Source organism: Triticum aestivum, chromosome 5D (assembly GCF_018294505.1).
Source record: "Triticum aestivum cultivar Chinese Spring chromosome 5D, IWGSC CS RefSeq v2.1, whole genome shotgun sequence".
NCBI classification, from domain to species: domain Eukaryota; kingdom Viridiplantae; phylum Streptophyta; class Magnoliopsida; order Poales; family Poaceae; genus Triticum; species Triticum aestivum.
Genome location: NC_057808.1, coordinates 395,413,797 through 395,485,885, shown reverse-complemented (window position 1 = coordinate 395,485,885; position 72,089 = coordinate 395,413,797).

Sequence of the window (72,089 nt, the reverse complement as noted above, 5' to 3'; positions counted from 1 at the left end):
TTGAATTCTTCTCCTAAAAATCTGAGAAAATTCAGGCAGCCTCTGCGTGCATTGAGAGGTCACCTCACCAAGTCCCACCCCCAGAAAAAATTTTCTTCATGCCAAATCATTTCGTCGAGCACTTGAAGGGCACTGTTGCTGTCATGTTCAGAAATTCAGAGATACAGTTTCAGTAAACTGCTGTCGTTTTCTTCAGAGCCCGATGTCGATCTCGCCAGTACCGCGGTGGTGCCTTGCTCCCTGTCCCCACCTTCTTATCCCTGCGCCGCACGATCGCCTGGAAGCTTGCGGGCGTCGGCGACGAGCAGGAGGAGGTGCGCCACCCCGTGGCCGACGGCAGCAGCGGCTTTGCGGCTGCCAGAGAGAGGCGCAGCATGGACGGCGCCGTCCAGCGCCGCCCAAGCCACCGAAGGTCGCCGCGTGGCCACCCACTCACCCGTGCGCGCTGCCATCGTTCGTCGTGAACTGCTAGGCGCGGAGCGCGCTCTCTTCCGCCGCCGTGCCCGTACGGCCGCCCCGTCGAGGATCGGCGCATTACGCCAAGCCCGACCAAGGTTTAGTGGGGGAACGGCACCAGTGAACCACCCTGATGGTGCCTAGCCTCCTAAATCCCCTTCCCAACCCCTGCCTCGCCGTAATCGCTCGCCGGAGCTACCCCGTTCACGGCCACCCCTCGGATCGCCTATAAATAGAGGCCCCGAGCTCGAACTCGAACCCACACCACCTCTACACACCACCAATACCACGCCAAGCCACTGGAAGAGCCCCGAGAGAGCCTTCTTCCCGAACTCCAGCCGCCTCGACCCGCCACGGGACCCAGCTCGATTCGGTCCCGTGCGTGCACCCCTACCCCTCAGCTCTTGCCAGTAGCTTTCTAATGCATCCACTCTCCTGACCCGCGCTTCAATTTGGAGTTTGCAGCGCCCACCGGAGTACTCCACCATCGCTCGAACCACCGTCCGCCGGAGAAAGTGTCGCCGTCGACGTGGTGCTCTCCGACGACCAAGTCCACCACCCACCGACGCGGAAGAACACCCTGAACCTCTTGGTACCCTCCGATCTCCCTGCCTCGCCGTGGTTCAACGCCGGCGACCACCGCAGCCTTCGGGCGCCGGCGAGCTCCGTTGGAGTTTTTAAACCTGACGTGTGGACCCCCCCGTTAGCCTCTCTTCTATTTCCCTCGAACCGTTTTCTGATGGCGCCTTCGGGCAGAATGCGTTTTCTCTTTGGGCTGGCGCATTTCTCTCCGAACCGTTTTCTGTTTTCTCAAACAAGTCCTTGGTTCTTTTCTGTTTCATCACAGATCAGTCCCTAGATTAAAACCCTTATAACTTTTTAATAAAAGATGATTTTTGAATGATTCTTTTTCTATCAGTCTTCTATTTTTGTCTAGTTTTTTATACTATTTATTTGGAAAAAATTTGGAACAATTTTTATACACGCGATGATTTTTACATTAGTATCCGGTTCCGTTATACCCTAGGTTCCGAAGGAGGTGACGGAGCCGCGAACTTCACCGAGCTAGACTCCGACTTCTCCGAACCAGGCAAGCATGTTTGAACCTTTGATATGATAGGTGTTTTGCATGTTTGCTTGAATGGTTGTGCATGGCATATGAGCATCGGTGAGTATCTCGTTGCATGTAAGGCAACTATCCGTGTGTTCCGAAGTTACAGTGATCTTCGATGAGAGATGACCTGATCATGTGGTGACATGAAAGGTGGTAAGATGGTACTGTTGTAGCATGCCAGTCTTACGTCATCCGATAAACTCCGACGTTAACGTGGTCTGGGCCACGTTACCGTTCTTTCCCTTTCGTGCTACCACATGTTTTCTGCAAAGAATACGGTTTAGTAAGTTGATAACCTCTTTCCGTGTACACACCAAATGGAGGCGCCGGGATGAGGGTTCCATGGCCCTGGATTAAAGCCAGTCATCCGGTCAGGGGGCATGGGTGTTTCCGTTTGGGACTGAGAGGGGGGCACCCCTTTGACCGCGCGTATATAAATTTGATCCCATGCTACGCGAGGTTGTAGCCTCCCCGTCTCAAAGTTTTTCTTGAACGTTGCTGAGGGTGATTCCTGGCATCGGAATGTTGAATGGGTGTGTACTGGTTAGATGTGTTTCCTCCAAAACACCGTAAACGGAACTAGTCCCTGTGACTACTGAAATCCGTTGGCTGTGGTTAAAGTACAAACTATGCAGAGTCAAAATCCTTCCGAGTCACCGTGTCCATGATCAACGACCATGGCCAGCATATCCATATCTATGTCAGTCCTCGTGGTAAATCCCCGGTGAACAAGCTTGAGTAGTAAACCCGTTGAATTGTTATTCCTGTGGATGGACTAACCTTTTGTTTATCTCGTGCTTGAATATTCCCTTGAAATGAATTAAATTCATGAGCTACTGAATTATTAAGTTGTAAAGTATAAGCCCTTTATGTGATGTCGCTCAGACGTCCGACTGTGGCACTCTTGTCATTTACTTTCAATATAAGCCCTTTATGTGATGTCGCTCAGACGTCCGACTGTGGCACTCTTGTGTCATTTACTTTCAATATAAGCCCTTTATGTGATGTCGCTCAGACGTCCGACTGTGGCACTCTTGTCATTTACTTTCAATATAAGCCCTTTATGTGATGTCGCTCAGACGTCCGACTGTGGCACTCTTGTCATTTACTTTCAATATAAGCCCTTTATGTGATGTCGCTCAGACGTCCGACTGTGGCACGCCCGTTATTTACTTTTGATATAAGCCCTTTATGTGATGTCGCTTCAGACGTCCGACTATGGCACGCACTGTTATTTATTTTCCCATTATAAGCCCTTTATGTGGTGTCGCCTTGACGCCCGACTGCGGCATTGTTATTTCTTTTGTTCCCTTTCGAGGAGTCACTCAGACACTCGTTTGGCCTTCAGTATTACATTGGGATTTCGGGAGGACTACCGCCCGGCTTCCCATTTATTTTTTTCCCACGCATTACTATCTCATGGTCTAAGTGCGCTTTGTTAATCTGTTCATATGCATCATGTTTACATTTGTTATATCTTATGTCCGAACTGTCTTGCGAGTACTTTCATAGTACTCACCTGGCCTGTTGATTTGGCCAGATGTTGATGAAGGCGATCTCATGGATGAAGAGTTTGATAGTGAGTCTGACGCCTAGAGGAGTCCCAGTCAGTCCCGTGCAATCCTGGATATTGGTCACTTGTATTATATACGCTTCCGCCACCCACAATAAGTATCCTCGAGCCTCACTCTGACGCTCGAAGAGCTGTTAGATTCAGGAGTCATGTCACCCTCTTCGCTGTGATATATCCACCACCGCTTTTATTGCGAGTCAGTAGTTATGCCACCCTATCCGCCGTTATGTGTAATATCGGCGTGCTTGTAATAAATTGTTGAGCAGTCTCTGCTCAACCTTGTATTATATTTAGTACTCCTGGTTTTTCTTCTGTGATCAAGATATTGTCTACCAGTGAGAAGGATTCTTCTCTACTGGTCCGTAAAAGGGATCGGTTCCTCAATAAATATTTTACTGGAAAACCGGTCGTGACATAAAGTTTCAACTCATTTAGAGTTGTGCAGAATAGGTAGCCTGACGTAGCTTTTTCAGGTCTAGATTTCCAGCTGCCAGAGTTTCCCCCCTTTGTGTGTACCTTTCATATTATGAGAGAAAAGTCATTAGAATTACTCCAAAAGCATTATTATGCGGTAAAACAACATAAATAACAGTAGGTAAACATGATGCAAAATGGACGTATCAACTCCCCCAAGCGTAGACCTCACTTGTCCTCAAGCAAAAACCGAAATCGAAAAACATGTCCACATGCTTAGAGAGAGAGGTGTCGATAAAAACAAAATACGGACATAGCAGCATAATGTAACTTATTATAACAACAACAAACTTTAACATAGAGCTTTTATCATAGAACTTTTATCATAGACTTCTCATGAACAAGTTTCCATTCATCACAACATCGAAGTATAAAGCATAAACTTTATTGGAAACCAACAAACTGTGTTCTCAGTCAACTTTGCAACCACAATTCAACATCTTTTCAGGAAGGGTCACGTATCGAAGCCTTTAGGCAAGTTCACATACTCAACCATCATTTAGTCTTGTATGATTGCTAACACTCACCGCGTACACATGAGCAATACGTTTCAACTAGACACATAGAAAGATAGGGGCTTATAGTTTCGCCTCCCAACATATTCACCTCAAGGGTGATGTCAACAATAATAACTCATGCTACCCATATTCAACTGGATATTTGCCTAGATCTTTCCTCACCACATAATGCTTGCCAAAGGAGAAAATAAAAAGGAATAGAGAGAAGAACTTTGACTCTTGCATGAAAGTAAAGACATAAAAGTAAAAGGTAGGCCCTTCGCAGAGGGAAGCAGATGTTGCCATGCGCTTTTCGTTTGTATGCTCAGCCCCTTACTGTAAGAGAACGTCACATTATATTGCCCCTTATGATGGCAACCTTTATTATGCAGTATGTCGCTTTTATTCTTCGCCATCGCAAGTTCGTACAACGCTCAATTTTCCCTTACACAAAATGATCTCACATTTTTAGAAGCAATTTTATTGCCTTATTGCACCGATGACAACTTACTTGAAGGATCTTACTCAATCCATAGGTAGGTATGGTGGACTCTCGTACGAGATTTGAGTTTAAGAGTTTTGGATGCACAAGTAGTATCTCTACTTAGTGCGGAATTTTTGGGTAGCAAAGATAGGTGCAAGCACCACATGTTGAAGGATCTCTGACAATATAACTTCTATGTGAATATGAACAAACATAATTCATTATGTTGTCTTCTTTGTCCAATGTCAACAATTTTGGCATATAATATTTTGATGGGTGCTTAGAATCACAAACGATTTCCAGGATAGTGTATTTTCATGTCAATCTTCTCTTCCCTTATTAATTCTTTCATGAGTTGTATCATTGACCAATGCTATGTTTTTCAATCTACAATAAAATTTACTACTTATACTTTTCTTTGTGTAATGTCATCACTTACCATAAGATTAGCATATGATCCTTTTCATTTATTTCCTTTCTTTTATTGAAACAAGAAAGTAAAGAAAGCAAAACTCAAACTAAACTTTATTATATATCTCGCACACGATTACAAAGATAAATCACTAAGCAAACTCTCAAAAAGAAAGTATCGAACTCAACTTTTCTTTTGGTGATGAAGAAGGAGGTGGTGGTGATGAAGTAGAAGCGACTCGATCCTTAAGGACCAGGAGATTCTCCAATCTTTGGATGACGCTCCGGAAGGAGTTGATGTTCTCTTGATGCAGAATATTTTCAAGAGTGAGGTACTTATTTTGCACATGAATCGTTTCAATGATCCTAAAGGCTGCAATCTCAGTGGCAGTAAGATGAGCATAGTAAGGTTTAAGGATATCTTCCTCTTCCTCATCGGCAGGCAGGGTTTGCTCGATCACCGGCACTTGATCTTCGGTGACCTCCTTGCTCTTGTCCTCCTCGGCTCCTCCAACGGGATCTTCCCTCTTCAGCTCGATCTTCATCAACCAAGCATCCTCTTCCATATTGTTAGAGGAAGAAGAAGACATGATGCCTGGCTCAACAGATCTGACAGAAAACAACGAGAAAAGAAAAGAGGAGATTTCTCCGCGATACGGAGGTCAACGGGTTCGGGGGGTATATAAAGATTTTTTATCTTGGGAAACATGCAAAATGGGGTCCAGAAGGTACCCGAGGTGGGCACAACCCACCTGGGAGCGCCTGGCGCCCTGGTGTCTTGTGCACACCAGGGTCACCTTCCTGGTAGTTTCTTATTTTCCTAATTTTTTAAATATTCCATCACTGACAAAAATATTTTTGCAGATTTTTCGGAGTCCGTTTACTTACCGTATCACGTACCTCCCTTTTTTCACGATTCTGGAGTGTTCCGAAAGGTTTCTTTTATGTGTTCTTCTGGTGTCATAGTTTGGATAATATTGCTTTCAACATTAATGGGTGTACCTGAGATATAATGTTTTATTCGTTGCCCATTAATAACCTTTAGCTTACTGCCTTCGGCATTATTTATTTTGATAGCTCCAGATCGATAAACCTCCTCGATAACATAGGGTCCTTCCCATTTGGAGAGGAGTTTTCCTGCAAAGAATCTGAAATGAGAGTTGTACAAGAGAACATATTCTCCAACCTTGAACTCACACTTTTGGATTCTTTTATCATGCCATCTTTTAACTTTTTCTTTAAATAACTTGGCAATTTCATAAGCTTGGGTTCTCCATTCATCTAATGAGCAAATATCAAATAACCTCTTTTCACCAGCAAGTTTGAAATCGTAATTGAGTTCTTTGATTGCCCAATATGCTTTATGTTCTAACTCAAGAGGCAAATGACAAGCTTTTCCATAAACCATTTTATAAGGAGACATACCCATAGGATTTTTATATGTTTTTCTATAAGCCCAAAGTGCATCATCTAGTTTCATAGACCAATTCTTCCGGGATCTATTGACAATCTTTTGTAAGATTAGTTTTAATTCTCTATTGCTAAGTTCAACGTGACTACTAGACTGAGGATGATAAGGTGATGCAATTCTATGGTTAACATCATACTTAGCAAGCATTTTACGGAAGTGTGAACCACCATCAGTCATTAAATATCTAGGGACTCAAAATCTTGGGCAAATAACTTCCTTAAGCATTCTAATAGAGGTGTTGTGATCAGCACTACTGGTCGAAATAGCTTCTACCCACTTAGTAACATAATCAACAGCAACCAAAATATGAGTATACCCATTAGAGGAAGGAAAAGGTCCCATGAAATCAAATCCCCAAACATCAAATGGTTCAACAGCAAGTGAATAATTCATAGGCATTTCTTGACGCTTACCAATATTACCTATTCTTTGACATTCATCAGAAGATAAGACGAACTTACGGGCATCCTGGAAGAGTAGGCCAATAAAAACCAGATTGCAATACCTTATGAGCGGTTCTATCTCCCGCGTGATGTCCTCCAAAAGCTTTGGAGTGACATTTCTGTAGGATTTGTTCCTATTCATGTTCATGCACACAACGTCTAATAATACCATCTACTCCTTCTTTATAAAGATGTGGGCCATCCCAAAAGTAATGTCTTAAATCATAGAAGAATGTTTTCTTTTGTTGGTATGTGAAGCTAGGTGGTATGTATTTAGCAACAATATAATTAGCATAATCAGCATACCAAGGTGTACTATTAGAAACATTTATTGCAGCTAACTGTTCATCAGGAAAGCTATCATTAATAGGTTGTGGGTCATCAAGACTATTTTCAAGCCTAGACAAGTTATCAGCTATGGGGTTCTCTGCTCCTTTTCTATCAGTGATATGCACATCAAATTCTTGTAGCAGAAGAACCCACCTAATGAGTCTAGGTTTAGCATCTTTCTTTTCCATAAGATATTTTAGAGCGGCATGATCGGTGTGAACGGTAACTTTAGAGTCAACAATGTAGGATCTAAATTTATCACAAGCAAACACCACTGCTAAGAATTCTTTTTCAGGAGTAGCATAATTTCGTTGAGCACTATCTAGAGTTTTACTTGCATAATGGATAACATTTAATTTATTATCAACTCTTTGTCCTAGAACAGCACCAACAGCATAATCACTAGCATCACACATAATCTCAAAAGGCAAGTTCTAATCAGGTGGTTGAACAACAGGTGTAGTAATTAAGGCTTTCTTGAGTGTTTCGAAGGCTTCCAAACAATCATCATCAAAAACAAAAGGAATATCCTTTTGTAAAAAAATTGTAAGAGGCCTAGAAATTTTAGAAAAGTCTTTGATAAACCTCCTATAGAAACCAGCATGACCAAGGAAACTACGAATACCTTTGATATCATTAGGACGTGGCATTTTCTCAATTGCATCAACCTTGCCCTTGTCCACCTCAATGCCTTTTTTAGAAATTTTATGTCCCGAAACAATACCCTCGTTAACCATAAAGTGGCACTTCTCCCAATTCAAGACAAGATTTGTTTGTTCACATCTCTGCAAAACTCGATCAAGATTGCTTAAACAATCATCAAAAGACGTCCCATAAACAGAAAAGTCATCCATGAAAACCTCAACAATCTTTTCACAAAAATCAGAGAATATAGCAGTCATACATCTTTGAAAGGTAGTAGGTGCATTACATAAACCAAAAGCATACGTCTATAAGCATAAGTTCCAAATGGACAAGTAAAAGTGGTCTTCTCTTGATCAGGTTGTGAAACAGGTATTTGTGAAAAACCAAAATATCCATTAAGGAAGCAAAAATGTGTGTGCTTAGATAATCTTTCTAGCATTTGATCAATAGAAGGCAGAGGGTAATGATCTTTTCTAGTTGCTTTTTTTAATTTTCTATAATCAATTACCATTCTATAGCCTATGACAATTCTTTGTGGAATAAGTTCATTCTTATCATTAGGAACAACAGTTATACCTCCATACTTAGTGACACAATGAACAGGACTTACCCATCTACTATCAGCTATAGGATAGATTATACCTGCTTCCAGAAGTTTCAATATTTCCGTTCTTACCACTTTTTTCATCTTCGGATTTAACCGGGGTTGGTGATCAACAACGGGTTTAGCATCAGGTTCCATATTAATCTTGTGCTAACATAGAGTGGGACTAATGCCCTTAAGATCATCAAGAGTATATCCAATAGCAGCTCGTTGCTTCCTTAGAACTTTCAATAATCTTTCTTCTTTATATTCTAAAAGGTTAGCACTAATAATAACACGATATATCTTTTTCTCATCAAGATAAGCATATTTCAAAGTGTCTGGCAATTGTTTTAATTCAAACACAGGGTCACCTTTAGGTGGAGGAGGACCTCCTAGAGCTTCAATAGGTAGATTGTGTTTAAGCAGAGGTTGTTGTTTGAACAAGATTCTATCTATTTCGTTTCTTTCATGCATATGCAAATCATTTTCATGGTCTAGCAAATATTGTTCTAAAGGATTAGTATGAGGTACAACAATAGAAGCAAGACCAATAATTTCATCCTTACTAGGAAAATCTTTCTTATGAGGTTTTCTACTAAACTTGGAAAAATTAAATTCATGAGATTCATCACCAAAGCTAACATCGACAGTTTGTTTCTCATAACCTATCCTAGCATTGACGGTGTTCAAGAAAGGTCTACCAAAGATAATGGGACAAAAGTCATCTTGTGGGGAGCCAAGAACAAGAAAATCAGTAGGGTATTTTATTTTCCCACACAAGACTTCAACATCTCTAAGAATCCCAATTGGTGATATAGTATCTCTATTGGCAAGTTTAATAGTGACATCTATGTCTTCTATTTCAGCAGGTGCTATTTCATTCCTAATTCTTCATATAAGGAAAAAGGAATAGCACTCACGCTAGCACCTATATCACATAAACCATGGTAACAGTGATCTCCTATCTTAATTGCGACAACAGGCATGCTAACAACTGGTCTATGTTTATCTTTTTCATCGGGTTTGACAATTCTAGCAGCTTCATCATAGAAGTAAATAACATGCCCATCAATATTATCGACCAAGAGATCTTTAACCATACCAACACCAGGTTCAACTCTAATTTGTTCAGCTGGTTTGGTTGTTCTAATATAACTTTTGCTGACCACAGTTGAAACTTTAGCATGTTCCTTCATCCTAACAGGGAAAGGTGGTTTTTCAATGTAAGCAGTGGGAACAACTGGATCAACATTGTAAATGATAGTTTCTTATTTAGCTTTTACCGGTTCTTTAATTTCTTCTTTAATCAGTGGGTTATACTTAAACCACTTCTCATTAGGGCGATCAACATGAGCAGCAAAAGATTCACAAAAGGAAGCTACTATCTCAGAGTCAAGTCCATATTTAGAGCTAAACTTTTCAAAAGCATCGGTATTCATACAAGATTTAACACAATCACACTTAGGTTCAATACCTCACTCTTTACCTTCGTTAAGTTCCCAATCTTCATAGTTGCGTTCAATTCTTTCTAAAAGATCCCACCGGAATTCAATAGCCTTCATAAAAGAACCAGTACAAGAAGTATCAAGCATGGATTGATCATTACAAGAAAGCCGAGAATAAAAATTCTGAATAATAATTTCTCTTGAGAGCTCATGATTGGGGCATGAATATTACATTGACTTAAGCCTCTCCCAAGCTAGATCGATACTTTCTCCTTCACGAGGCCAAAAATTATAGATATAATTTCGATCACGATGAACTAGATGCATAGGATAATTTTTTTGATGGAATTCCAATTTCAACTGATTCCAGTTCCAAGATCCAATATCATCGCATAGCCTATACCATGTCAATGCTTTTCCCTTCAAAGATAAAGGGAAAACCTTCTTGTTAGATTCATCTCTGGGCAAACCTGCAACCTTAAACAATCCACAAATTTCATCCACATATAGCAAGTGCATATCAGGATGTTCGGTTCCATCTCCTGCATAAGGATTAGCTAGTAGTTGTTCTACCATACCCGAAGGAATTTGATATTCAATATTTTCATTAGGTGCAGTAGGTTGAGGGGCAAGTAATTGTGGTTCCTGTCGAGGTGAAGATACCCTAAACATACCCCTCAAAGGATTGTTTTCCATAGTAGCAAGTGACACTAAATTACAGCACAAAGTAATAATGTTTCCTTACCAAAAGCGCTTCACTCCCCGACAATGGCGCCACAAAATAGCCTTGATGACCCACAAGTATATGGGGTCAATTGTAGCCTTTTGATAAGTAAGAGTGTCGAACCCAATGAGGAGTAGAAGGAAATGACACACTACAGGAATCAGGCACTTTGCCGTCAGCCATGGCTGACGGCAAAGGCATGCCTGGGTGACAGCAAAGGCCTTTGCCATCACCCAGCAGACGGCAACACGTCTGGCTGAATAGGCTACGGCAAAGGCCTCTTTGTCGTCTGCTGGCGGACGGCAAAGATGCAAAGGACTTTTCCATCTGCTGGCAGACGACAAAGAGCCTGGACGGCACACGTGGCACCTTAGCTCTGTTAAGGGGTTAACGGCGTGCTTTGCCGTCCACTGGAAGACGACAAACATCTTTGCATCTTTGCCGTCTGCCAGCGGACAGCAAAGCTGTCGGTGTACAAAAGTAGGGGCTCTCTTTTGTACCCCTTTACTTGTGCACGGGCAGTCAGAGCCGTGCCCACGGCCACTATTAGCAGAGCAGAGGAGGGACGCCAAAGCCACAAGACAATCAAGACAACGCCAAGACCAGAGACACAAAGTACAAGAGGGCGAGGTGGACTCCGCCGGCAAGCCCCTTCCCGGGCGGCTTCCGCAGCCCTGGCAAGGGCCTTGCCGGGGCAACTTGCCCAACGCCAGCAGAGTGCGCCACCCTCGAGCCCAAGGGTTCCAACATCATCAACCACGTTGGGACCAAGGCTCGGGAGGATCCTCCATGGTGGCATCCAGATCTTCGTAAAGATCACAAAACATGCATGATTAGATGAGGACCAGAAGACGACGGTCCTCGGCAAGATCCTTGCCAAGGAAACCCACGAGACCTCCGGCAAGATCCTTCCCGGGGACGACCACGACGCCACGGCAAGGCCCTTGCCAAGAACATCAGCGGGGCCATGGCTAGGACCGCACCCACCAAGACTCCACCGCCGTTCCCATGCAACTGCCAGCCCAGCCAGTGAGGCGAGCACCTGCGTGGCGACGTACGGCCTCCAGACCAGCTCAGCAAGCACCTGCTTGGTGGCATGCAAATCTTTATGAAGACGCAGCCACCGCACCAGCTCAGCAGCCTACCAGCCTACATGGCGCCGCCTGCCGCGCTGGCCAGGACGCGTGTCGAAGCAGGGCAAGGCCGCAATGGATGGGATGGGCTTTGCTACCGTCCCCCGATAAAGCGAGGGGACACCTAAAGGGTGCATTTAATGTGCCTTGTCCCATAATGACAAGAGATAAGCATAGCTACTGTACCCTTTCCACCTCATGTGTGCTATCATCAAGCTAGTTTTCATCACGTTCATATGATTCGCATTCGTTACTTTGATAATTTGATATGTCGGTGGACCGGTGTTTGGGTGCTGCCCTTTCTTGGACAAGTATCCCACTTATTATTAACCCCTATTGCAAGCATCCGCAACTACAAAAGAAGTATTAAGGTAAGCCTAACCATAGCATGAAACATATGGATCCAAATCAGCCCATTACGAAGCAACTTATAAACTAGGGTTTAAGCTTCTGTCACTCTAGCAACCCATCATCTACTTATTACTTCCCAATGCCTTCCTCTAGGCCCAAATAATGGTGAATTGTCATGTAGTCGACGTTCACATAACACCACTAGAGGAGAGACAACATACATCTCATCAAAATATCGAACGAATACCAAATTCACATGACTACTAATAGCAAGACTTCACCCATGTCCTCAGGAACAAATGTAACTACTCACAAAGCATATTCATGTTCATGATCAGAGGGGTATTAATACGCATTAAGGATCTGAAAAAATGATCTTCCACCAAATAAACCTACTAGCATCAACTACGTGGAGTAATCAACACTACTAGCAACCCACAGGTACCAATGTGAGATTTTGATACAAAGATTGGATACAAGAGATGAACTAGGGTTTGAGAGGAGATGGTGCTGGTGAAGATGTTGATGGAGATTGACCCCCTCCCAATGAGAGGATTGTTGGTGATGATTATGCTGATGATTTCCCCCTCCCGGAGGGAAGTTTCCCCGGCAAAACAGCTCCGCTGGAGCCCTAGATTGGTTCCGCCAAGGTTCTGCCTCATGGCGGCGGAGTTTCGTCCCGTAAGCTTGCTTATGATTTTTTTTCCAGGGTAAAAGACTCCATATAGCAGAAGATGGGCACCGGAGGGCTGCCAGGTGGCCCACGAGGCAGGGGGCGCGCCCAGGGGGTAAGGCGCGCCCCCACCCTCGTGGGTGGTAGGTGGCCCCCCTCAGGTATTTCTTCCGCTGAATATTTGTTATTAATTCCCAAAATGACTTTTGTGGAGTTTCAGGACTTTTGGAGCTGTGCAGAATAGGTCTCCAATATTTTCTCCTTCTCCAGCCCAGAATCCCAACTGTCGGCATTCTCCCTCTTTATGTAAACCTTGTATAATAAGAGAGAATAGCCATAAGTATTGTGACATAGCGTTAAATAACAGCCCATGATGCAATAAATTTCGATATAAAAGCATGATGCAAAATGGACGTATCAACTCCCCCAAGCTTAGACCTCGCTTGTCCTCAAGCGGAAGCCGATATCGAAAAATATGCCCACATGTTTAGAGATAGAGGTGTCGATAAAAATAAAATACGGACATGAGGGCATCATGATCATTCTTATAACAGCAACATATATATTTTTTCATATGATTTCTTATGCTCAAGTAACAATCTATTCACAATGTCAAGTATGACTCAGAAACTTCAGTGAGAACTAACAAACTATAATCTCAGTCATTGAAGCAATTGCAATTTATCATAACATAGGAAAGAGTCAATATAAGAGCTTTTCAGCAAGTCCACATACTCAACTATCATTTAGTCTTCCACAATTGCTAACACTCACACAATACTTATGGTTCTGGAGTCTTAATCGGACACAGAGAAAGATAGGGGCTTATTATGTTGCCTCCCAACCTTTTACCTCAAGGGTAATGTCAACAATAATAGTTCATGCTAACTTTCGTCCAATTGGATAGATATATCAGGATCTTTCCAACACGAGGTGCTTGCCAAAGGATAAAATATAAAAAGGAAAGGTGAAGGTCACCTTTACCCTTGCATAATGTAAAGGATAGGCCCATCACAGAGGGAAGCAGAGGTTGTCATGTGCTTTTCTGGTTGGATGCACGAAATCTTAATGCAAAAGAACGTCACTTTATATTGCGACTTGTGATATGAACCTTTATTATGGAGTCCGTCGCTTTTATTACTTCCATGTCACAAGATCATATAAAACTTATTTTCTCCACACTAATAAGTCATACATATTTAGAGAGCAATTTTTATTGCATGCAACATGACAACTTACTTGAAGGATCTTACTCAATCCATAGGTAGGTATGGTGGACTCTCATGGCAAAGCTGGGTTTAAGGATATTTGGAAGCACAAGTAGTATCTCTACTTGGTGCAAGGAATTTGGCTAGCATGAGGGGGAAAGGCAAGCTCAACATGTTTGAATGATCCATGACAATATACTTTAACTGAGACGTCAGAAAACATAACCCATTACGTTGTCTTCCTTGTCCAACATCAACTATTTAGCATGTCATACTTTAATGAATGCTCACAATCATAAAAGATGTCTAAGATAGTATATTTATATGTCAAAACCACTCTTTCTTTATTACTTCCTATTGATTGCAACGATGAGCAAAACTATGTTTGCCAACTCTCAACAACTTTTAATCATCATACTCTCTATATGGGAAGTCATTACTATCCATAAGATCAATATAATCTCTTTTATTTCTTTTATTCTTTTATGCACTTAAGATCATAGCAAGATAGCAAAGCCCTTGACTCAACACTAATCTTTATTATATATAGCTCACGGACTCGATTACATAGAGGGATCACAAAGCAAAACTCAAAACTAATTCATACCAAAACTTTATTCTACTAGATCAAGATATTACTAAAAGGATCGAACTATGTAACACGGTAAAGATAGGAGTGTGATGGTGATACGATACCGGGGCAACTCCCCCAAGCTTGGCAGTTGCCAAGGGGAGTGCCATTACCCATGTGATTAGTTCCTCGGGGGTGGTGATGAAGGAGTTGTTGACGATGTAGGCTTGTTGTCCATCTTCCAAGGCATAGGCTCACCAGCATAGAAAGATGATCGAGTCTCCGGTATCCTCAAATCTGCAGCTAAACTCATCCTCTTGAATCTGTATTCATACTCACAGTTTTGGTTTTGCAGGTCATAGATCTGGGCTTGGAGGTGCTCGATTTTCTCTTGAAGCTTGAAGATGATCTCCCTAATGTTCTTGGCGTCCAGCTTGTGGTTGTTGGTGAACTCTGCGATCATCATCTGGTTGGCGTTGAGTCTGCGTTCCACCATCCCTTGGCCTTGAAAACTTGTTGTTCCATTGCTTCGAGCTTTGTCTCCACGCTTCCGGTACTCCTTGGTCCCTCCACATCGCGGATGTGCAGCACCCCCTCACACATCTCAATGGTTTGAGGGTGATGCAGCACCTCCGCGAGGTAGGGGTTGATGACCCTCTCGAAAAACTTGTCCTTGGGAGCGCTTGAAGACGTCATGGTGCTCTAGATCTGTCAAAAAACAGCTCGAAACAAAGACAGAGATTTTTGCATGATACGGTGGTCAAAACCTTCGGGAGGTTATATAATGAATTTTTACCGACTAAAAGAATTATCGTGCAAGAAAACAGAGTCCGGAGAACACACGAGGTGCCCACGAGGCAGGGGCGCGCCCTCCACCCTCGTGGACGCCTCGTGTCCTTCCCGGACTACTTCTTATTTTCCTATTTTCTTAAATATTCCAAGACGGAGAAAAATTGCTATTAGAACTGTTTTGGAGTCGTTTTACTTACCGTACCACATACCTATTCCTTTTCGGAGTTTGAAATGTTCTGGAAAGTGTCTCTTATGTATTCCTCCGGGGTTACGGTTTCAATAATATTAGTTTCAACATTTATTGGGTTACCTGATATATAATGTTTGATTCATTGACCGTTCACCACCTTCGGGTTTGTGCCTTCGAAGTTGTTAATTTTTATGGCACCGGAATGATAGACCTCCTTGATAATGTAAGGGCCTTCCCATTTAGAGAGAAGTTCTCCTGCAAAAAATCTTAAACAAGAGTTGAAAAGCAAAACATAATCACCTACGTTAAACTCACGCTTTTGTATCCTCTTGTCATGCCATCTTTTAACTTTTTTTAAACACTTTGGCATTCTTGTAGGCCTGGCTTCTGCATTCATCAAGTGAGCTAATGTCAAATAGCCTCTTCTCACCGGCAAGTTTGAAATCATAATTGAGCTCTTTAATGGCCCAATATGCCTTATGTTCAAGTTCGAGAGGTAAGTGACATGCTTTTCCATAAACCATTTTATACGGAGACATACCCATAGGATTCTTATATGCAGTTCTATAATCCCATAATGCATCATCAAGTTTCTTGGACCAATTCTTTCTAGATCTATTAACAGTCTTTTGCAAAATTAATTTGAGATCTCTGTTACTCAATTCTACTTGACCACTATACTGTGGGTCATATGGAGATGCAATTCTATGATTAACATCATACTTATTAAGCATTTTACGAAAGGCACAATGAATAAAATGTGAACCACCATCAGTCATTAAGTATCTAGGGACTCCAAACCTCGGAAAAATAACTTCTTTAAGCATCTTAATATAGGTGTTATGATCAGGCTACTAGTTGGAATAGCTTCTGCCCACTTAGTAACGTAATCAATAGCAACTAAAATATGTGTATACCCATTGGAGGCAGGAAACGGTCCCATATAATCAAAGCCCCAAACATCAAATGGTTCAATAACAAGAGAATAATTCATAGGAATTTCTTGACGTCTACTAATATTACCAATTCTTTGACATTCATCACAAGACAAGACAAACTTACGGGCATCAATGAAGAGAGTAGGCCAATAAAAACCGGATTGCAATACCTTATGTGCAGTCCTATCTCCAGCGTGGTGTCCTCCATATGCCTTGGAGTGACAATTGCATAGGATCTGTTCCTGTTCATGCTCAGGTACACAATGTCTAATAACACCATCTACTCCTTCTTTATAAAGATGTGGGTCATCCCAGAAGTAATGTCTTAAATCATAGAAGAACTTTTTCTTTTGCTGGTATGTGAAACTAGGGGTATGAATTTAGCAACAATGTAATTAGCATAATCAGCATACCATGGAGCAGTACGAGAAGCATTTATGACAGCTAATTGTTCATCAGGAAAGTTATCATTAATAGGTAGTGGGTCATCAAGAACATTCTCTAACCTAGACAAGTTGTCTACAACGGGGTCCTCAGCTCCCTTTCTATCGATAATGTGCAAATCAAATTCTTGTAGCAAGAGAACCCATCTAATAAGTCTAGGTTTAGCGTCTTTCTTTTCCAGAAGATATTTAATAGCAGCATGATCGGTGTGAACAGTTACTTTAGAATCAACAATATAAGGTCTGAACTTATCACAAGAAAAATACAACTCCTAAGAATTCTTTTTCAGTAGTAGCATAATTTCTCTGAGCACTGTCTAGAGTTTTACTATCATATTGAATAACATTTAGTTTCTTATCAACTCTTTGTCCTAGAATAGCACCTACAGCATAATCGCTAGCATCACACATAATTTCAAAGGGTAAATTCAAATCAGGTGGCTGAACAATAGATGCAGAAATCAAAGCTTTTGTAAGTATTTCAAATGCTTCTACACAATCATCATCAAGACAATGCCTTCATTAACCATAAAGTGGCACTTTTCCCAATTCAAGATGAGATTAGTATCTTCACATCTCTGCAAAACTCGATCAAGGTTGCTCAAGCAATCATCAAAAGAGTATCCATAAACGGAGAAATCATCCATGAATATCTCACAAATCTTTTCACAAAAGTCAGAGAATATAGCCATCATGCATCTTTGAAAGGTAGTAGGTGCATTACATAAACCAAAAGGCATACGTCTATAAGCAAAAGTACCGAAAGGGCAAGTAAAACTGGTCTTTTCTTGATCCTCTGCTGACATAGGTATTTGAGAGAAACCAGAGTAACCGTCTAGAAAGCAAAAATGTGTATGTTTGGATAGTCTTTCTAGCATTTGATCTATAAAAGGTAAAGGGTAATGATATTTTTTAGTAGCTTTGTTTAATTTGCGGAAATCAATTACCATCCTATAACCTATAATAATTCTTTGCGGGATCAATTAATCTTTATCATTAGGAACAATAGTAATACCTCCCTTCTTAGGGACAGAATGGATAGGACTTACCCACTGACTATCAGCAACGGGATAAATTATACCTGCCTCAAGGAGCTTTAGTATTTCCTTTCTTACCACTTCTTTCATCTTAGGATTTAATCGTCGTTGGTGATGAATAACTGGTTTGGCGTCTTCTTCCAATTTTATTTTGTGTTGGCACAGAGTGGGACTAATGCCCTTAAGATCATCCAGAGTATATCCAATAGCAGCACGGTGCTTCTTCAGAGTTTTCAATAATCTTTCCTCTTCCTTCTCTGAAAGGTTAGCACTAATAATAACATGATATATCTTATTTTCATCAAGATAAGCATATTTAAGAGTATCAGGTAATGGTTTAAGCTCAAACACGGGATCACCCTTGGGTGGTGGAGCATCCCCTAGGATTTCAACAGGCAAGTTGTGTTTCAAAATAGGTCCCTGTTTAAAGAATACTTCATCTATTTCCCTTGTTTCATTCATAAACATATCATTTTCATGGTCCAGCAAATATTGTTCTAAAGGATCAGTGGGAGGTACAGCAATAGAAGAAAGACCAATGATTTCATCCTTACTAGGCAATTCTTTATCATGGGGTTGTCTACGAAACTTAGCAAAATTAAACTCATGAGACATATCCCCTAACCCAATAGTAACAACATCCTTTTCGCAATCAATCTTAGCATTAACAGTGTTCAAGAAGGGTCTACCAAATGTAATGGGACAAAAGTCATCTTGTGGGGAACCAAGAACAAGAAAATCAGCAGGATATTTAACTTTCCCACACAAGACTTCAACATCTCTAACAATCCCAATTGGTGAAATAGTATCTCTATTGGCAAGCTTAATTGTAACATCAATTTCTTCTACCTCAGCAGGTGCAATGTCATGCATAATTTCCTCATATAAGGAAAAAGGTATTGCACTGGCACTAGCACCCATATCACATAAGCCATGATAACAATGATCTCCTATTTTAACAGAAATAACATGCATGCCTACAACGGGTCTATGTTTCTTAGCATCGGGTCTAGCAATTCTAGCAGCTTGATCACAGAAATAAATAACATGCCCATCAATATTATCAGCCAAGAGATCTTTAACCATAGCAATACTAGGTTCAACTTTAATTTGCTCAGGAGGTGTATATGTTCTAGTATTACTCTTACGAACAACCGTTCAATCTTTAGCATGATCCTTTATCCTAACAGGGAAAGGTGGTTTCTCAAAATAAGTGGAAGGAACAATAGGATCATTATAAGTGATAGTCTTTTCTTCAACTGTAATAGGTGCAACTACTTTTACTTTAGTGGGAGGATTATATTTAAACCACTTCTCCTTAGGGAGATCAACATGAGTAGCAAATGATTCACAGAAAGAAGCTACTATCTCATAGTCAAGTCCATATTTAGTGCTAAATACACGAAAAGCATCGGTATCCATAAAAGATTTAACACAAATCAAACTTAGGTGTCATACCTGACTCCTTACCATCATCGGAATCCCAATCTTCAGAGTTGTGTTTAATTCTTTCCAATAAATCCCATTTGAATTCAATAGTCTTCATCATAAAAGACCGAGCACAAGAAGTATCAAGCATGGTGCGATTGTTGAGAGAAAGCCGAGCATAAAAGTTTCGAATAATCATTTCTCTTCAGAGCTCATGATTGGGGAATGAATATAACATTGACTAAAGCCTCCCCCAAGTTCGAGCGATGCTTTCTCCTTCGCAAGGACAAAAATTATATATATAATTACGATGACGATGAACAAGATGCATAGGATAAAACTTCTGGTGAAATTCCAATTTCAATCGTTTATAGTCCCAGGATCCCATATCATCACATAGCCTATACCATGTCAATGCATCGCTGTGACACCCCAAAATTTTTACCTTGTTTTATTAATTAAAATTTTGCGAGGAAATAAAACTTTTCCATTTGTCTAGATTTACCCCTTTGATATTATGGGTTTTTACTTCAAGTGAAAACTTTCCAAAGGTATTATTGGACTTGTATACTCTCTCTTTGGAACAATTCCTTATCAAGTGGATTTAATTGCAAGGATTGCCTTTTATTGAGCTTTATTCTTTTAAAATGATTTCTCATGAACTTGGAGCCTGTTTTACACTGCAACCATTTGGCAAATGCCTTTAAAATTTCCACCAAAATTTGGGGATGTCATGTGATGTTTCCACATCACTTTTATGCAAAGATATCTTTTGGTTATTGAAGATTTTTGAGTTCTACATCAACTATTCAAATCTGGTCCAGTGGGTATTTTTGCACTACAACCTGTTTAAATAATTCTTTAAAAATTCTTCCAAGTGTTTGGAGATGTCAGTAGATGCATACAATTCAACCTCATGCAAAAACCCAGTGATGATCTTTGAAAAATTTGAGTGAATCAACCTCTTTTTCTTCCTGGTCCACTTTGGTGATTTGCACTGCAACCCTATTTTATTTTGCTCTAATGCCCATGACCTTCTTCCTGCTTGTAACCTTTCCTACAAAACCTTTAAGTCCAGGAGAGTGGACCCATTGGAGGATTTTAAGTGCATGCAATGAGACAATTTTCCTTCTGTCCAAAACTGAAGTTTTGCAAAACTTGCACTAGCAAGTTTCTTGTTTTGCCCAAATGACCTTGCCATCATCACCTACAACTAGAGAGACCCTGATCTGGAGATTTTGGCCACTCCAAGAGTTGCCTAAATGCACTTGACATTTTGTCGAACACTTGGTGTGCACAGGCAGTTTTGACATGAGTTTCTAGTTTGCATTGTGATCTTGATCCTCTGGCCCAGCGACCTTGTCCACTAAGCTCCTGGCTACCCCTAACCTAGTCCTGTTAATTGCCAGCTTCCCCCTCGCACTCTAGGCCGCCCTAGCATTTCGTCGAGCACGTCCCGTGCGTGCTCTGGGCGCGCCCAGAGCGCACGTTTTGCACGCGCGCGCACCGAGACGCCGCGCCGCACTGCCGCCCCCGCCGCGTCCCGCACATGGCCCTGACTCACCTACAGAGACGCGCACTAACCTCGCCCGCTCTCCACGCCACCTCTGGCACCCTACAACGCCGCCGCCAGGGCTTTTGGCGGCACGCCGGCGTCGGCAGTGAGCCTCTGCCATGGACGGCGCCACCCAAGCCACCCGCGCGCGCCAGCTTCCCCTATGAACAGCTCGAGCTTATCCCGAAGCCCGTCGGCACGCGCTCGTCGCCGCCACGTCGCCCTGCAGCTACAGCACCGCGGTCGCCGGCGTTCTTATCCACAGCCGCCGCGGGATCAGCCTCGAACGCCTATAAAAGGAGACCCCGAGCCCCTCCGAGCGCTCAGGCGACCTCAAGCCTTCCCCCTAGAGCTCCCCGAGCAGTGAATTTACCGGAAGAGGCCATCTTCTCCAACTCCGGCCGGTTCGGCCGCCGCTACCGTCCGGTGACATTCGTCGCAACCAGGCTATCTCCCGCCCATCCAACGCCACCAATCGCTTCCTCTTGTCCTTGCGGAGCTGCCCAGCGCCTCAGCCTCGATCGGAGACCACCGGAGCCCAAAACTCACTTCACTCCCGTAGCCCTCTCCGCCGCGGAGCTCGCCGCCGACGACTCCTCCCACCACTGTCGACCCAACGACCACCGAGAGGACCGCCCCGGTCTGGCAGCTCCATCCCCGCCCTCGGATACCCGTGGGGAGCTGCCGTTCGTCGCCGGCGATCGCCGGAGCCCCGCTCCCGTTCGGGCAGAGAAGAGGAGGGAGAGGGAGGAATGGTCAAACCTGACCAGTGGGCCCCCTGGACCCACTGTCAGCGACCCAGCCCCGCCGACGCGTGTTTTAAGTGGAAACATGTTTCGCAAAAATACATTTTCGCTGAACAGAAAGCGTAAGCGCCCCGAAACGTTTTCCTTTTTCTGATTTTATTAAAAACAGAGATTTGACCAAACTTTGACTGGCTATATCTTTTAAAATAAAACCCCAAATGAGTTGTTTCTTTTTCCTACCTCTCTCAAATTTCATCTAGTTTATTTTAAGATTTATTTCAAAAATATTTGGGACAACTTTTTGCACTGTGTTTGAAATATTTGTTATTTGAATATTTTTCAAAATAGGAAATGGAGAAAGAAGAAAGCTTTCAAAAAGTGCACCCTTTGCATACTCTGAAAGGCAAGCATTCTAAACTCTGGCATAATATTTTCGTGAGGTGTTTTGATACGGATACAATACCACTTTGACTTGGAGCATACATTATCTTTATGTAACGATAAGGTCACGCGCATGAGTGCATATTGGAGGTGCTTTACTGTTAGAAATGGATATGCTGTGATAGTGATCATCCTCGTGAATCTTTCATGCATACCGGCAGGAAGCCGGGAGAGTCGTGGTCTTGGGTAGACACGAGCTTGTCCCTAGTTCCTCGTCGGGACGAGTGTGTCCGGTATGGCATGAAGAGTTTTGATGAGCGGTGATTCTGTCTGTCAATGGATATATATTGGTTCTGCGAATCATTTGGTGAATACTTGTACCTCCTGAGTCGGTCGTAGGTCGAGTCTTGTTCAGTCACTTCCCCTACTTGTTTTGTACTACCACTGGTCCCTGCCGCGGGTAGGGTATGGTTCAGTAAGTTGTCAACCCCTTACCAGAGCACACACTGTACAGAGAGGCCATAGTGGAAGATACCGGAGGCCTCCGGTAGGCATGCCACTTGGTCCGGGGGCATGGGTGTTTCCGGTTGGGACTGAGAGGGGGGCACCCCTTAGAGCGCGCGTATATAAATTTGATCCCATGCTACGTCGAGGTTGTAGCCTCCCCACTTAGAGTTTGCTTGGCAGGTGTCGTGGGTGATTCCAGACACCGGTAAAGTTAAGCTGGTGTGTGCAGGTCAGGCGTGTTTTCAATTAAAAGGCCGTAGGCGGAATTAGTCCCGATGGACTAAATAAATCCGTTACTCATGGGTAAAGAGTACACCCTCTGCAGAGGTCATATCTTTTTGGATAGCCATGTTCATGGGTAAGGACTTTAGTCTGAGATGAGTCTGGTGACGGTTTTCGGATGGAGACACGGTTAAACTGGATCATAGTAACGGTGTTCGGATGGAGACACGGCTAAACTAGAATCTGGTGACGGTCTTCGGATGGAGAAACGGCTAGACTAGATATTGTTTATAACCTGTGACATATGAGGATTATGTTTATTCTTATTACATTTGGATTATTTATTTTATTGAGGATCCCTGGGACGGTTCTACCTCCTGGATATTCACTGTGATTATTCTTATATAAGCCCTTTATGTGGTGTCGCTTAGACACCCGACTGCGGCATGTTTGTTATTTATTTATCCTTTATAAGCCCTTTATGTGGCGTCGCTCAGACGCCCGACTGCGGCATGTTTTTTATTTATTTATCCTTTATAAGCCCTTTATGTGGCGTCGCTCAGACGCCCGACTGCGGCATGTTTGTTATTTATTTATCCTTTATAAACCCTTTATGTGGCGTCGCTCAAACGCCCGACTGCGGCATGCTTGTTATTTAATTATTCTTTATAAGCCGTTTATGTGGCGTCGCTCAGACGCCCGACTGCGGCATGTTTGTTATTTATTTATCCTTTATAAACCCTTTATGTGGCATCGCTCAAACGCCCGACTGCAGCATGCTTGTTATTTAATTATTCTTTATAAGCCATTTATGTGGTGTCGCTCAGACGCCCGACTACGGCATTGTTAATTTATTTGCACCCTTTCGAGGAGTCATTTCAAGATACTCGACCAGCGCGTTCTATTTCTACTCCGGTATTGCATGTTCATATTTTACCCGCATGCGTGCATCACGGGTTTCGTTTATTTCGTGAAAGACGTTATCATCATAAAATATTCTGGAGTATGATTACCTTTGTTATATTATACCCGTGTTCTTAATGTTTGCGTGTACATTCAAACGTACTCACTGGCTTGTCCCTGGCTATTGTCTTGGCCAGATTTCTTGCGTGGAGAAGAGCGTTACGACGACAGCCCCGGAACCCGTGCAATGACGATAGCAGCCTCGCGAAGATAGGAGTTATCCTGGTCAGCTGTTCTTGTGGGAAATTGAGTCCCATAGACGCAGATGAACCACAAACCGCTTCCGCCATCAACCACTAGAAACCAAGTGTTGTACTCCTAGGCCTCAATGGTCTTGTACTACATATTTTGTACTTTGCTTGGAATTCTTGTATCAAGCTGGTGCCTCATCAGCTAACAGTAATCCTGGGGCTGGTGAGCACAAAGGCCGTATTTTCTGGGAAATTAATATCCCGAAAATCTGGTCGTGAATATCTTGGTCACAGAAGAAAAACTAGGAGTACTAGATATAATACAGGGTTGAGCGGAGACTGCTCAACAATTTATTACAAGCACGCCGATAAAACATAACGGCGGAAAGGGTGACATAACTACTAGCTCACAAATAAAAGCGGTGGTGGATATATCACAGTGAAGGGGGGGGTGACATGACTCCTGAATCTAACAACTCTTCGAGCGTCGGAGTGAGGCTCGAGGATACTTATTGTGGGTGGCGGAAGCGTATATAATACAAGTGACCAATATCCAGGATCGCGCGGGACTGACTGGGACTCCTCTAGGCGTCGGACTCACTATCAAACTCTTCATCCATGAGATCGCCTTCGTCAACATCTGGCCAAATCAACAAGCCAGGTGAGTACTATGAAAGTACTCGCAAGACAGTTCGGACATAAGATATAACAAATGTAAACATGATGCATATGAACAGATTAACAAGCGCACTCAGACATTGAGATAATAATGCATGGGAAATAAAAGAGAAGTCGGGCGGTAGTCCTCCCGAAATCCCAAAGTAATAGTGAGGGCCAATCGAGTGTCCGAATGACTCCTCGAAGGAAAAAAAAAGAATAACAATGCCGCAGTCGGGCGTCAAGGCGACACCACATAAAGGGCTTATAATAGAATATAAATGACAGTGCGTGCCACAGTAGGACGTCTGAGCGACATCACATAAAGGGCTTATATCAAAGGTAAATAACAAGAGTGCCACAGTCGGACGTCTAAGAGACATCACATAAAGGGCTTATATCAAAAGTAAATAACAAGAGTGCCACAGTCGGACGTCTGAGTGACATCACATAAAGGGCTTATATCAAAAGTAAATAACAAGAGTGCCACAGTCGGACGTCTAAGCGACATCACATACAGGGCTTATATCAAAAGTAAATAACAAGAGTGCCACAGTCGGACGTCTGAGCGACATCACATAAAGGGCTTATATCAAAAGTAAATAACAAGAGTGCCACAGTCGGACGTCTGAGCGACATCACATAAAGGGCTTATAATTCATAACTTAATATCTCAGTAGCTCAAGAATTTAAATCATTTCAAGGGAATAATCAGGTATGAGATAAACAACAGGGTTAGTCCATCCACAGGAATAACGCTCAACCAAGTTTACCACTCAAGCTTGTTCACCGGGGATTTACCACGAGGACTGACATAGATATGGATATACTGGCCATGGTCCTTGATCATAGACACAATGACTCGGAAGGATTTGACTCTGCAGAGTTTGTACTTTAACCACACCCAACGGATTTCAGTAGTCACGGGGACTAGTTCCGTTTACGGGTTTTAGGAGAAACACCTCTAACCAGTACACACCCATTCAACTTTCCGAAGCCAGGAATCACCCTCAGCAACGTTCAAGAAAAACTTTGAGACAGGGAGGCTACAACCTCGCGTAGCATGGGATCAAATTTATATACGCGCGCTCTAAGGGGTGCCCCCCTCTCGGTCCCAACCGGAAACACCCATGCCCCCTGACCGGATGACTGGCTTTAATCCAGGGCCATGGAACCCTCATCCCGGCCCTTCCATTTGGTGTGTACACGGAAAGAGGTTACCAACTTACTAAACCGTATTCTTTGCAGAAAACATGTGGTAGCACGAAAGGGAAAGAACGGTAACGTGACTCACTCCACGTTAACGTCGGAGTTTATCTGATGTCGTAAGGCTGGCATGGTACAACAATACCACCTTACTGCCTTTCATGTCACCACATGACTAGGCCTTTTCTCATCAGAGATCACAGTAACTTCGGAACTCACGGATAGTTGCTTTACATGCAACGAGATACTCACCGATGCTCATATGCCATGCACAAACCATTGAAGCAAACATGCAAAACACCCGTCATATCAAAGGTTCAAACATGTTTGCCTGGTTCGGAGAAGTCGGAGTCTAGCTCGGCGAAGTTCGCGGCTCCGTCACCTCCTCCGGAACCTACGGTATAATCAAAACCGTACACTATCGTGAAAAATCATCTCGTGCACAAAATTTGCTCCAAAATTTTTCCAAATAAATACTATAAAAAACTAGACAAATATATAAGACTGACAGAAAAAGAATCAATCAAAAATCATCTTTTATTAAAAAGTTATAAGGGTTTTAGTCGAGGGACTAATCTGTGATGAAACAGAAAAGAACCAGGGACTTAACTGAGAAAACGGAAAACGGTTCGGAGTAAAAGGCGCCAGCCCAAAGAGAAAACGTATTTGCCCGAAGGCGCCAACAGAAAACGGTTCGAGGGGAAAAAATAAGAGAGGCTGACGGGGGGGTCCACACGTCAGGTTTGAAAACGGCCAAAGGAGCTCGCCGGCGCCCGAAGACTGCGGTGGTCGCCGGCGTTGAACCACGGCGAGGCAGGGAGATCGGAGGCAAGAGGTTCAGTCTGTTCTTCCGCGTTGGTGGGTGGTGGACTTGGCCGACGGAGAGCACCACGTCGACGGCGACACTTTCTCCGGCGGACGGTGGCTCGGGCGATGGTGGAGAACTCCGGTGGGTGCTGCAAACTCCAAATTGAAGCGCGGGTCAGCAGAGTGGATGCACCAGAAGGCTACTGGCAAGGGCTGAGGGGTAGGGGTGCACGCACGGGAGCGAATCGAGCTGGGTCCCGTGGCGGTTCGAGGCGGCCGGAGTTGGGGAAGAAGGCTCCCTCGGGGCTCTTCCAGTGGCTTGGCGTGGTATTGGTGGAGTGCAGAGGTGGTGTGGGTTCGAGTTCGAGCTCGGGGCCTCTATTTATAGGCGATCCGAGGGGGTGGCTGTGAACGGGGTATCTCCGGTGAGCGATTACGGCGAGGCAGTGGTTGGGCAGGGGGTTTAGGGGGCTAGGCACCATCAGGGAAGATCACTGGTGCCGTTCCACCGCTAAACCTCGGTCGGGCAAGGCGTAATACGCCGATCCTCGACGGGGCGGCCGTACGGCCACGGCGGTGGCAGAGAGCGCGCTCTGCGCCTACCAGTTCACGACGAAGGGTGGCAGCGCGCACGGGGGAGTGGATGGCCACGCGTCGGCCTCCGGTGGCTTGGGCGGCGCTGGACGACGCCTTCTACGCTGCGCCTCCCTCTGGCGGCCGCAAAGCCGCCGCTGCCGTCGATCACGGGTGGCGCATCTCCTCCTGCTCGTCGCCAAAAAACCAAATGCTTTTCTCAGATGACTTGGTGAGGTGACCTCTCAATGCGCCCAGAGGCTGCCTGAATTTTCTCAGATTTTTAGGAGAAGAATTCAAATGAATTTCATCAAATTTGGCAAATAAGGTCCAAACTTGCAGCAAGTACAATTTGAAATATTTGAACTAGAGACCAGTGGATCTTCATGGATCCTGGTTGAGGGCTCAAAGGACTATCTAGGGAAATTGGTTTGGAGACAAAACTCAAAGCAGAAAGGGTAGCTCCTTTGTAAATCTCCAAGAGTTAGAATAGAAGGCAGAAATAATTTTTGATAAGAAATAAATGGGAGACAAATTATGGGGAGGTTCAAATTGTTGGATTTGAAGTATAACTTGACACAAGGATGGGGAATGGCTTTTGGGGGGGATTTCCACTCATGTCATGGCAAGAGGAGATTTTTAAAAAGGGGAGAAGACCACTCCAAATGCCATAGGGCTATTTAAAAGATTTTTCAAAAGAAATCCCCCAAGTGAAAAGCATTTGGTTTTTTGAGTCCACATAAGAAGGAAAAACCTCCAAGACCAAAATCAAGTCTTGGGTGAATCCAAATAAAACATTTGTCATAAAGAAAAATTTTGAGGGGGGAGAGTTCTTTAGAAGAAAATTTTAAATCACCCTCCTCAAATCCAATAAAGATTTTGATAAAACCAAAATAAAAATTTTGAGTGTCACAACACCTACCCCCTTAGGAAAAATCTCGTCCCCGAGATTTCTGCTGATCCTCAAATAGATATGGGTACTCTGCCTGAAGGAAATCTTCTCTTTCCCATGTAGCTTCATCCTCGGTGTGGTTGCTCCACTGAACCTTGAAATTTTTTGTTGTTTTCTGACGGGTCCTCCTTTCAGACTCTTCCAAAATCTTTACTGGCCGCTCTCTGTAGGTGAGGTCTGGTTGCACATCAATGCTCTCATGAGATACATGCTTCTCCGGGTTACTTACACATTTTCTCAATTGTGAGACGTGGAACACGTCATGGATGTCTGACAGCTCCTTGGGTAGGTCTAGTTTGTAGGCCACTGTGCCTCTTCGTGCAACTATACAGAATGGTCCAATAAATCTCGAGGCTAGCTTCCCCTTAATTTTGAACCGTTGCAGGCCCCTCATCGGAGACACTCGTAGGTATACGAAATCACCGGGTTCAAAGCTGACCTCACGATGTTTTTCATCGTAATAGCTCTTTTGTCAGTTTTGAGCTGTCTTGAGTCTGTCCCTGATCTGTTTAACCTTCTCCTCGGCCTCCTTGAGCATGTCTGGGCCGAAGATGCGACTGTCACCTGTCTCTGACCAATTTAGTGGGGTACGACACCTCCGTCCGTACAATGCTTAAAAAGGTGCCATTTGTAAGCTGGCCTGGTAACTGTTGTTGTAAGCAAACTCGGCATACGGCAAACTTTCTTCCCAACTGGATCCATAGGTGAGCACACAGGCTCTCAGCATGTCCTCTAGGATTTGGTTCACGCGTTCCGTTTGTCCATCAGTCTGAGGGTGGTACGCTGTACTGAAAGCTAGTTGCTGTACTGAAAACCAGGAATACTAGATATAATACAAGGTTGAGCGGAGACTGCTCAACAATTTATTACAAGCACGCCGATAAAACATAACAGCGGAAAGGGTGACATAACTACTAGCTCACAAATAAAAGCGGTGGTGGATATATCACAGTGAAGGGGGGGGTGACATGACTCCTGAATCTAACAACTCTTCGAGCGTCGGAGTGAGGCTCGAGGATACTTATTGTGGGTGGCGGAAGCGTATATAATACAAGTGACCAATATCCAGGATCGCATGGGACTGACTGGGACTCCTCTAGGCGTCGGACTCACTATCAAACTCTTCATCCATGAGATCGCCTTCGTCAACATCTGGCCAAATCAACAAGCCAGGTGAGTACTATGAAAGTACTCGCAAGACAGTTCGGACATAAGATATAACAAATGTAAACATGATGCATATGAACAGATTAACAAGCGCACTCAGACATTGAGATAATAATGCATGGGAAATAAAAGAGAAGTCGGGCGGTAGTCCTACCGAAATCCCAAAGTAATACTGAGGGCCAATCGAGTGTCGGAATGACTCCTCGAAGGAAAAAAAAGAATAACAATGCTGCAGTCGGGCGTCAAGGCGACACCACATAAAGGCCTTATAATAGAACATAAATGACAGTGCGTGCCACAGTCGGACGTCTGAGCGACATCACATAAAGGGCTTATATCAAAGGTAAATAACAAGAGTGCCACAGTCGGACGTCTAAGCGACATCACATAAAGGGCTTATATCAAAAGTAAATAACAAGAGTGCCACAGTCGGACGTCTGAGCGACATCACATAAAGGGCCTATATCAAAAGTAAATAACAAGAGTGCCACAGTCGGACGTCTAAGCGACATCACATACAGGGCTTATATCAAAAGTAAATAACAAGAGTGCCACAGTCGGACGTCTGAGCGACATCACATAAAGGGCTTACATCAAAAGTAAATAACAAGAGTGCCACAGTCGGACGTCTGAGCGACATCACATAAAGGGCTTATAATTCATAATTTAATATCTCAGTAGCTCAAGAATTTAAATCATTTCAAGGGAATAATCAGGTATGAGATAAACAACAGGGTTAGTCCATCCACAGGAATAACGCTCAACCAAGTTTACCACTCAAACTTGTTCACCGGGGATTTACCACGAGGACTGACATAGATATGGATATACTGGCCATGGTCCTTGACCATAGACACGATGACTCGGAAGGATTTGACTCTGCAGAGTTTGTACTTTAACCACAGCCAACGGATTTCAGTAGTCACGGGGACTAGTTCCGTTTACGGTGTTTTAGGAGAAACACATCTAACCAGTACACACCCATTCAACATTCCGAAGTCAGGAATCACCCTCGGCAACCTTCAAGAAAAACTTTGAGACGGGGAGGCTACAACCTCGCGTAGCATGGGATCAAATTTATATACGCGCGCTCTAAGGGGTGCCCCCCTCTCGGTCCCAACCGGAAACACCCATGCCCCCTGACCGGATGACTGGCTTTAATCCAGGGCCATGGAACCCTCATCCCGGCCCCTCCATTTGGTGTGTACACGGAAAGAGGTTACCAACTTACTAAACCGCATTCTTTGCAGAAAACATGTGGTAGCACGAAAAGGGAAAGAACGGTAACGTGGCTCAGACCACGTTAACGTCGGAGTTTATCGGATGTCGTAAGGCTGGCATGCTACAACAATACCACCTTACTGCCTTTCATGTCACCACATGACTAGGCCATCTCTCATCAGAGATCACAGTAACTTCGGAGCACACGGATAGTTGCCTTACATGCAACGAGATACTCACCGATGCTCATATGCCATGCACAAACCATTCAAGCAAACATGCAAACACCTCTCATATCAAAGGTTCAAACATGCTTGCCTGGTTCGGAGAAGTCAGAGTCTAGCTCGGCGAAGTTCGCGGCTCCGTCACCTCCTCCGGAACCTACGGTATAATCGAAACCGTACACTATCGTGAAAAATCATCGCGTGCACAAACATGGTGTTAGTCTCTGAGGGCACCGTATCAAATCTGGAGATACGTCCCACCCTAATGGAACAAATTAAGAAGGCTCAGCATGGACATCCCAGCATCGAAGGTATACAGAGGAAGATGAGCCTTGGCAAGGCTTTAGAGTTCGTCACAGACAATGAAGGAATATTATGGTACGGGGACAGACTTTGCGTACCTAACATTGAGGAACTCAAGCAAAAAATCCTAACCGAAAGCCACACCGCTCCATACTCGATCCACCCTGGAGGAACCAAAATGTACAAAGACATTCAGGAAAGATTTTGGTGGCACGGTATGAAAAGAGATATAGCCGCATTCATTCCTTGTTGCGATTCTTGTCAGCGCATTAAAGCCAAGCACCAAAAGCCAGCAGGGCTACTCCAGCCAAACAGGATACCTGAGAGGAAATGGGATGAAATTGGAATGGACTTCATCGTCGGACTACCTCAATCGCAACGCCGAAATGATGCCATATGGGTCATCACAGATAGGCTAACCAAGGTAGCACATTTCATTCCCGTGAAGACGACCTACTCCACTCAAAGACTTGCCAAGCTTTATCTCTCCCGTATAGTTTGTCTGCATGGAGTCCCAAAGACTATAATATCAGACCGAGGCACTCAATTTGTCGCAAAATTTTGGGATCACCTGCAACAAGCTCTGGGCACGCAACTAGCTTTCAGTACAGCGTACCACCCTCAGACTGATGGACAAACAGAACGCGTGAACCAAATCCTAGAGGACATGCTGAGAGCCTGTGTGCTCACCTATGGATCCAGTTGGGAAGAAAGTTTGCCGTATGCCGAGTTTGCTTACAACAACAGTTACCAGGCCAGCTTACAAATGGCACCTTTTGAAGCATTGTACGGACGGAGGTGTCGTACCCCACTAAATTGGTCAGAGACAGGTGACAGTCGCATCTTCGGCCCAGACATGCTCAAGGAGGCCGAGGAGAAGGTTAAACAGATCAGGGATAGACTCAAGACAGCTCAAAGCCGACAGAAGAGCTATTACGATCAAAAACATCGTGAAGTCAGCTTTGAACCCGGTGATTTCGTATACCTACGAGTGTCTCCGATGAGGGGCCTGCAATGGTTCAAAATTAAGGGGAAGCTAGCCCCGAGATTTATTGGACCATTCTGTATAGTTGCACGAAGAGGCACAGTGGCCTACAAACTAGACCTACCAAGGAGCTGTCAGACGTCCATGACGTGTTCCACGTCTCACAATTGAGAAAATGTGTAAGTAACCTGGAGAAGCATGTATCTCATGAGAGCATTGATGTGCAACCAGACCTCACCTACAGAGAGCGGCCAGTAAAGATTTTGGAAGAGTCTGAAAGGAGGACCCGTCAGAAAACAACAAAAATTTTCAAGGTTCAGTGGAGCAACCACACCGAGGATGAAGCTACATGGGAAAGAGAAGATTTCCTTCAGGCAGAGTACCCATATCTATTTGAGGATCAGCAGAAATCTGGGGGACGAGATTTTTCCTAAGGGGGTAGGTGTTGTGACACTCAAAATTTTTATTTTGGTTTTATCAAAATCTTTATTGGATTTGAGGAGGGTGATTTAAAATTTTCTTCTAAAGAACTCTCCCCCCCTCAAAAATTTTCTTTATGACAAATGTTTTATTTGGATTCACCCAAGACTTGATTTTGGTCTTGGAGGTTTTTCCTTCTTATGTGGACTCAAAAAACCAAATGCTTTTCACTTGGGGGATTTCTTTTGAAAAATCTTTTAAATAGCCCTATGGCATTTGGAGTGGTCTTCTCCCTTTTTTAAAAATCTCCTCTTGCCATGACATGAGTGGAAATCCCCTCCCAAAAGCCATTCCCCATCCTTGTGTCAAGTTATACTTCAAATCCAACAAGTTGAACCTCCCCATAATTTGTCTCCCATTTATTTCTTATCAAAAATTATTTCTGCCTTCTATTCTAACTCTTGGAGATTTACAAAGGAGCTACCCTTTCTGCTTTGAGTTTTGTCTCCAAACCAATTTCCCTAGCTAGTCCTTTGAGCCCTCAACCAGGATCCATGAAGATCCACTGGTCTCTAGTTCAAATATTTCAAATTGTACTTGCTGCAAGTTTGGACCTTATTTGCCAAATTTGATGAAATTCATTTGAATTCTTCTCCTAAAAATCTGAGAAAACTCAGGCAGCCTCTGGGTGCATTGAGAGGTCACCTCACCAAGTCCCAGCTCCAGAAATTTTTTTCTTCATGCCAAATCATTTCGTCGAGCACTTGATGGGCACTATTGCTGTCATGTTCAGAAAAGTTCAGTTAATAGTTTCAGAGAACACTGTCGTTTTCATCAGAACTCGTTCTCAATCTCACCAGTAGCCGGTGTGGCGCCTTGCTCCCTGTCCCCTCCGTCTTATCTCTGCGCCGCACGATCACCTGCAAGGTTGCGGGCGTCGCCGACGAGCAGGAGGAGGTGCGCCACCCGTGAGCGACGGCAGCGGCGGCTTTGCGGCCGCCAGAGGGAGGCGCAGCGTAGAAGGCGCCGTCCAGTGCCGCCCAAGCCACCGGAGGCCGACGCGTGGCCATCCACTCCCCCGTGCGCGCTGCCACCCTTCGTCGTGAACTGGTAGGCGCGGAGCGCGCTCTCTGCCACCGTCGTGCTCGTACGGCCGCCCCATCGAGGATCGGCGTATTACGCCTTGCCCGACCGAGGCTTAGCGGTGGAACGTCACCAGTGATCTTCCCTGATTGTGCCTAGCCCCCTAAACCCCCTGCCCAACCACTGCCTCGCCGTAATCGCTCGCCGGAGATACCCCGTTCACGGCCACCCCCTCGGATCGCCTATAAATAGAGGCCCCGAGCTCGAACTCGAACCCACACCACCTCTGCCCTCCACTAATACCATGCCAAGACACTGGAAGAGCCCCGAGGGAGCCTTGTTCCCCAACTCCAGCCGCCTCGAACCGCCACGGGACCCAGCTCGATTCGCTCCCGTGCGTGCACCCCTACCCCTCAGCCCTTGCCAGTAGCCTTCTAGTGCATCCACTCTGCTGACCCGCGCTTCAAATTGGAGTTTGCAGCACCCACCGGAGTTCTCCACCATCGCCCGAGCCACCGTCCGCCGGAGAAAGTGTCACCGTCGACGTGGTGCTCTCCTTCGGCCAAGTCCACCACCCACCGACGCGGAAGAACACACTGAACCTCTTGGTACCCTCTGATCTCCCTGCCTCGCCGTGGTTCAACGCCGGCGACCACCGCAGCCTTCGGGCGCCGGCGAGCTCCGTTGGCCGTTTTCAAACCTGACGTGTGGACACCCCCCCCCCGTCAGCCACTCTTCTTTTTTCCCCTCGAACCGTTTTTTGTTGGTGCCTTCGGGCAAATAAGTTTCCTCTTTGGGCTGGCGCCTTTTACTCCGAACCGTTTTCTCAGTTAAGTCCCTGGTTCTTTTCTGTTTCATCACGGATTAGTCCCTGGACTAAAACCCTTATAACTTTTTAATAAAAGATGATTTTTGATTGATTCTTTTTCCGTCAGTCTTATATTTTTGTCTAGTTTTTATAGTGTTTATTTGGAAAAAATTTGGAACAAATTTTGTGCACGCGATGATTTTTCACGATAGTGTACGGTTTCGATTATACCGTAGGTTCCAGAGGAGGTGACGGAGCCGCGAACTTCGCCGAGCTAGACTCCGACTTCTCCGAACCAAGCATGCATGTTTGAACCTTTGATATGACCGGTGTTTTGCATGTTTGCTTGAATGGTTTGTGCATGGCATATGAGCATCGGTGAGTATCTCGTTGCATGTAAAGCAACTATCCGTGAGTTCCGAAGTTACTGTGATCTCTGATGAGAGAAGGCCTAGTCATGTGGTGACATGAAAGGCAGTAAGGTGGTATTGTTGTAGCATGCCAGCCTTACGACATCCGATAAACTCCGACGTTAACGTGGACTGAGTCACGTTACCGTTCTTTCCCTTTCGTGCTACCACATTTTTTCTGCAAAGAATACGGTTTAGTAAGTTGGTAACCTCTTTCCGTGTACACACCAAATGGAGGGGCCGGGATGAGGGTTCCATGGCCCTGGATTAAAGCCATTCATCCGGTCAGGGGGCATGGGTGTTTCCCGTTGGGACCGAGAGGGGGGCACCCCTTAGCACTACTACAAAAACAGCTATAGCCAATATGGACACTAATGGCGCACTGTACATGTGGTGCGCCATTACTAAATACTAATGGCGCACCATGTGTTGGTGCGCCATTAGTGTGCAAATACTAATGGCGCACCACATCCACGGTGCGCCATTAGTAAAAAATAAAAGAAAATGATGGAAATGTCAAAAAAATAAAATAAAACAAGTTTCCCATGTGATATGTGGTCTAGTTGTTGGGAAAATTAACAAATATGAATTTCGACTTTATTTGCAAAATCTCTCTGGAATTTCTTAAAATGGGCATAACTTTTGCATACGAACTCGGAATTCTTCTTTACTGGTCCGTAAAAGGTATAGCTTGTCACGACCGGTTTTCCAATAAAAGTATTTATTGAGAGACCGATCCCTTTTACGGACCAGTAAAGAAGAATTCCTACTCACTGGTAGACAATATCTTGGTCACAGAAGAAAAACCAGGAGTACTAGATATAATACAAGGCTGAGCGGAGACTGCTCAACAATTTATTACAAGCACGCCGATAAAACATAACGGCGGAAAGGGTGGCATAACTACTTGTGACACCCAAAATTTCATTTGGATTTTTCAAAAAATTTACCTGACTTGAGGGAGGTGATTTAAAAATTTTCTTCAAAAGAACCCTCCCTTTCAAAATATTTTTGGCAAGAATTTTATTTGGATTCACCCAAGACTTGTTTTTGGTCTTGGAGGTTCTTGCTTTTTATTTTGGACTCAAGCCAAAATACTTTTCACTTGGGAAAAATGCCTTTTGGAAATCCCTTTGAAAATGCCCTATGGCTTTTGAAATGATCCTCTCCCCCTTTCAACTTTCTCTCTTACCATGGCCTTAGTGCAAATCCACTCCCGTAAACCTCTCCTCACCTTTGGATCATGATTTATTTCAAATCCAGCAAGTTGGACCTCTCCATATAATTATTTCCATTTTTTTTTGTTATCAAAAACAATTTCTGCCTATTATCTTGATCCTTGGAGGTTTACAAAGGAACTACTCTTTCTGCTTTGATTTTTGCCCCCAAACCTTTTCCCCATCCTAGTCCTTTGAACCCTCAACCAAGATCCATGAAGATCCACTGCTCTTCAGTTCAAAATTTTCAAACTATACTTGCTGCAAGTTTGGACCAGATTTGCCAAATTTGAGGAAATTCATTCAAATCCTTCTCCAAAAATTCTGAGTAAAATCAGGCAACCTCTGGGTGCATTGAGGGGTCACCTCACCAAGTCCCAGCCCCAAGAAAAATTTTCTTCATGCCAAATCATTCTGTCGAACACCTGCAGTGCATTGTCAATATCAAGTTCAGTCAAGTTCACTTAACAGTGTCTGAAACCACTGTCGTTTTCTTCAGTGTTCGATCTCCATCTCGCCAGTGCCCCGGTGTCGCCTTGCTCCCCGTCCCCTCCCCCTTGTTCCTGCGCCGCACGAGTGGCTGGAAGCTTGTGGACGTCGGCGACGAACAGCAGGAGGTGCGCCGCCCCGTGACTGACGCCAGCGGCGGCTTTGCGGTCATCAGAAGGGAGGCGCAGCGCAGACGGCGCCGTCCAGCGCCGCCCAAGCCACCGGAGGTCGCCGCGTGGTCTTCCACTCCCCAATGCGCGCTGCCACCCTCGTCGTGAACCGCTGGGCGCGGAGCGCGCTCTCTGCCGCCGTCGTGCCCGTGCGGCCACCCCACCGTGGACCGGCGCCATTACGCCAAGACCGACCAAGATTAGCAGGGGAACAGCACCAGTACGCCTCACTGATGCTGCCTGGCCACCTAAACCCCTTGCCAAGCCACTGCCTCGCCGTAATCGCTCGCCGGAGATTCTCCGTTCACGGCCACCCCCTCGACCGCCTATAAATAGAGGCCCCGAGCTCCAGCTAGTACCCACACCAGTTCTACACTCCACCAAGACCCTGCCTAGCCACTGGAAGAGCCCCGAGGAAGTCTCCTTCCTCAACTCCGGCCGCCGCGACCCGCCACGGGATCCAGCTCGATTTGCCCCCGTGCGTGCACCTCTACCTCCCATCTCTTGCCAGTAACTCTCTAGTGCATCCCTCCTTCTGACCCGCGCTTCAATTCGGAGTTGCAGCACCCACCGGAGTTCCCCACCATCGCCCGAGCCACCGTCCGCCGGAGAAAGTGTCGCCGTCGACGTGGTGCTCCCCGACGCTCGAGTCCACCACCCACCGACGCGGAAGGACACGCTGAAGCTCTTGGTTCACTCCGATCTCTCTGACTCGCCGTGGTTCGACGCCGGCGACCACCGCAGTCTTCGGACGCCGGTGAACTTTTTAAACCTGACATGTGGACCCCCCTGTCAGCCTCTATTCTCTTCTCCCTCGAAATGTTTTCTGTTGGCGCCTTCGGGCAAATACGTCTTCCCTTTAAGCTGGCGCGTTTCTTTCCGAAGCGTTTTCTATTTTCTCAGTTAAACCCCTGGAACTTTTCTGTTTCATTACAGATGAGTCCCTGGACAGAAACTCTTATAACTTTTTATTAAAAGATGATTTTTGAGTGATTCTTTTTCTGACAATCTTATAATTTTGTGTAGTTTTTTATGGGATTTATTTGGAAATTTTTTGGAGAAGTTTTTATGCACGCATTGGTTTTCACGTTAGTATGCCGTTTTCGTTATGCCGTAGGTTCCGGAAGAGGTGACGGAGCCGCGAACTTCGCCGAGCTAGACTCCGACTTCTCCGAACCAGGCAATTATGTTTGAACCTTTGATATGATAAGTGTTTTGCATGATTGCGTGAAAGGTTGTGCATGGCATACGAGTATCGATGAGTATCTAGTTGCGTGTGAGGCAACTACCCGTGTGTTCCAAAGTTACTGTGATCTCTGATGAGAGATGGCCTAGTCATGTGGTGACATGAGGGCAGTAAGGTGGTACTGTTGTAGCATACCAACCTTACGTCATCCGTTAAATTCCGACGTTAACGTGGACGGAGTCACGTTATCGTTCTATCCCCTCCCGTGCTACCACATGTCTTTTTGCCAGGATGCGGTTTAGTAAGTTGGTAACCTCTTTTCGTGTACACACCAAACAGAGGGGCCGGGATGATGGTTCCATGGCCCTGGATTAAAGCCAGTCATCCGGTGAGGGGGCATGTGTGTTTCCGGTTGGGACCGAGAGGGGGGCACCCCTTAGAGCGCGCGTATAGAAATTTGATCCCATGCTACGTGAGGTTGTAGCCTCCCCGTCTCAAGGTTTTTCTTGAACGTTGCCGAGGGTGATTCCTGGCTTCGGAAATGTTGAATGGGTGTGTACTGGTTAGATGTGTTTCTTCCAAAACACCGTAAACGGAACTAGTCCCCGTGACTACTGAAATCCGTTGGCTGTGGTTAAAGTACAAACTCTGCAGAGTCAAATCCTTCCAAGTCCTCGTATCCATGATCAAGTAGAGTGATCAGTATATCCATATCTATCCTCGTGGAAATTTATCCCCGGTGAACAAGCTCAAGTGGTAAACGCAGTTTAAATTGTTATTCCTGTGTATGGACTAACCCTGTTATTTATCTCATGACGGATTATTTTCTTGACATGATTTAAATTCATGAGCTACTAAGTTATGGATTATAAGCCCTTTATGTGATGTCGCTTAGACGTCCGACCGTGGCATGTTTGTCTCTTATTTTCAATATAAGCCCTTTATGTGATGTCGCTTAAACGTCCGACTGTGGCATGTTTGTCTCTAATTTTCAATATAAGCCCTTTATGCGATGTCGCTCAGATGTCCGACTGTGGCACACACTGTCTTTTATTTCTGTTATAAGCCCTTTACGTGGTGTCGCCCTGACGCCCGACTGCAGCATTATTATTCTTGCATTTTCCCCTCGAGGAGTCATTCAGACCCTCGTTTGGCACCCAGTATTATTCTTGCATTTTCCTCTCGAGGAGTCATTCAGACCCTCGTTTGGCACCCAGTATTATTCTTGCATTTTCCTCTCGAGGAGTCATTCAGACCCTCGTTTGGCACCCAGTATTTATTTGGGATTTCGGGAGGACTACCGCCCGACTTCTCTGTTATTTTTCCCATGCATTATTTTCTCTATGTCTGAACGCACTTGTTAATCTGTTCATATGCTTCATGTTTACATTTGTTATATCTTATGTCCGAACTGTCTTGCGAGTACTTTCATAGTACTCACCTGACTTGTTGATTTGGCCAGATGTTGACGAAGGCGATCTCTTGGATGAAGAGTTTGATAGCATGTCCGATGCCTAGAGGAGTCCCAGTCAGTCCTGTGCGATCCCGGATATTGGTTACTTGTATTATATACGCTTCCGCCACCCGCAATAAGTCTCCTCGAGCCTCACTCCGACGCTCGAAGTGCTGTAGTTTTCAGGAGTCGTATCACCCACTTCGCGGTGATATTTCCACCATCGTTGTTATCGTGAGTTTGTAGTTATGCCACCCTATCCGCCAATATGTTTTATCTGCGTTCATGTAATAAATTGTTGAGCAGTCTCCGCTCAACCTTGTATTATATTCAGTAGTCCTGGTATTTTTCTTCTGTGACCAAGATATTGTCTACCAGTGAGAAGGAATTCTTCTTTACTGGTCCGTAAAAGGGATTGGTCTCTCAATAAATATTTTATTGAAAAACCGGTCGTGACAAGGTTGGTATCAGAGCCAGGCTGACTGAAGAGAGCCACTAGGTGCGATCGCTAATCGGTTATTAGCGTCTTTTGTGCTTTTTCAGCATTTTGCAATTGTAGCTATTTTCTGTTGGTCATCATAAATTTATGACTTGACTACTCAGAATTTTTTGCCTACTTTTGTAGATGGCTGGCAGCAACTGCGAGACTCGAGTGTTCACGAACGTGCCCGAGGGGTTTGTCAAACTCCTCGTCTCCATCGCCAAGCTCGCGATCGGGCCAGCGACTCGTCCGGAGTTCACGCTTTACCAGCACAAGCTCAGTGACGACGTGTCTATGCACCAAGCTGTGGTGCAATTCAAGGGAGGACGTTCTGCATCTCGCCACTTCCGTTTTGTGGGAAGGGCCATGCCTACAGAGAGGCATGCCATGCAGATGGCTGCCCGTGAGGCGATAGCTCGTCTTCGGGACATCCTTCCTATGATGAAGACTCGTCGCTACCGCTACCTCCCATGCCATGTGCCATATACTTGTCACTATGCATTCGCCTGCCATCGGGGAGAGCGAGATGAAGCCATCGAGATGGTTGTGGAGTATCTCAAGGCTCTGGAGGAGTCTTTCGACAACCTCGTAGATGATCTTGTGGCTGCCCGCATGGACTTAGTCCGGGGCGGTCCTGCCAGCAGGAAGGAGCTTCTCCACACGGCACCGCCTCTGACATTCGTCTCGTCTTCAGCCTCTTATGCACCGGCCGTTTTGGCCACTGCTCGTCGTCTGCCTACCACTGAGGAGTTCGACAGAGTCATCGCTCCTACTCCCGTCAGAGCTGCACCGCCTGCCGCACCCGCACTACCACCTGTCGCCCCCGTGCCATCACCGCAGCGCAGTGTTACGCGCCAGGAGCCAGCTAGAGAGGAGGTGGAGGTTGATTCTCCTGCACCGCTGAGTCTTGCCCTCGGCAAGGGAAAGGACATCGTCACCATCTCCGACTGAGACTGCCGAGTAGTCGCGCGTTATGTCTGCTTGTATGATGTGTTTTATTTGTACGCTAGTTTGTATTAGTGTGTTCGCTACTTTCCGGAGGTGTATGCTAGTCTAAATAACATGTCAGGATTGTGTACATCCTGAGTGCTGTATCGTGTGTTTGCTTTTCGCGTGTAAGATATTTGCTAAGCAGTTCTTCTCCGTGCAAAATCGTTTATGGTTTCTGGAAAATCTTGAGGTCTTTTAAGTTGTTGCCTTTGCAAGATTTTCCTTGTGCCACACAGTTCTTCTCATGAGTTTTACAAAATAATACCCCAGACTGGAAAAATGTCTCGCCCGTGGACTCGCTCCATGACCAATCAGCCAGAAGAAGTTTATGGGACACAGACTAGCAACAACTTCACTCAGGGATAGTCCAGTCAACAAGACAGCGAAGCAGCCTTGTCTCAAGTATGCCGTCTCTTCGAACAAAGCCAGCAACAGCACCAAGAGATGATGAATCACGTCATCAATATGGGAAACCACCGTGAACCCTATCAACCACATTCCAAGTTATCTGAGTTACAGAAGACTCACCCTTCAACTTTTGCTCACACTGATAGGCCGCTGGAAGCCGATGACTGGCTCCGTGATATCGAGAGGAAGCTGATTATTGCTCAGTGCTCAGATAATGAGAAGGTGCTTTATGCACCACACTACCTTACTGGAGCAGCTGCAGCATGGTGGGAGAACTTCTTACACATGCATCCCAGTGAACACAACATCACCTGGGAAGAATTCAAGGAAGGCTTTCGTGGGGCACACATCCCCAGGAGCATCATAAAAATCAAGAAGAAAGAATTTGACGATCTCAAGCAAAGAGGCATGTCAGTGACAGAATACAACGGTCAGTTTACCCAGCTATCTCGTTATGCCTACGACGAGCACATGACAGAGAACAAGAAGATGGAAAAATTCCTGGACGGCCTGGCACCGGCACTAAAATGCCAACTGGTTGTACACACTTTCCCGGATTTTAAAACTCTGGTTGACAAGGCCATTACCTTGGAGAATGAGCGCCGTAGTCTGGAAGATCTCCGTAAGCGAAAGAGGGACAAGACGACTCTTGCTCGCAACAACCGAAGCAAGACTGAGGTTCCAAGGACAGAAGCAAGGAAATCCACGACTACTGATCTAAGGCCCGTCAGACAGTTTCATGCCAGGGACAAGGAGTTCACGTACCGTCCAGGGGTCACCTGCTATGCTTGTGGTGAAGAAGGGCACTATGCTAAACAATGCCCAAAGCCGAGGAACTCGGCCCCCAAGCCAAACAATGGTGGGAATAATCCAGCCCCCAAGCGCAACAATTTCAATCCCAACAACAACCACAGGAAGGGTCACCTGAACCATGTGACCAGGGAAGAAGCGCAGAATGCCCCAGACATCGTGCTCGGTACGTTCCTGTCAACACAGTACCTGCCACGGTTTTGTTTGATTCTGGAGCTTCCCATTCGTTCGTTTCGAAGAATTTTGTTTTGCAACATGGTTTTCTGATACTCCCCTTGGAAAAATCTATGATCATCAAGTCCCCCGAAAATAAGCAAATCGCTCAGAGTTACTGCCAAGGAGCAATCATTGAGTTCGAAGGACTACAGTTCCAAGCAAATCTCATCGTGTTGGAAAATAAAGGACTGGATGTCATTTTAGGGATGGACTGGTTAACCACCAACAAAGGATTCATTGACTGTTTCAATCGGACCGTGATTCTCACTCACCATCATGGCAGGACAATAAAGGTTATAGCTAAGGAAAGGCCATGGTGTCGGCAACCAAAACTGAACAAAGTGGACATTTCAGAACTGAGAAAAATTCCAGTGGTATGCGAGTTTCCTGACGTATTTCCTGAAGAACTGCCAGGCATGCCACCAGACCGAGAGATAGAATTCAGCATCGAACTAGCACCTGGCACCGCTCCCATCTATAAGAAACCTTATAGAATGGCACCCTCAGAATTGGTGGAGTTGAAGAAGCAGATAAAGGAATTATTGGACAAAGGATTTATTCGAGCCAGCTCCTCACCATGGGGTTCGCCAGTGTTGTTCGCCAAGAAAAAGGATGGGACACTGAGACTGTGTATAGACTATCGAGCTCTCAATATGGTCACCATCAAAAACAAATATCCGATGCCACGGATAAATGATTTGTTTGACCAGCTCGCACAAGCCAAGGTGTTCTCAAAAATTGATTTGAGATCGGGATATCATCAATTGAAAGTACGGACAGAAGATATCCCTAAAACAGCATTCACCTCCAGATACGGATTATATGAATTCACAGTGATGCCTTTTGGTCTAACAAACGCCCCCGCATATTTCGTCCACCTCATGAACAAAGTGTTCATGAAATTCATGGACAAATTTGTTGTGGTGTTCATCGACGATATTCTGGTATATTCAAGGACACCAGAAGAGCATGCTGAGCATCTCAGAATTGTTTTGGGAGAATTAAGGAAACATCAGTTGTACGCCAAATTTAGCAAGTGTGAGTTTTGGCTAAGGCAAGTTGGTTTCCTAGGCCACATATTAAACCAAGAAGGCGTTGCTGTAGACCTAGAGAATTCAAAGCCATACTTGACTGGAAGCCACCCGCCGACGTGACAGATGTGCGGAGTTTCCTGGGAATGGCCGGATATTACAGAAGATTTATTGAAGGATTCTCCACTGTGGCAAAACCAATAACACAGTTGCTCAAGAAAGACAAGAAATTTGTATGGACGGAAGCATGCGAGAGAAGCTTCCAAGAACTTAAGAAGAAACTAACAACCGCACCGGTATTAACCGTGCCAGACATACACAAGAGTTTTGAAGTATATTGTGACGCGTCCCGAAAAGGCCTCGGATGTGTACTAATGCAGGATGGCAAAGTTGTCGCGTATGCCTCCAGGCAGCTGCGAAAACATGAGGAAAATTACCCAACACATGACTTGGAGCTAGCAGCAGTCATACATGCACTCAAGGAGTGGAGGCACTTTCTGTTGGGAAATCGCTGTGAAATATATACGGACCATAAGAGCCTCAAATATATTTTCACACAGCCAGAGCTAAATTTACGCCAACGACGCTGGTTGGAATTGGTCAAGGACTATGATGTCGGCATTCACTACCATCCAGGGAAAGCAAATGTAGTGGCTGATGCCCTTAGTCGAAACCCCAGCCCGGACAACGACGGTCCGCAAAACTTGAGGCCTGAGTTTCAGCAAGAGTTCTCTAGGCTCAACATGGTGTTAGTCTCTGAGGGCACCGTATCAAATCTGGAGATACAACCCACCCTAGTGGAACAAATTAAGAAGGCTCAACAGGGACATCCCAGCATCGAAGGTATAAAGAAGAAAATGAACCTTGGTAAGGCTTCAGAGTTCGTCACAGACAGTGAAGGAATATTATGGTACGGAGACAGACTTTGCGTACCTAACATTGAGGAACTCAAGCAACAAATCCTAACCGAAAGCCACACCGCTCCGTACTCGATGCATCCTGGAGGAACCAAAATGTACAAAGACATTCAGGAAAGATTTTGGTGGCACGGTATGAAAAGGGATATAGCCGCATTTATTGCTTGTTGCGATTCATGTCAGCGCATCAAGGCCGAGCATCAAAAGCCAGCAGGGCTACTCCAGCCAAACAGGATACCGGAGTGGAAATGGGATGAAATAGGAATGGACTTCATCGTCGAACTACCCCGATCGCAACGCGGAAATGACGCCATATGGGTCATCACAGACCGACTAACCAAGGTTGCTCATTTCATTCCCATGAAGACTACCTACTCCACACAAAGGCTGGCCAAGCTTTATCTCTCCCGTATAGTTTGTTTGCATGGAGTCCCAAAACTATAATATCCGACCGAGGCACCCAATTTGTCTCAAAATTTTGGGATCACCTGCAACAAGCTCTGGGCACGCAACTAGCTTTCAGTACAGCGTACCACCCTCAGACTAATGGACAAACGGAACGCGTGAACCAAATCCTAGAGGACATGCTGAGAGCCTGTGTGCTCACCTATGGATCCAGTTGGGAAGAGAGTTTGTCGTATGCCGAGTTTGCTTACAACAACAGTTACCAGCCAGCTTGCAAATGGCACCCTTTGAAGCATTGTACGGACGGAGGTGTCGTACCCCACTAAATTGGTCAGAGATAGGTGACAGTCGCATCTTCGGCCCAGACATGCTCAAGGAGGCCGAGGAGAAGGTTAAACAGATCAGGGGCAGACTCAAGACAGCCCAAAGCCGGCAGAAGAGCTATTATGATCAGAAACATCGTGAGGTCAGCTTTGAACCCGGAGATTCCGTATACCTACGAGTGTCTCCTATGAGGGGCCTGCAACGATTCAAAATTAAGGGAAAGCTAGCCCCGAGATTTATCGGACCATTTGGTATAAAGGCACGAAGAGGCACAGTGGCCTACCAACTAGACCTGCCCAAAGAGCTGTCAGACGTGCATGATGTATTCCACGTCTCACAATTAAGAAAATGTGTAAGTAACCCGGAGAAGGATGTATCTCATGAAAGCATCGATATACAACCAGACCTCACCTACACAGAGAGCCCAGTAAAGATACTGGAAGAGTCTGAACGGACGACCCGTCAGAAAATGACAAAAAATTTCAGAGTTCAGTGGAGCAACCACACTGAGGATGAAGCTACATGGGAAAGGGAAGATTTTCTTCAGGCAGAATATCCATACTATTCGAGGATCAGCTGAAATCTCGAGGACGAGATTTTTCCTAATGGGGTAGGTGTTGTGACACCCAAAATTTCATTTGGATTTTTCAAAAATTTTACTTGACTTGAGGGAGGTGATTTAAAATTTTTCATCAAAAGAACCCTCCCTTTCAAAATATTTTTGGCAAGAGTTTTATTTGGACTCACCCAAGACTTGTTTTTGGTCTTGGAGGTTCTTGCTTTTTATTTTGGACTCAAGCCAAAATACTTTTCACTTGGAAAAATGCCTTTTGGAAATCCCTTTGAAAATGCCCTATGGCTTTTGAAATGATCCTCTCCCCCTTTCAACTTTCTCTCTTACCATGGCCTTAGTGCAAATCCACTCCCTTAAACCTCTCCTCACCTTTGGATCATGATTTATTTCAAATCCAGCAAGTTGGACCTCTCCTTATAATTATTTCCATTTTTTTTCTTATCAAAAACAATTTCTGCCTATTATCTTGATCCTTGGAGGTTTACAAAGGAACTACTCTTTCTGCTTTGATTTTTGCCCCCAAACCTTTTCCCCATCCTAGTCCTTTGAACCCTCAACCAAGATCCATGAAGATCCACTGGTCTTCAGTTCAAAATTTTCAAACTATACTTGCTGAAAGTTTGGACCAAATTTGCCAAATTTGAGGAAATTCATTCAAATCCTTCTCCAAAAATTCTGAGTAAAATCAGGCAACCTCTGGGTGTATTGAGGGGTCACCTCACCAAGTCTCAGCCCCAGGAAAATTTTTCTTCATGCCAAATCATTCTGTCGAACACCTGCAGTGCATTGTCAATATCAAGTTCAGTCAAGTTCAGTTAACAGTGTCTGAAACCACTGTCGTTTTCTTCAGTGTTCGATCTCCATCTCGCCAGTGCCCCGGTGTCGCCTTGCTCCCTATCCCCTCCCCCTTGTTCCTGCGCCGCACGAGTGCCTGGAAGCTTGCGGACATCGGTGACGAACAGCAGGAGGTGCGCCGCCCCGTGACCGACGCCAGCGGCGGCTTTGCGGCCGTCAGAAGGGAGGCGCAGCGCAGACGGCGCCGTCCAGCGCCGCCCAAGCCACCGGATGTCGCCGCGTGGTCTTCCACTCCCCAATGCGCGCTGCCACCCTCGTCGTGAACCGCTGGGCGCGGAGCGCACTCTCTACCGCCGTCGTGCCCGTGTGGCCACCCCACCGTGGACCGGAGCCATTACGCCATGACCGACCAAGATTAGCAGGGGAACAGCACCAGTACACCTCAATGATGCTGCCTGGCCACCTAAACCCCTCGCCAAGCCACTGCCTCGCCGTAATCGCTCACCGGAGATTCTCCGTTCACGGCCACCCCCTCGACCGCCTATAAATAGAGGCCCCGAGCTCCAGCTAGTACCCACACCACTTCTACACTCCACCAAGACCCTGCCTAGCCACTGGAAGAGCCCCGAGGAAGTCTCCTTCCTCAACTCCGGCCGCCGCAACCCGCCACGGGATCCAGCTCGATTCACCCCCGTGCGTGCACCTCTACCTCCCATCTCTTGCCAGTAACTCTCTAGTGCATCCCTCCTTCTGACCCGCGCTTCAATTCGGAGTTGCAGCACCCACCGGAGTTCACCACCATCGCCCGAGCCACCGTCCACCGGAGAAAGTGTCGCCGTCGACGTGGTGCTCCCCAACGCTCGAGTCCACCACCCACCGACGCGGAAGGACACGCTGAAGCTCTTGGTACACTCCGATCTCTCTGACTCGCCGTGGTTCGACGCCGGCGACCACCGCAGTCTTCGGGCGCCGGCGAACTTTTTAAACCTGACATGTGGACCCCCCCTGTCAGCCTCTATTCTCTTCTCCCTCGAAACGTTTTCTGTTGGTGCCTTCGGGCAAATACGTCTTCCCTTTAAGCTGGCGCGTTTCTTTCCGAAGCGTTTTCTGTTTTCTCAGTTAAACCCCTGGAACTTTTCTGTTTCATTACAGATGAGTCCCTGGACAGAAACTCTTATAACTTTTTATTAAAAGATGATTTTTGAGTGATTCTTTTTCTGAAAATCTTATAATTTTGTCTAGTATTTATGGGATTTATTTGGAAATTGTTTGGAGAAGTTTTTATGCACGCGTTGGTTTTCACGTTAGTATGCTTCTTTGCTATACCATAGGTTCCGGAAGAGGTGACGGAGCCGCGAACTTCGCCGAGCTAGACTCCGACTTCTCCGAACTAGGCAAGCATGTTTGAACCTTTGATATGATAAGTGTTTTGCATGATTGCGTGAAAGGTTGTGCATGGCATACGAGTATCGATGAGTATCTAGTTGCGTGTGAGACAACTACCTCTGTGTTCCAAAGTTACCGTGATCTCTGATCAGAGATGGCCTAGTCATGTGGTGACATGAGGGCAGTAAGGTGGTACTGTTGTAGCATACCAACCTTACGTCATCCGTTAAATTCCGACGTTAACGTGGACGGAGTCACGTTATCGTTCTATCCCCTCCCGTGCTACCACATGTCTTTTTGCCAGGATGTGGTTTAGTAAGTTGGTAACCTCTTTCCGTGTACACACCAAACAGAGGGGCCGGGATGATGGTTCCATGGCCCTGGATTAAAGCCAGTCATCCGGTGAGGGGGCATGGGTGTTTCCGGTTGGGACCGAGAGGGGGGCACCCCTTAGAGCGCGCGTATAGAACTTTGATCCCATGCTACGCGAGGTTGTTGCCTCCCCGTCTCAAGGTTTTTCTTGAACGTTGCCGAGGGTGATTCCTGGCTTCGGAAATGTTGAATTGGTGTGTACTGGTTAGATGTGTTTCTTCCAAAACACCGTAAACGGAACTAGTCCCCGTGACTACTGAAATCCGTTGGCTGTGGTTAAAGTACAAACTCTGCAGAGTCAGATCCTTCCAAGTCCTCGTATCCATGATCAAGTAGAGTGATCAGTATATCCATATCTATCCTCGTGGAAATTTATCCCCGGTGAACAAGCTCAAGTGGTAAACCCAGTTTAAATTGTTATTCCTGTGGATGGACTAACCCTGTTATTTATCTCATGACGGATTGTTTTCTTGACATGATTTAAATTCATGAGCTACTAAGTTATGGATTATAAGCCGTTTATGTGATGTCGCTTAGACGTCCGACCGTGGCATGTTTGTCTCTTATTTTCAATATAAGCCCTTTATGTGATGTCGCTTAGACGTCCGAGTGTGGCATGTTTGTCTCTTATTTTCAATATAAGCCCTTTATGGGATGTCGCTCAGACGTCCGACTGTGGCACGCACTGTCTTTTATTTCTGTTATAAGCCCTTTACGTGGTGTCGCCCTGACACCCGACTGCGGCATTATTATTCTTGCATTTTCCTCTCGAGGAGTCATTCAGACCCTCGTTTGGCACCCAGTATTATTCTTGCATTTTCCTCTCGAGGAGTCATTTAGACCCTCGTTTGGCACCCAGTATTATTCTTGCATTTTCCTCTCGAGGAGTCATTCAGACCCTCGTTTGGCACCCAGTACTTATTTGGGATTTGGGGAGGACTACCGCCCGACTTCTCTGTTAATTTTCCCATGCATTATTTTCACTATGTCTGAACGCACTTGTTAATCTGTTCATATGCTTCATGTTCACATTTGTTATATCTTATGTCCGAACTGTCTTGCGAGTATTGTCATAGTACTCACCTGGCTTGTTGATTTGGCCAGATGTTGACGAAGGCGATCTCTTGGATGAAGAGTTTGATAGCGCGTCCGACGCCTAGAGGAGTCCCAGTCAGTCCTGTGCGATCCCGGATATTGGTCACTTGTATTATATACGCTTCCGCCACCCGCAATAAGTCTCCTCGAGCCTCACTCCGACGCTCGAAGAGCTGTAGTTTTCAGGAGTCGTATCACCCACTTCGCGGTGATATTTCCACCATCGTTGTTATCGTGAGTTTGTAGTTATGCCACCCTATCCGCCGTTATGTTTTATCGGCGTTCATGTAATAAATTGTTGAGCAGTCTCCGCTCAACCTTGTATTATATTCAGTACTCCTGGTATTTTTCTTCTGTGACCAAGATATTGTCTACCAGTGAGAAGGAATTCTTCTTTACTGGTCCGTAAAAGGGATTGGTCTCTCAATAAAGATTTTATTGAAAAACCGGTCGTGACACTACTAGCTCACAAATAAAAGCGGTGGTGGATATATCACAGCGAAGGGGGGGTGACATGACTCCTGAATCTAAAAACTCTTCGAGCGTCGGAGTGAGGCTCGAGGATACTTATTGTGGGTGGCGGAAGCGTATATAATACAAGTGACCAATATCCAGGATCGCACGGGACTGACTGTGACTCCTCTAGGCGTTGGACTCACTATCAAACTCTTTATCCATGATATCGCCTTCGTCAACATCTGGCCAAATCAACAAGCCAGGTGAGTGCTATGAAAGTACTCGCAAGACAGTTCGGACATAAGATATAACAAGTGTAATCATGATGCATATGAACAGATTAACGAGCGCACTCAGACATTGAGATAATAATGCATGGGAAATAAAAGAGAAGTCGGGCGGTAGTCCTCCCGAAATCCCAAAGTAATACTGAGGGCCAATCGAGTGTCCGAATGACTCCTCGAAGGGATAAAAAAGAATAACAATGCCGCAGTCGGGCGTCAAGGCGACACCACATAAAGGGCTTATAATAGAATATAAATGACAGTGCATGCCACAGTCGGACATCTAAGCGACATCACATAAAGGGCTTATATCAAAGGTAAATAACAAGAGTGCCACAGTCGGACGTCTAAGCGACACCACATAAAGGGCTTATATCAAAATTAAATAACAAGAGTGCCACAGTCGGACGTCTGAGTGACATCACATAAAGGGCTTATATCAAAAGTAAATAACAAGAGTGCCACAGTCGGACATCTGAGCGACATCAAATAAAGGGCTTATATCAAAAGTAAATAACAAGAGTGCCACAGTCGGACGTCTGAGCGACATCACATAAAGGGCTTATAATTCATAACTTAATATCTCAGTAGCTCAAAAATTTAAATCATTTCAAGGGAATAATCAGGTATGAGATAAACAACAGGGTTAGTCCATCCACAGGAATAACGCTCAACCAAGTTTACCACTCAAGCTTGTTCACCGGGGATTTACCACGAGGACTGACATAGATATGGATATACTGGCCATGGTCCTTGACCATAGACACGATGACTCGGAAGGATTTGACTCTGTAGAGTTTGTACTTTAACCACAGCCAACGGATTTCAGTAGTCACGGGGACTAGTTCCGTTTACGGTGTTTTAGGAGAAACACATCTAACCAGTACACACCCATTCAACATTCCGAAGCCAGGAATCACCCTCGGCAACGTTCAAGAAAAACTTTGAGACGGGGAGGCTACAACCTCGCGTAGCATGGGATCAAATTTATATACGCGCGCTCTAAGGGGTGCCCCCCTCTCGGTCCCAACCGGAAACACCCATGCCCCCTGACCGGATGACTGACTTTAATCCAGGGCAATGGAACCCTCATCCCGGCCCCTCCATTTGGTGTGTACACGGAAAGAGGTTACCAACTTACTAAACCGTATTCTTTGCAGAAAACATGTGGTAGCACGAAAGGGAAAGAACGGTAACGTGACTCAGTCCACGTTAACGTCGGAGTTTATCGGATGTCGTAAGGCTGGCACGCTACAACAATACCACCTTACTGCCTTTCATGTCACCACATGACTAGGCCTTCTCTCATCAGAGATCACAGTAACTTCGGAACTCACGGATAGTTGCTTTACATGCAACGAGATACTCACCGATGCTCATATGCCATGCACAAACCATTCAAGCAAACATGCAAAACACCCGTCATATCAAAGGTTCAAACATGCTTGCCTGGTTCGGAGAAGTCGGAGTCTAGCTCGGCGAAGTTCGCGGCTCCGTCACCTCCTCCGGAACCTACGGTTCCACAATTTTTCCAAATAAATACTATAAACAACTAGACAAAAAAATATAAGACTGACAGAAAAAGAATCAATCAAAAATCATCTTTTATTAAAAGTTATAAGGGTTTTAGTCCAGGGACTAATCTGTGATGAAACAGAAAAGAACCAGGGACTTAACTGAGAAAACAGAAAACGGTTCGGAGTAAAAGGCGCCAGCCCAAAGAGAAATTGTATTTGCTCGAAGGCGCCAACAGAAAACGGTTCGAGGGGAAAAAAGAAGAGAGGCTGACGGGGGGGTCCACACGTCAGGTTTGAAAACGGCCAACGGAGCTCGCCGGCGCCCGAAGGCTGCGGTGGTCGCCGGCGTTGAACCATGGCGAGGCAGGGAGATCGGAGGGTACCAAGAGGTTCAGTGTGTTCTTCCGTCGTGGGTGGTAGACTTGGCCGAAGGAGAGCACCACGTCGACGGCGACACTTTCTCCGGCGGACGGTGGCTCGGGCGATGGTGGAGAACTCTGGTGGGTGCTGCAAACTCCAAATTGAAGCGCGGGTCAGCAGAGTGGATGCACCAGAAGGCTACTGGCAAGGGTTGAGGGGTAGGGGTGCACGCACGGGAGCGGATCGAGCTGGGTCCTGTGGCGGGTCGAGGCGGCCGGAGTTGGGGAAGAAGGCTCCCTCGGGGCTCTTCTAGTGGCTTGGCGTGGTATTGGTGGAGTGCAGAGGTGGTGTGGGTTAGAGTTCGAGCTCGGGGCCTCTATTTATAGGCGATCCGAGGGGGTGGCCGTGAACGGGGTATCTCCGGCGAGCGATTACGGCGAGGCAGTGGTTGGGCAGGGGGTTGAGGGGGCTAGGCACCATCAGGGAAGATCACTGGTGCCGTTCCACCGCTAAACCTCGGTTGGGCAAGGCGTAATACGCCGATCCTCGACAGGGCGGCCGTACGGGCACGGCGGTGGCAGAGAGCGCGCTCCGCGCCTACCAGTTCATGACGAAGGGTGGCAGCGCGCACGGGGGAGTGGATGGCCACACGTCGGCCTCCGGTGGCTTGGGTGGCACTGGACGGCGCCTTCTACACTGCGCCTCCCTCTGGTGGCCGCAAAGCCGCCGCTGCCGTCGCTCACGGGTGGCGCACCTCCTCCTGCTCGTCGCCGACGCCCGCAACCTTCGAGTTGATCGTGCGGCACAGAGATAAGAAGGAGGGGACAGGGAGCAAGGCGCCACACCGGCTACTGGCGAGGTTGAGAACGAGTTCTGAAGAAAACGACAGTGTTCTCTGAAACTGTTAACTGAACTTTTCTGAACATGATAGCAACAGTGCCCATCAAGTGCTCGACGAAATCATTTGGCATGAAGAAATTTTTTTCTGGAGCTGGGACTTGGTGAGGTGACCTCTCAATGCACCCAGACGCTGCCTGAATTTTCTCAGATTTTTAGGAGAAGAATTCAAATGAATTTCACCAAATTTGGCAAATAAGGTCCAAACTTGCAGCAAGTACAATTTGAAATATTTGAACTGGAGACTAGTGGATCTTCATGGATCCTAGTTGAGGGCTCAAAGGACTAGCTAGGGAAATTGGTTTGGAGACAAAACTCAAAGCAGAAAGGGTAGCTCCTTTGTAAATCTCCAAGAGCTAGAATAGAAGGCAGAAATAATTTTTGATAAGAAATAAATGGGAGACAAATTATGGGGAGGTTCAACTTGTTGGATTTGAAGTATAACTTGACACAAGGATGGGGAATGGCTTTTGGGAGGGGATTTCCACTCATGTCATGGCAAGAGGAGATTTTTAAAAAACGGAGAAGGCCACTCCAAATGCCATAGGGCTATTTAAAAGATTTTTCAAAAGAAATCCCCCAAGTGAAAAGCATTTGGTTTTTTGAGTCCACATAAGAAGGAAAAACCTCCAAGACCAAAATCAAGTCTTGGGTGAATCCAAATAAAACATTTGTCATAAAGAAAATTTTTGAGGGGGGGAGAGTTCTTTAGAAGAAAATTTTATATCACTTGCTGCAAGTTTGCGTACCTAACATTCCACATAAGAAGAAAATTTTTGAGGGTACGCAATGAAGGAATATTATGGTACGGGGACAGACTTTGCGTACCTAACATTGAGGAACTCCAGCAACAAATCCTAACCGAAAGCCACACCGCTCCATACTCGATCCACCCGGAGGAACCAAAATGTACAAAGACATTCAGGAAAGATTTTGGTGGCACGGTATGAAAAGAGATATAGCCGCATTCATTGCTTGTTGCGATTCTTGTCAGCACATTAAAGCCGAGCACCAAAAGCCAGCAGGGCTACTCCAGCCAAATAGGATACCTGAGTGGAAATGGGATGAAATTGGAATGGACTTCATCGTCGGACTACCTCGATCGCAACATGGAAATGATGCCATATGGGTCATCACAGATAGGCTAACCAAGGTAGCACATTTCATTCCCGTTAAGACGACCTACTCCACTCAAAGACTTGCCAAGATTTATCTCTCCCGTATAGTTTGTCTGCATGGAGTCCCAAAGACTATAATATCAGACCGAGGAACTCAATTTGTCTCAAAATTTTGGGATCACCTGCAACAAGCTCTGGGCACGCAACTAGCTTTCAGTATAGCATACCACCCTCAGACTGATGGACAAACGGAACGCGTGAACCAAATCCTAGAGGACGTGCTGAGAGCCTGTGTGCTCACCTATGGATCCAGTTGGGAAGAAAGTTTGCCGTATGCCGAGTTTGCTTACAACAACAGTTACCAGGCCAGCTTACAAATGGCACCTTTTGAAGCATTGTACGGACGGAGGTGTCGTACCCCACTAAGTTGGTCAGAGACAGGTGACAGTCGCATCTTCGGCCCAGACATGCTCAAGGAGGCCGAGGAGAAGGTTAAACAGATCTGGGACAGACTCAAGACAGCTCAAAGCTGACAGAAGAGGTATTACGATGAAAAACATCGTGAGGTCAGCTTTGAACCCGGTGATTTCGTATAACTACGAGTGTCTCTGATGAGGGGCCTGCAACGGTTCAAAATTAAGGGGAAGCTAGCCCCGAGATTTATTGGACCATTCTGTATAGTTGCACGAAGAGGCACAGTGGCCTACAAACTAGACCTACCCAAGGAGCTGTCAGACGTCCATGACGTGTTCCACGTCTCACAATTGAGAAAATGTGTAAGTAACCCGGAGAAGCATGTATCTCACGAGAGCATTGATGTGCAACCAGACCTCACCTACAAAGAGCGGCCAGTAAAGATTTTTGAAGAGTCTGAAAGGAGGACCCGTCAGAAAACAACAAAAAATTTCAAGGTTCAGTGGAGCAACCACACCGAGGATGAAGCTACATGGGAAAGAGAAGATTTCCTTCAGGCAGAGTGCCCATATCTATTTGAGGATCAGCAGAAATTTCGAGGACGAGATTTTTCCTAAGGGGGTAGGTGTTGTGACACTCAAAATTTTTATTTTGGTTTTATCAAAATCTTTATTGGATTTGAGGAGGGTGATATAAAATTTTCTTCTAAAGAACTCTCCCCCCCTCAAAAATTTTCTTTATGACAAATGTTTTATTTGGATTCACCCAAGACTTGATTTTGGTCTTGGAGGTTTTTCCTTCTTATGTGGACTCAAAAAACCAAATGCTTTTCACTTGGGGGATTTCTTTTGAAAAATCTTTTAAATAGCCCTATGGCATTTGGAGTGGCCTTCTCCCTTTTTTAAAAATCTCCTCTTGCCCTGACATGAGTGGAAATCCCCTCCCAAAAGCCATTCCCCATCCTTGTGTCAAGTTATACTTCAAATCCAACAAGTTGAACCTCCCCATAATTTGTCTCCTATTTATTTCTTATCAAAAATTATTTCTGCCTTCTATTCTAGCTCTTGGATATTTACAAAGGAGCTACCCTTTCTACTTTGAGTTTTGTCTCCAAGCCAATTTCCCTAGCTAGTCCTTTGAGCCCTCAACCAGGATCCATGAAGATCCACTGGTCTCCAGTTCAAATATTTCAAATTGTACTTGCTGCAAGTTTGGACCTTATTTGCCAAATTTGATGAAATTCATTTGAATTCTTCTCCTAAAAATCTGAGAAAATTCAGGCAGCCTCTGGGTGCATTGAGAGGTCACCTCACCAAGTCCCTGCTCCAGAAAAGTTCAGTTAACAGTTTCAGAGAACACTGTCGTTTTCTTCAGAACTCGTTCTCAATCTCGCAAGTAGCCGGTGTGGCGCCTTGCTCCCTGTCCCCTCCTTCTTATCTCTGCGCCGCACGATCACCTGGAAGGTTGCGGGCGTCGGCGACGAGCAGGAGGAGGTGCGCCACCTGTGAGCGACGGCAGCGGCGGCTTTGCGGCCGCCAGAGGGAGGCGCAGCGTAGATGGCGCCGTCCAGCGCCGCCCAATCCACCGGAGGCCGACGCGTGGCCATCCACTCCCCCGTGCGCGCTGCCACCCTTCGTCGTGAACTGGTAGGCGCAGAGCGCGGTCTCTGCCACTGCCGTGCCCGTACGGCCGCCCCGTCGAGGATCGGCGTTTTACGCCTTGCCCGACCGAGGTTTAGCGGTGGAACGGCACCAGTGATCTTCCCTGATGGTGCCTAGCCCCCTAAACCCCCTGCCCAACCACTGCCTCGCCGTAATTGCTCGCCGGAGATACACCGTTCACGGCCACCCCCTCGGATCGCCTATAAATAGAGGCCCCGAGCTCGAACTCAAACCCACACCACCTCTGCACTCCACCAATACCACGCCAAGCCACTGGAAGAGCCCCGAGGGAGCCTTCTTCCCCAACTCCGGCCGCCTCGACCCGCCACGGGACCCAGCTCGATTCGCTCCCGTGCGTGCACCCCTACCCTCAGCCCTTGCCAGTAGCACTACTAGAAAAAGGGCTATAGATGGGATTGACACTAATGGCGCACCAGACAAGCGGTGCGCCATTAGTATATACTAATGGCGCACCACCATCTGATACGCCATTAGAGTTGAAACTACTAATGGCGCACCAGTAGCAGGGTGCGCCATTAGTATAATTTTTTTTTAACTAGTGCGCCTGTCCAAACATACTAATGGCGCATCCAGACACAGTGCGCCATTAGTATAAAAAAAAATTTAACTAGTGCGCCTGTCCAAACATACTAATGGCGCATCCAGACATAGTGCGCCATTACTAGTTGTAACTAGTAATGGCGCACCTGTCCCAGGGTGCGCCATTAGTATGAATTTTTTTTAAGTAGTGCGCCTGTCCAAATATACTAATGGCGCATCCAGACATAGTGCGCCATTACTAGTTGTAACTAGTAATGGCGCACCTGTCCCTGGGTGCGCCATTAGTATCAATTTTTTTTTAACTAGTGCGCCTGTACAGACATACTAATGGCGCACCACCAGAAGGTGCGCCATTAGTAAACTGGATTACTAATGGCGCATTTAGAGTTGGTGCGCCATTAGTAAGTGGGCAGCAACAAGATATTTTGGACAACCTCTCCTACCCACACTCACTTTCTCCCCACTTCATTCTCTCCACCTCCTCCTTGTCTCGGGTGCCTCCTCTTTTTCACCTCATTTCCATCATAGATTCATTCAATTTAAGTGGTTAAATTACCTTGTTTTGATAGGTAAGTAAGGGGGGAAGCTATATTTATGTTGTTCTCCCTACAACAATGTGCACATGCACTTTTTATGGCCTAGCTAGATCTATGTATGTTCGTGGTGTTGCATATGTTTGTGGTGTTGCATATGTGTTTGTGTTTGGAGGTGTACCGGTATTTGAAATGCGATAGTTGCCAATATTTTGCCGGAATGTTGATTCATTTCGGTTTCGGCGAGAATGTTGGCATTAAGCATTCTTTTTGGTCCTATTTTTAGGGAAAGTCATGCCAAATTTTTTCTTGGTTCTAAAATATCGTTTTGCTCTAGCCCGCAGGCGACCATGGTCCGCATGATGACCAAAGGCATCGTGAATAGGTTTTTGAGGTCCGCGAAGGCCGAGATGCTTCAAAAGAACGAGACGGAGATAAGATGTCCGTGTCGAAGATGCAAGCTGAAGAGCCTTATTGCGGACCCGGAATCCTGGCAGGTGCGGGACTACCTGCTCTTGCGTGGTTTCATGGATGGCTATTGGTGGCAAGGTGATGAAGATGACTACGAAGTCGTCCATGGGGGCCGGGCAAGAAATGAGGAAGGGCAGCAAGACAACCACCGCGGCTCGGGCGGGCGAGAAGACGAAGAATCCCCAAGAGATGATCACGACGGTGATGCTGTACACAGTCATCATGTAGATGATGCAGGACATGATGACGAGGAAGATGCCGGAGTAGACGACGGGCATGATCATGAAGATGATGATGCCGGCGGAGCAGACGACGCTGGACCATCGATGGGCTGGGTGCAGGACCCTCATATTCAAGAGCTGCTTCTCAAGCAGATGGATAACGCAAGAGCTACCGCCCGAAAGAAAGCCAAGATGGATCAACTTGAGTTAGACGCGGTTACTCCATTGTATGAAGGATGCAGGCCCGAGGATACCCGGCTGAAAGTAACGCTCATGGCTCTGGAGATGAAGGTAAAAAACAAAATGACCGACACATGCTTCGACGAGAACATGTCATTCTGGCACGAACGTCTTCCCAAGGGGAACAAGTGCCCGACCAGTTTGGAGGAGGCGAAGAAAATCATGTGTCCTCTGGATTTACCGCACGAGAATACCATGTGTGCATGAACAGTTGCATCATTTATCGGGACGAGCACGCGGAGTCTACCATATGTCCGGTGTGCGGCGTCACTCGATACAAGAAGAGGAAGAAAGCTCCTCGAAAAGTGGTGTGGTACTTTCCGATCACTCCTCGTCTGCAACGGTATTTCGCGGACCCTAAGGTAGCAAAGCTCCTGCGTTGGCATGCGGATAGGGAGGAGAAGAAGCGAGAAGATGACGCAAATGATCCGGAGATAGATAAAAAAGACAAGATGCTGAGTCACCCTAAGGATGCGAGCCAGTGGCAAGCATTGAACTTCGAAGACCTAGAATTTGGGAACGATCCAAGGAATATCGTGCTGGGTGCGAGCACCGATGGAGTCAATCTGTTTGGCAGCCAGAGAAGCACACATAGCACCTGGCCTGTGTTTGTGTGGATGTACAACCTTCCCCCCTGGTTGTGCATGAAGAGGAAGTACATTCACATGAGTATGCTAATCGAAGGACCGAAACAACCAGGGAACGACATCAATCTGTATCTGGGGCTGCTGAAAGAGGAGCTTGACACGCTCTGGAAAACGCCAGCCAATACGTGGGACGCCGCAGAGAAAGAATATTTCCCTATGAGAGCCCCGCTGCTGACGACGGTGCAGGACTATCTCGGTTATGGATATGTCGCGGGGCAGGTGGTCCACGGATTTTCTGGATGCGTCAGGTGCATGGATGACACAATGTATCGCCAGCTAGATAGAGATCCCGGGTCTTCGAAAACCGTGTTCATGGGACATCGAAGGTGGCTTCGCGACGATGACCCGTGGAGAAAACGCAAGGATCTATTCGATGGTGAAACCGAACCCCGAGGACGCCCGCGTACGAGGAGCGGCGAGGAAATAGACGAGCTGTTGAAAAATTGGAAAGACTGCCCACTGCCGGGAAAGAAGCAAAAGGCGCCAGAGCCGGGAAAGAAGCGAAAGGCGCCAGAGCCGCTGCTGAAGGTATGGAAAACGAGGTCTGTTTTCTGGGACTTCCCGTACTGGAAGATCCACCGTGTGCCTCACAGCCTTGATGTCATGCATATCACGAAGAACGTGTGCGAGAGTCTGCTTGGTACCCTGCTCAACATGCCAGAGAGGACCAAAGATGGGCCGAAAGCAAGGGCAGACTTGAAATCAATGGGCATCAGGCAGGAGCTTCACGCTATATATGATGATGATGAGGCGAAGCAGGACACGGAAAGTCGTCGCAAAGGCAAAAAGGCCAAGAAGACCGGAAATGACTACCCTCCCGCGTGCTTCACTCTAAGTCAGGAGGAGATCGAGCAGTTTTTCACCTGCCTCGTAGGAGTAAAACTTCCTTACGGTTACGCGGGGAAGATAAGCAAATACCTAGACCTAGCGAAGCTGAAGTTCAGCGGGATGAAGTCTCACGACTGTCACATGCTGATGACGCAGATACTTCCAGTTGCAATCCGTGGGATCATGGACGCGCACGTCCGTGAAACGCTATTTGGCCTATGCAACTTTTTCGACGTCATCTCTCGGAAGTCTGTTGGCGTGAGGCAACTCAGAAGGCTACAGGAAGAGATCGTGGTGATACTATGCGAGCTTGAGATGTACTTCCCGCCCGCATTCTTCGACGTTATGGTGCATCTGCTGGTCCATATCGTGGACGATATTATCCAACTCGGGCCGACGTTCCTGCACAGCATGATGCCGTTCGAAAGGATGAATGGTGTCATCAAAGGATACGTTCGCAACATGTCACGTCCAGAGGGAAGCATAGCCAGGGGCTTTCTGACCGAAGAGTGCATCTCCTACTGCACGAATTATCTAGGCATCGAGAACCCCGTTGGTCTGCCCGTCAACAGGCACCTCGGCAGGCTCGCTGGATGGGGTCACCGTGAGGGTCGCCGCGAAATGCATGTCGACTTCGAGGGTCGACTCGCCGACTTTGAAAGAGCAAACCTAGTCGCGCTACAACACATAGACGTGGTCGATCCTTGGGTGGTAGAGCACAAAACCTTTATTAAGAAGACGTACAATGACCGAGGCCAACAGAGGACGGACGGAGATATACTCAAAGAGCACAACTCATGTTTCACGCGTTGGTTCAAGCAGAAGCTTCTGTCGTACCCTTTACATGAGGATTCTTCCGCGGAAGAACAACTCATATTCGCCTTGTCACAGGGCGCCGAGCACAACCTGATGACCTATGAGGCGTACGATATCAACGGTTACACATTCTACACCGAGGCCAAGGACATGAAGAGCGATGGTTATCAGAACTCCGGGGTAACGATGGAATCCTACACCGGTAACGACAAGGACAGATACTACGGAAGGATCGAGGAGATCTGGGAGCTGAGCTACGCTGGAGAGAAGGTCCCGATGTTCCGTGTCAGATGGGCCAAGAGCGTCCTAAAAGAAGGCCGGTATTTCACCACCATGGTTATAACCGAAGCCAAATCCAAGACCGCAGGCGCAAACGTCACCGCGAAAAATGAGCCATGGGTACTGGCTTCCCAAGTGGACCAATGCTTCTTCATTACCGACCCGTCAAAGCCCAGTCGTGTTGTCGTGAGGAGAGGCAAAAGGAAGATCATCGGAATGGATGGAGTAGCCAATGAGCAAGACTTCGACAAGTACGGCGACCCGAGAATCGAACATGACGACGATGATGAAGTAGCAGCATACACCACAAGAAGAAGCAGGACCACCCTACCTAAAGGACGTCCGTTCCACAGAAGAACTCCATTTGCGAAAAAGAAGGGCAAGAAGATTGTGAACAGATAGCTAGCTAAGATCGATTGTATTTAAATCTTAGCCTTCATTTCTCGATTGTATTTCATGGGTACTTTTTGAACTATCATGAATATTTTTAAATTTCATGGACACTCGATCTCGATCCCCCTCCATCTCGATCGCTATCCCACCTCACCAGATCCGGTCCCCCTCGCCGCCGAGCAACCCCCGGTCCACCGGCCCCCCGCACCCCGCGCACCCTCCCCCGCTCCACCGGCATTACTGTTTGATGATATTTTTTAAAAAAATATTACTGTCTTATAAAAAATATTACTGTTATGATTTAAACAAGTTTGAACATATTTAAACACAAATAAATATCAAACAGCATTTTAAATGCATAAAAAAAATTGTGGAGCCTGGGAATCGAACCCAGGACCTCCTGGTGTGAGAACTGGCTGCTGACCAGTCGAGCTAGTAGAGAGAACTTGGTGTGGATCAGGTCAGGTGCAAGATAACCTGTTGGCTCGAGCAGAAATAAAAAAAATACTAATGGCGCACCAGGGTGAGGTGCGCCATTAGTATGGATGTACTTATGGCGCACCAGGGTGAGGTGCGCCATTAGTATGGATGTACCTGTTGGATAACCTATCCCCTCTCTCTCCCTCGCCCTCGCCCTCGATCCCCTTCCCCTCTCCTCTCCCGACGCCGCTGCCCCGCTGCCTCGATGCCGCCCCGTCGTCCTCGTCTCCGCCCCGACGGCCCGACGCCGCTGCCCCTTCCCCTCTCCTCTCCCGACGCCGCTGCCCCGACCTCCTCCTCGCCCCTCTCCCGACGCCGCCGCCCCGTCGTCCTCGTCCTCGCCCTCCTCCTCGTCCGCGCCACCGCCGCGCCGCTCCGACCTCCTCCTTGTCCCCTCCGGCCTCCTCCGCCTCCTTAGGTACTGCCCCCACCTCTCCCTCCCCCTCCGGCCTCCTCCTTCCCCTTTGTAAATTTTAGGGTTGTTTTGTTACTCAAAACTACATTTTTGCTCTGTTTCTTCATGTTACCACTGCTGTCATCAAGTTTGGATGTGCAAGACTTAATCATATTGTTCCTGTAGCTCTCTGATGTGCAAGTTTATTTGGATACATAGGAACTTTGCTTGACTAATAATTTAAGTTTGGATTTACATTGTCAAGATTCCTCGAAGTCTCAATCAGGTCTAGGTGACCTGCACTTCATGTTACCACTGCTGTCATCTAGGTGACCTTCACTAATAATTACGTTTATATTTGGATCCATAGGACCGTTGCATGTTTTTTTTTATAGTTTGGATTTATATTGTCAACCAAGTCTAAGTGAACCTGCATGCCTATTGATACGTACCAGTGAGTTGGATCATCTTCTTTAGGTTTCTGACGTGCAAGTTTTTTTGGATCCTTTGCATGACTAATTTATAAGCTGATACAATATGAGTAGAACTTCACGTGTTATATCAATAGATGGTGATGCCATAGGTCTTCTTAAAATAATATGTCCTCTTTTGTGCTCATACAATTTTGGAATGGTATGCGTGTCTGCACCCATCAAGCCATTGTTAATTCTGGATGCTGGCCATCAAGACTACATACTACTGCATTGTGGTGCACCTCCAACGACCACATAACAGCAGCCCAAATTTTAATTTTCTTGCTGCTGCTGCTTGTTTGTGGTGCACTTGTTGTAGCAGCAGCACTACATCAAGCACAAGTCTTGTAGTAGTTAGCATAGCAGCCTAGTGGCACTCTTGTTAAGCTATTGCATTGTACTATGTAGACTTGTAAAGGCCTTGCTTTTGGGTAGTCCATATGCATATGTGAACCTTGTTGTTTAGTTGATGCAGCTACATGTTGCTTTTGGGTGGTCAGTATGCATATGTGAACCTTGCAGTGTAGTTGATGCAACTACATATAAACCTTGTTGCGTAGTTGATGCAACTACATGTGAACCTTGCTGTTAAGTTTAGATGATGGATGTGTACTCCTATGAACTAATTTCCTGATATTATGAACTATGTTGCTGGTAATGATGCCATTAAGTGTCAAGACTTGTGTGAAAATATTGTGTAATTATCTATGACATATTTCCAAATAGGTCATGCCAAACTTTTTAACATAAGATGTGTGATGTCAGATTTTCAAATAGGTCATGCTAAATTTTAGGGCAAATCTAGCACAGTTAGCAAAGTTAGAAATCCTTTAGGAAATTAGGGTAGTAGCAGTAGCAATTTAAAAAAACAGTACCAAAAAAATTAGGTATAAAAACAGTAGCAAATAAAAAATATTAGCAAATATAGCTAGGGTAATTTTGTTTAGGTATAAAAAACAGTAGCAATTTTAAAAACAGTAGCAAAAAAATTAGGTATAAAAACAGTAGCAAATAAAAAAAGAGTAGCAAATATAGCTAGGGAAATTTTGTTTAGGTATAAAAACAGTAGCAAATAAAAAAAGCAGTAGCAAATTAAAAAAAAGTAGCAAATAAAAAAAGAGTAGCAAATATAGCTAGGGAAATTTTGTTTAGGTATAAAAACAGTAGCAAATTAAAAAAAGCAGTAGCAAATTAAAAAAACAGTAGCAAAAAATTAGGTATAAAAACAGTAGCAAATATAGCTGCTGTCCCCCTGTATATACTGCTGTCCAGTACATTTTTTTGCTGTATATACTGCTGTCCAGTACATTTTTTTGCTCAATTTGCTGCTGTCCAGTACATCTTGTTAAAATTGCTGCTGACCAGTACATCTTTGCAATATATGGTGATGTGTACCATTCTTGATAGGATGTATCAATTGTAGTAGATGGTCAAGAAGATGTATCAATTCTTCACATGCCAATGTATTTTCCATGTTGTGATGGAGGCCTTTTTTGCCTTGTCCACCTGAGAGGCCCTTGAGTTTGCCGGAATGTCGATTAACTTCCGTTCCGGCAAATTCGGGTACTCCATATGTCCTATTTTCAGCAAAGGTCATGCTGAAATTTTCCGTGAATTTTAGCATGACTTTGCTAAAAATAGGACATATGGGGTACTTGTGAGTAATGCATGGGCCGGGGTATCTTAGTAGTTAATTAAGTAGGATCAAGTGCCCCGGCGTACTTGTGACTAATGCATGGCTTTTAGGGTGCCTCGGTGTCGATAAAAACCGAAATGATGAAAGCTTAGGCTTTTAGGGTGCCTCGGCGTCGAAAAACCCTCAATGATAAAAGCTTAGCTTTTAGGATGCCTCGGTGTCGACAAACCCTAAATGATGAGACCATGATCTTGTTCCTTGACAATAACCAACTTTTTGACCAGACTTTGTTCCTATTTAGAGAGAAACATGGCCAACAACGATGAGGCCGGGGGTTCGGGCGTCGACAAGCCATTCTGGAAGCTGTCCCAGGAGATGGAGGAACAACCTCACTTGTATGAGGACGCCGCCTTCCCCACCGATCCTGAGACCACTGATGGTACCGCCGAGGATGACCCCACTGATGCCACCACTGATTGTGCCGCCGAGGATGCCACCACTGATGGTGCCGCCGAGGATGCCACCACTGATGATGGCGGCGCACGCACAGATGGCAGCAAACCGAAGAGGCAACGGAAGGACCGGCACCCGACCATGCTCCGCACCCTCAAGGAGGAAGTTACTGAAGTGGACTCCGACGGGAATCCAACGGCGCTCGAACGAATAGTCAAGGGGTACTCGCTTCAGCTCGGGTGCATTCTCCGGAGCACCGTCTCGATCAACACCGAGAACCTGAGGCATCCTGACCGAGGGAATTTGCGCAACCTCCTCTTCACGAAGCTGCACGAACAATACAAGTTCCCCACTGAATTTGAAAACACAAGCCTCAAAGGGAATAAAGTGAACAATGCTGCCCTCACGAAGATGAGCAAGGCCCTGTCTACTTGGAAAAGCAATGTGAATAGAATGATCGATAAAGGTGAGAGTTATGAGAAGATCAAGGAGAAAAATCCTTCGATCACCGAAGATGACTACAACGACTTCAAGATCATTTGCACGAGCACCGCAAACTCCGAATCAAGTAAGTGGGGGAAAGAAATGCGGGAGCTGAACTTAGGGGAACACACACTCGGTCCCGGCGGTTACAGAGTGGCGGAGCCTATATGGGACAAGGAGGAGGCGGACCGTGCCGAGCAAGGCCTACCGCCCCTCTTCGATAAATACGGGGACAAGCAGACCAGGAACTTTGTCAGGGCCCGGTACAAGAAGGACCCGAAAACAAAGGAGCTTACCACAGATCCGAAGACCAGGGCGCTTGAGCTTGTTCTCGTAAGGAATACACCCCCTCATAATTAGCTCCATATGGTTGCATTCTAATTAATGAAGCCAAATTTCTAAATGGTTCAACATCCTTCTGCAGGCGACTGAAAGCAGTAGCGCGGGGTCGACTAAGAGCAACCCTTGGGACACCCCTCTAAATAGGGCGTTGAATGTAATGAAGAACAAGGATAAGCTCAGTAAGCCAACGTCAGCTGGTCGTGTGGCCGGCAAAGGCTTGTCGACAAAATGGTCGTCATACTATGACACTGCTGGGCGAAAGGAGAAAAAGACCAGCTCGGAAAGCCAGGCGCGCGAGGTTCAAGAACTCAGGGCACACGTGGCGCGGATTCCGGAGATTGTCCAAGAGCAAGTGCAACAACAACTCGGAGCGACGATCACCGCCATTGTGCCTACCTTGATCCAGGGGATAAGTGCGTGGATTGCGGGCGGCCAACAGGGGCCGCCCCTGATTCCTAGCTTCACGGGCAGCAACTCGCAGAGCGCGATGGCGGGGCCATTGGTGTCTCCGGCGGAGCCGTCATTGGTGTCTCCGACGCCGGCACGGGAGCTTAATGCACCCAGGTGTACGCCGGCCGGCACCTCTGCAGCAAGCGGCCCCTCCGTCAACTGCACACCCGCCGTTGGCGGTGCCTCGACATTAGCCGAGCTCGACGCATCATCACGGTAACTAATTAAGCCTCTCTCTCGGCCGAGGACTTCATCTCCTTGCCTTTGACTGGGCATCCCTAACGCCCTACATGTTTTCGCAGGGCGCCGCCGACGTTCCGTGCACTCTCCTGCACTTCGTGAACAACGAGTTGGTCGATGTCGCCAAGGGAAAAATCGTTCAACCGGGCAACCCCTTGTTCCACGGTACCCAGATGCCACCCAACTTGTTTAGGGTTCAACTGGTTCGGGTGCTGCCAGGCTGCGACGAGGTGTTACCTCCGATTCGATCCATCGGGGCCGACGATGATGACGTGATGAACCTCAGCGCCTGCCTGAGCTGGCCCCTGCTTTGGCCGAAGAGCCAGATTCGTTCGGGGGTGGGGGACACCACCCCAAAGACAACACCGCCAGTCGTGCCGGCGCCAAGTCGGCCCCATGGCAAGACCGCCGCAACGGTGCCGGACATCCCTATGCCACTGGATCCAAACATGCATATGGCACAGGATCAGAACGACGACGACGACGATACATTTGCCAACGTCGATCAGTACTATGCCGATCATGGGGACGGTGGCGACTTCATGGGGCCTCCTTCTCAAGAACCCAACCCAACAAAAGACGTGTGCGATCTAGCTGGTACCGCGGAGAAGCCAAGTTGCAACAGGCGTCGTCTGCAGTTCAGCTCTCAGGAGACACCTCCAGCTGCCGACTTCACCGAGCCTCAGATAGGCGAGGTGCCAAATATGATCAGCCCCAACACACTCAAGAAGGCGGTCTGTGAGCAGAACTCGGTCGCATTACAGGAGATCAAGAAGAAGGCACGCAAAAGAAAGACTAACAAGGGTGCGGGCCAGCCGGCACCGAGTACGATCCGTGCTCAGGACGGGCCACCTTCAACTGCGGATATCTCGAGGAGGGTGCATGTGGCGGGTAGGTCGATGCTACCGAGAAATATGCTCGATGCTGCTACCGGTGCTATGCGAAGTCTGCATGACAGTGTTCTTTCTTTGGAGAAGCGGCGTCTCCGAGAGAAGGATGTGGCATACCCAGTTTTCGCGGCCAAGGTGCCAGAGGGCAAGGGCTTTGTGGATAACTCCATCGGGGGTACGGTCGTCCTGCGGTTTGATGACATCCACGCTATGTTGAACCTTCATCCGCTGCACTACACCTTCGTTCGGCTATTTTCGCTGAGTATGGAGATGCGGATCATTCGCGACAAGACCCCGGACATTGTGATAGTCGACCCCTTCTACATGCGTGCCAAGATCTTGGGCAGCGCTGGGGACCGACAAGTCGCGAGTTCTTACCTCGAAGGCGTCATTCTGGCAAACCAAGATAAGGATAACTTCCTCGTGCCTTACTTTCCCGAGTAAGTCCTCCCCTCAACCGCCCCGTAACATATGAATTCTTAGATTTCGATCGTTTTTCTTTTAACATTCCGTGTTTTCTGCAGTGACACACATTGCACGCTCATCCTCCTAAGCCCCAAATATTCCATGGCCACGTATTTCGACCCGGACCGTCAGTTGAACGTAGACTACACAAATGTCAAGACGGTTCTTGATGATGTTCTCCCCGGCTACGTCAAATCTGGAGGCACCTTCACCAGGCCTTTTCGTAAGTACGGCAAGCACGAGTTCTCCAACAATACGACGTTCTGCTGCGTCAAGCAGCCGCCTGGCGGTCAGAAGGATGCCTACTACGCCATCCATCACATGCGGGCGATCGTGCGGGACCATAATCACCTTCTCCTACCAAATAATCTCAAAGATTGGGCCACGAGCTTGGGGGCAATCCAGGACGCGGACATCAAACAAGAATTCTTTCGCATCCAGTCAGAGTTTGCGGAAATCATCCATCAAGATGTCCTTCGTACCTCGGGGCAGTTCTACCTCAGAAATCAACCGTCCAACAGTGACATCGACACAATCCTACAAATGCAGGCTGACAACGCCCGTTGTTTCATGACTCCCACGATAGACGGCGGCTTCATCCACGCTCCGGTCCCTTGAGTCGAGTCGAAAGCAGTGATGCTGTGTCTAGTTCTGAAACATCGATTGGCTCATATGTTGTAATTAAACTTTAATGAACTTGTAGTATGTCTCTTTGGTTTCGAGAGTCGTTCAACTTAGATGTAATCGATGCTATTAATGTCTTGCTTTTCTCTTCCGATCGTTCTGTTGCATACTTATATATTGCTTATGTATTGTCTATGAATTGGTACTAACGTTTCGTTTCGCTACTGCATAGCGATGCCGTGGTATGTCGTGTACAAGGGTAAGGTTCCCGGAGTCTACGACGACTAGGAGGAGTGTCGGAGACAGGTTCACCGATTCAGCGGTAACAGTTACAAAGGGTACGCCACTAGGGCCGAGGCCGAATCTAGATACGACCGCTATCTAGCAGGAGAGGGGAGGGAGCATTGGAGGAACCGGATGAAGACGAGTTTCATCGTGATGATACTCATCGTGATGACCGCAGCTCTCTTCTATGTGATGGTAGTTTAGATGATCGATATCGACTTGTAATGTGAAGACAAACTCGCGGTCTCGAGACTTGTAATATAATGTTCTATCTTTGTTCGGTCTTTTCAATTCGGAGACTAATATGATGAATTGTATTCGGAGACTAAAATGATGAATTGTATTCAGAGACTAATCTTCTATTGTATTCGATGAATCTGTTGTTGATGTGTGCTGTCTATATTTTGTCCAATTATACATTTTGTAACCTGTGCAAAAAAAAGAAAATTAAAAATTAAAAAAACCTAATATTCATACTAATGACGCATCACATCATAGTGCGCCATTAGTATGCCAAAGGATACTAATGGCGCATCACTAAACAGTGCGCCATTAGTATGCCGAAGTTACTAATGGCGCATCCTGCTGTTGTGCGCCATTAGTATGCCAAAGCACCTGGGTATAGATGGCCCCCTGGGAGGCATACTAATGGCGCATCTGTGGTGCGCCATTAGTATACCAGATACTAATGGCGCACCAGTGGTGCGCCATTAGTAAAATATACTAATGGCGTGCTACTAATGGCGCACCACTAATGCGCCATTAATGGCCAAATTAGGTGCGCCATTAGTAGGCCTTTTCCTAGTAGTGTAGCCTTCTGGTGCATCCACTCTGCTGACCCGCACTTCAATTTGGAGTTTGCAGCACCCACCGGAGTTCTCCACCATCGCCCGAGCCACCGTCCGCCGAAGAAAGTGTCGCCGTCGAAGTGGTGCTCTCCGTCGGCCAAGTCCACCACCCACCGACGCGGCATAACACACTGAACCTCTTGGTACCCTCCGATCTCCCTGCCTCGCCGTGGTTCAACGCCGGCGACCACCACAGCCTTCGGGCGCCGGCGAGCTCCGTTGGCCGTTTTCAAACCTGACGTGTGGACCCCCCCTGTCAGCCTCTCTTCTTTTTTTCCCTCGAACTGTTTTCTGTTGGCGCCTTCGGGCAAATACGTTTTCTCTTTGGGCTGGTGCCTTTTACTCCGAACCGTTTTCTGTTTTCTCAGTTAAGTCCCTGGTTCTTTTCTGTTTCATCACAGATTAGTCCCTGGACTACAACCCTTATAACTTTTTAATAAAAGATAATTTTTGATTGATTCTTTTTCTGTCAGTCTTATATTTTTGTCTAGTTTTTATAGTATTTATTTGGAAAAATTTTGGAACAAATTTTGTGCACGCGATGATTTTTCACGATAGTGTACGGGTTGGATTATACCGTAGGTTCCGGAGGAGGTGACGGAGCCGCGAACTTCGCCGAGCTAGACTCCGACTTCTCCAAACCAGGCAAGCATGTTTGAACCTTTCATATGACGGGTGTTTTGCATGTTTGCTTGAATGGTTTGTGCATGGCATATGAGCATTGGTGAGTATCTCGTTGCATGTAAAGCAACTATCCGTGAGTTCCGAAGTTACTGTGATCTCTGATGAGAGAAGGCCTAGTCATGTGGTGACATGAAAGGCAGTAAGGTGGTATTGTTGTAGCATGCCAGCCTTACGACATCCGGTAAACTCCGACGTTAACGTGGACTGAGTCACGTTACCGTTCTTTCCCTTTCGTGCTACCACATGTTTTCTGCAAAGAATACGGTTTAGTAAGTTGGTAACCTCTTTCCGTGTACACACCAAATGGAGGGGCCGGGATGAGGGTTCCATGGCCCTGGATTAAAGCCAGTCATCCGGTCAGGGGGCATGGGTGTTTCCGGTTGGGACCGAGAGGGGGGCACCCCTTAGAGCGCGCGTATATAAATTTGATCCCATGCTCCGCGAGGTTGTAGCCTCCCCGTCTCAAAGTTTTTCTTGAACGTTGCCGAGGGTGATTCCTGGCTTCGGAATGTTGAATGGGTGTGTACTGGTTAGATGTGTTTCTCCTAAAACACCGTAAACGGAACTAGTCCCCGTGACTACTGAAATCCGTTGGCTGTGGTTAAAGTACAAACTTTGCAGAGTAAAATCCTTCCGAGTCATCGTGTCTATGATCAAGGACCATGGCCAGTATATCCATATCTATGTCAGTCCTCGTGGTAAATCCCCGGTGAACAAGCTTGAGTGGTAAACTTGGTTGAGCGTTATTCCTGTGGATGGACTAACCCTGTTGTTTATCTCATACCTGATTATTCCCTTGAAATGATTTAAATTCGTGAGCTACTGAGATATTAAGTTATGAATTATAAGCCCTTTATGTGATGTCGCTCAGACGTCCGACTGTGGCACTCTTGTTATTTACTTTTGATATAAGCCCTTTATGTGATGTCGCTCAGACGTCCGACTGTGGCACTCTTGTTATTTACTTTTGATATAAGCCCTTTATGTGATGTCGCCTAGACGTCCGACTGTGGCACTCTTGTTATTTACTTTTGATATAAGCCCTTTATGTGATGTCGCTCAGACGTCCGACTGTGGCACTCTTGTTATTTACTTTTGATATAAGCCCTTTATGTGATGTCGCTTAGACGTCCGACTGTGGCACTCTTGTTACTTACCTTTGATATAAGCCCTTTATGTGATGTCGCTCAGACGTCCGACTGTGGCACGCACTGTCATTTATATTCTATTATAAGCCCTTTATGTGGTGTCGCCTTGACGCCCGACTGCGGCATTGTTATTCTTTTTTTTCCTTCGAGGAGTCATTCGGACACTCGATTGGCCCTCAGTATTACTTTGGGATTTCGGGAGGACTACCGCCCGACTTCTCTTTTATTTCCCATGCATTATTATCTCAATGTCTGAGTGCACTTGTTAATCTGTTCATATGCATCATGTTTACATTTGTTATATCTTATGTCCGAACTGTCTTGCGAGTACTTTCATAGTACTCACCTGGCTTGTTGATTTGGCCAGATGTTGACGAAGGCGATCTCATGGATGAAGAGTTTGATAGTGAGTCCAACGCCTAGAGGACTCCCAGTCAGTCCCGTGCGATCCTAGATATTGGTCACTTGTATTATATACGCTTCCGCCACCCACAATAAGTATCCTCGAGCCTCACTCCGACGCTCGAAGAGTTGTTAGATTCAAGAGTCATGTCACCCCCCCTTCACTGCTGATACCAAGTTTGTCACGACCGGATTTTCGGGATATTAATTTCCCAGAAAATACGGCCTTTGTGCTCACCAGCCCCAGGATTACTGTTAGCTGATGAGGCACCAGCTTGATACAAGAATTCCAAGCAAAGTACAAAATATGTAGTACAAGACCATTGAGGCCTAGGAGTACAACACTTGGTTTCTAGTGGTTGATGGCGGAAGCGGTTTGTGGTTCATCTGCGTCTATGGGACTCCATTTCCCACAAGAACAGCTGACCAGGATAACTCCTATCTTTGCGAGGCTGCTATCGTCATTGCATGGGTTCCGGGGCTGTCGTCGTAACGCTCTTCTCCACGCAAGAAATCTGGCCAAGACAATAGCCAGGAACAAGCCAGTGAGTACGTTTGAATGTACTCGCAAACATTAAGAACACGGGTATAATATAACAAAGGTAATCATACTCCAGAATATTTTATGATGATAACGTCTTTCACGAAATAAACGAAACCTGTGATGCACGCATGCGGGTAAAATATGAACATGCAATACGGGAGTAGAAATAGAATGCGCTGGTCGAGTGTCTTGAAATGACTCCTCGAAAGGGTGCATATAAATTAACAATGCCGCAGTCGGGCGTCTGAGCGACACCACATAAAGGGCTTATAAAGAATAATTAAATAACAAGCATGCCGCAGTCGGGCGTCTGAGCGATGCCACATAAAGGGCTTATGAAGAATAATTAAATAACAAGCATGCCGCAGTCGGGCGTCTGAGCGACGCCACATAAAGGGCTTATAAAGGATAAATAAATAACAAACATGCCGCAGT